Raw genomic sequence first — 72,089 nt, 5'->3', positions numbered from 1 at the left:
TGAAGCATTTTCTTTCCTTGCATCTCCTGAAAACTTCACCTGAAACACACAAAAACACACAAATTAAAAATCATTCAAACTCATAAGAAAATCAAACTCATTCAAACACAATGAAATGAAAAATAGAAAAAAAATTAAAACACTTAGGTTGCCTCCCAAAAAGCGCTTATTTATAGTCGGTAAGCTCGACTCTCTCAATCTTTCACGTCAGTCCGGATTATCCAAGTACATCACATCCCGAAATTTTCCCTTGTGCTCGAGCTTCCTTTGCTGATGATCTTTTTCACACAGAGTCCTTGTTGAGAGTTTCACCACCCATTTCCATCCCTTGGTCATTACTTTGGTGGTTCGACTCTTCTCACCGACTGCTTTCCGTTTTCCTGACTTTCCCTCACCCTTTTTGAGCTGAGAGATCCGTTCCTTGTGAAAACACAATCTCGACTGTGGCTTATCTCAAAATTTTGTGCAACCCCTTCCGTTATGGTCCTCACTCTTGAACTGATTTGGTTTGACAATGCAGCTCTTAATTTCCACCTTAGGATTGTTCAGTTGGAAGGTTTCAATCTTTGCCTGGTCCACCACATCGATTTTTAAACATGATTCTTGTTTAGGTGGAGCTCTCATTGATTCAAGGACATTAAATGTTATTTCTTATTCTTGCATCCTCATGATCAACTTCCCTTCTTGAACGTCGATTAAAGCTCTTCCGGTAGCCAAAAATGGTCGTCCCAGGATAAGAGGAATCTCTTTGTCTTCTTCCATATCCAACACAAAGAAATCAGCAGGAAAAATAAACTTGTCCACCTTAATCAACACATCCTCCACAATACCCCTCGAATGCTTTATTGATCGATCTGCAAGTTGCAAGCATATGGTTGTCGGCTTCACTTCACCAATTCCTAATTTCCTGAAAACAAAAAAAGGCATAAGGTTAATGCTAGCACCTAGGTCACATAAAACTCAATCAAAGGTGATATCTCCTATAGTGCAAGGAATAGTAGAACTCCCTGGATCTTTGAGCTTCGGGGGTAACTTCTTCTGGAGAATGGTGCTGCACTCCTTTGTAAGCATTACCATTTCCTCATCTTCTAGCTTCCTTTTGTTCGATAGGATTTCCTTAAGGAACTTCGCGTAGCTCGGCATCTGCTGCAATGCATCTGCAAAAGGAATGTTAATATGCAATTTCTTAAAAACATCAAGAAATTTAATAAACTGCTTATCCTGATTTTCTTTTCTAAGTCTTTGAGGAAAAGGTATGGGTGGTGTGTGATGCGCCAACTCTGGTGGTATCTCAGGGAATGGCAATTTCTCTTTCCTTTTCTTTTTCCCCTCTTCCTACTTCTGTTCATCTTTCCTTGGGCTGGGTGGTTTCTCTTCAGCAATGATTTCTTCATCAGCTTCCTCATCAGATTCTTCATTTTTCTTTGATGGATTTTCCTCTTTCCTTGATTTTTCCACCTCTTCTAAAACAGTCCCACTTCTCAACGAAATTGCATTTACTTGCTCATGTGGGTTAGTCACCGTGTTGCTTGGTAGAGATCCCTGCAGTCTCTCATTTAACTTCTTGGCCAATTGCCCCATCTGTACCTCAAGATTCCGAATGGACGCCCCTTGATTTCTAAAATTCGTCCTCGTCTCATTCATAAAACCTGTGGTCTCCTACATGAATTTCCCAAAAATGTCCTCCAACTTTGTAACTCTTGGATCCCCCAGTTGATTATTCACCCCTGGTTGGTTATTGGCAATGTCTTTTGGTTCCATTGATTATTTTGCTGGTTCTGATTGCCCCAAGCCAAATTTGGTTGATTTCTCCACCCCGGATTGTATGTGTTGGAGTACGGGTTGTTTGGTTGCCTCTGATTTCCTGCCAAGTAGTTCACTTGCTCCGATGATGAAGATGACAAAGCAAATGTGTTCCCCACTTAACACTCACTGCTCACATGGTTTCCTGCACAAAAATCACAAGTTAGTTAAGGTGCTTGAATAGAGTTTACCTGCATACTTCCCAACTGTTTCTGAAGTCCCGTGAGTTGGGCCGAGATGGCTGTGAAGGCATCAACTTCATGAAGACCCGTAGCTTTTCCTGATATCACTCTCTCATTTGGTCTTTGATAGTTGTTGCTTGCCAAAACCTCAAGCAACTCATAAGCCTCCTCTGGTGTCTTATTCTACAAGCCTCCTCCCGATGCTACATCGACCATGGTTTGCACGTTACCCATCAGTCCATTGTAGAATGTTTGGACTTGAAGCCAAACTGGCTACCCATGGTGTGGACATTTCCTCATCAATTCCTTGTAGCTCTCCCAAGCCTCATACAATGACTCGGATTCATCTTGTAGAAATGATATGATATCATTTCTCAGTTTTGCTGATTTTGTTAGAGGAAAGAACTTGGTTAGGAACTTCTGTGCTAGATCATTCCATGTTGTGATAGTTCCCGATGGTAGTGCCATTAACCACCCCTTTGCTTTATCCCCCAATGAGAATGGGAATAACCTCAACCTAATGGCGTCATCTGACACTCCGTTCGACTTGAAGGTGTCACAAATTTCCAAGAAGTTCGCAATATGCTGATTCGGATCTTTCTTCAAATCATATTAAACCTTACCGACTGTTGGATCATCTGGATGATTGCCGGCTTTATTTTAAATGGGTTGGCTTGGACTACTAATCTCGTAATGCTCGAACCACTGCCATTAACCGTGGGAATTGAGAATTCCCTTAGTATCCTGTTTTCTGGTTCTGCCATTTCAACAGCTATTTCTTCCAATTCAACCACTATATCCTCTCTTTCTTTGCTCTCTCTGTTAAGTCGTCGGCGGTTCTCTCAATCTCAAGATCACAGGAACCACTGGCTGACGTCTTGCTCTTCGCATAAACTGCACAGAATAAACGAAAGAAAGTGAGATCACAAACCAACTGAAAATTGAAAACAAAAATTAAAACTCCAATCTAGCTAACTATAGAAAAACTAAATGTTAATTTAAAACTCAATCCCCGGCAACGGCGCCAAAAACTTGATGCGTGTTTCTTACAACATGCAAATGTAGCAAGTATACTAGTCGCACAAGAAATAGAGTGATGAGTGTGTATCGTTCCCACGAGGATTGTTGCTTGATAATCCGAGGATTATACTAGTTTATTTAAGCTTTTAGGCCGAATTTCAGATACTTCTTAGTTATTTTTTGCCTGAATTGATACTTAATTCCTTACATTTCGTGTTTCAGGTTAAAATGGAAATTTTGAGCGAATAAAGGCAGATTTGGAGTTTTTGGACTCAAAAGCAAGCAGAGGGCAATTATGTAATTTTATAATTCTTCAGGAAGCTTCGCCGCGGCGAAGGTTGTTCTTCGCCGCGGCAAAATGGGCCAGTCACGCACCAAATTCAGCTCCTTTGTCATCGCGGTGAGATTCCTTCTTCGCTGCAACGAAGTCTGCATTCTCCAGTTTTTGTAAAAAGCACAGTTTCATTTTTAGGCTAAGTTTTTAAGATTTTGGACGAGGTATAAAAGAAATACTTAGTCTTTTTTTTAGGGTGTTCGTGGAGAGATAGACAACATTTTTACATTTTCTTAGGTTTATTTTTGAGTGATTTTTGGATTAAACAAAGTGTGAAGATTCGAGGTGAAACCAGTGGATTTGTCAATTAGGAAGATTCTTTTCCTTTTCCCTTGTGTCCATGATGTTGAACTTGGAATTTTTCATTTTTTTTCATTGTTTTATTGATTTAGCCATGAACTAACCTATTTTGGGTTAGGGTTTTGATGTAGTTCGAATTCTAATGGGTTAGAGAGTTGATGATTATTAATTTCATATGATTTTGCTTTGATTGTGTGATTATTCTGTATTTATTGTTTGTATGTGATTAACATGATGAGATTGAGAGATAATTCATGTTAAGCTTCTTGGGTAATCACCATTGTATTATTGGATGCTAGAGATAGATTCAAGAACCGATGAAATCAATCTAGGATTCTTGTGCTTAATGAACTTAGATTTATTAACTTTCATTTTGTTGGGTGCGGAAGGTTAATAGGGAAGAGTAGGACAACATAGCCTGAGAAGGTATGTTGGACACTTTAGAGAGTTCGATTTACAATCAATGCATGAGAATATGAATTTAGTTTTATTTCTTTGTTAAACCATAGAGTTCGAATGAAGTCAAAACCTTACCCGTTGTTTGAATTGATTTTATCCGTATTTTAAACTTGCTTATAGTTTACTTTTATTTTAGTAAATTTTGTTTTAGTTATGTTTAAACTGGTCCCTTTAATCCAAAAGAATTCGATTGCTTCAACTTGAAAACGGTAGAAAACTTAGTGCTTAGCAACAATCCTCGTGGGAACGATACTCTATCAATCTATTATTTGTGCATAGTACACTTGCTACATTTTGCATGTTGTAGGAAACACGCTCAAGTTTTTGGCGTCGTTGCCGGGGATGAGTTTTAAGTTAACATTGAGTTTTTCTATAGTTAGCTGATTGAAGTTTTAATTTTTGTTTTCAATTTTCAGTTGGTTTGTGATCTCAATTTCTTTCGTTTATTTGTGCAGTTTATACGAAAAGCGAGACGTCAGCCAATGGTTCCTATTGATCTTGAGATTGAGAGAACCGCTAGATGACTAACAGAGAGGAAGAGAAAGAAAGGATATAGTGGTTGAAATAGAAGAATAGTTGTTGAAATGGCAGAACCAGAAAACAGGACACTAAGGGAATTTTCCGTTCCCACGGTTAATGGCAATGGTTCAAGCATTACAAGACCAGTAGTCCAAGCCAAACATTTGAGATAAAGCCGGAATCATCCATATGATCCAGCAGTCGGAAGGTTTAATGGTGATTTGAAGGAAGATCCGAATCAACATATTGCGAACTTCTTGGAAATTTGTGACACCTTCAAGTCAAACGGAGTGTCAGATGATGCCATTAGGTTGAGGTTATTCCCATTCTCATTGGGGGATAAAGCAAAGGGGTGGTTAATGGCACTACCATCGGGGACTATCACAACTTGGAATGATCTAGCATAGAAGTTCCTGACCAAGTTCTTCCCTCTAGCAAAATCAGCAAAACTGAGAAAACATCATTTCTACAAGATGAATCTGAGTCATTGTATGAGGCTGGGGAGAGGTACAAGGAATTGATGAGGAAATGTCCACACCATGGGTTGCCAGTTTGGCTTCAAGTCCAAACATTCTATAATGGACTGATGGGTAACGTGCAAACCATGGTGGATGTAGCATCAGGAGGAGCCTTGCAGAATAAGACACCAGAGGAGGCTTATGAGTTGCTTGAGGTTTTGGCAAGCAACAACTATCAAAGACCAAATGAGAGAACAATATCAAGGAAATCTATGGGTCTTCATGAAGTTGATGCCTTCACAGCCATCTCAGCCCAACTCACGGCACTTCAGAAATAGTTGGGAAGTATGCAGGTAAACTCTATTCAAGCACCTCAACTAACTTGTGATTTTTGTGCAGGAAACCATGTGAGCAGCGAGTGTCAAGTGGGGAACACATTTGCTTCGTCATCTTCATCATCGGAGCAAGTGAACTACTTGGCAGGAAATCAGAGGCAACCAAACAACCCGTATTCCAACACATACAATCCGGGGTGGAAAAATCATCCAAATCTGGCTTAGGCCAATTAGAACCAGCAAAATAATCAATGGAACCAAAGGACTTTGCCGAATAACCAACTAGGGGTGAATAATCAACCAGGAGATCCAAGAGTAACAAAGTTTGAGGACATGTTTGGGAAGTTCATGCAGGAGACCACGGGTTTTATGAATGAGACAAGGACAAATTTTAGAAATCAAATGGCGTCCATTCAGAATCTTAAGGTACAGATGGGCCAATTGGCCGAGAAGTTGAATGAGAGACCGCAAGGATCTCTACCAAGCAACATGATGACTAACCCACGTGAGCAAGTAAATGCAATTTTGTTGAGAAGTGGGACAGTTTTAGAAGAGGTGGAAAAATCAAGGAAAGAGGAAAATTCATCAAAGAACAATAAAGAATCTGATGAAGAAGTTGATGAAGAAATCATCGCTGAAGAGAAACCACCCAGCCCAAGGAAAGATGAACAGAAGCAGGAAGAGGGGAAAAAGAAAAGGAAAGAGAAATTGCCATTCCCCGAGATACCACCAGAGTTGGCGCATCACACACCACCTGTACCTTTTCCTCAAAGACTCAGAAAAGAAAATCAAGATAAGCAGTTTATTAAATTTCTTGATGTTTTTAAGAAACTGCATATTAACATTCCTTTTGCAGATGCATTGCAGCAGATGCCGAGCTATGCGAAATTTCTTAAGGAAATCTTATCAAACAAGAGGAAGTTAGAAGATGAGGAAATTGTGATGCTTACGGAGGAGTGCAGTGCCATTCTCCAAAAGAAGCTGCCCCCGAAACTCAAAGATCCAGGGAGTTTTACTATTCCTTGCACTATAGGAGATATCACCTTTGATCGAGTTTTATATGACCTAGGTGCTAGCATTAACCTTATGCCTTTTTCTGTTTTCAGGAAACTAGGAATTGGTGAAGTAAAGTCGACAACCATATGCTTGCAACTTGCAGATAGAACAATAAAGCATTCGAGGTGCATTGTGGAGGATGTGTTGATTAAGGTGGACAAGTTTATTTTTCCTGCGGATTTCTTTGTGTTGGATATGGATGAAGACAAATAGATTCCTCTTATCCTGGACGACCATTTCTAGCGACCGGAAGAGCTTTAATCGATGTTCAAGAAGGGAAGTTGATCATGAGGATGCAAGATGAAGAAATAACATTTAATCTCCTTGAATCAATGAGAGCTCCACATAAACAAGAGTCGTGTTTAAAAATTGATGTGGTGGACCAGGCAAAGATTGAAACCTTCCAACTGAACAATCCTAAGGTGGAAATTAGGAGCTGCATTGTTAAACCAAATCAGTTCGAGAGTGAGGACCATAATGGAAGGGGTTGCACAAAATTCCGAGATAAGCCACAGTCAAGATTGTGTTTTCACAAGGAACGGATCTCTCTGCTCAAAAAGGGTGATGAAAAGGTCACAGATCGGGTGTGCACTGTGGAGCGACACTTAACGGATTAATCAGGGAACTATCTTGTACCTTTGTTAATTTTTTTTTTTTCTATTCCTAATTTATGCGTAATGGGACATTGGGGACAATGTCATCTTTTGTTTGGGGGTAGGAAAATTAGAAATTTTTTATTTTGTTTATTTTACTTTGGTTTGATTGTTTTTGCCGATGATGAATTGTATAAATCAATGATGTGAATTGGATTGTTGCGTTTTTATGGTTGAGAAATGTTAAGCATTGCTTCAAGTTTAGGTTTATTGACTGAATTTTGATTGAGGTTTGTTAAGTGGTTTAACCACCATTTTCACTTTTTTTGGCATGCTTAGATTCATTTTATGTACTTAGGTAAAGTTTTGATAATGTTAGTGGACTCTAGAACCTAGTAGAGAAGTGCTTGAGGTGAAATTCTAGGATTAGACATGGTTGAGGAGATGATTTAGGCATTCTTTTTGGAACGTTTGAGCCTTTTGAGCCAACCCATGAATGAAATTGCCCCTAGTCACCCATTTGAGCCGTATGAATCATTATTGCTTTATTTTTCTTGGCAAACCAAAAATTGTCCGATCCTTATACCCTAAACACTCTGTCGTACCCTAGGGAGAATTCGATCCTAATGCAAACACAAAGAACGGGAAGAGTTGTACAAATAAACTAAAAGAATAGTTTGGGGGTTGTGAGAAGGGCAATAAAACCAAAAGAGGTAGTTTACCTCAATTCAATTGATTTGTTATTAATTTCAAAAAAAAAATCTTTTGCCAAGTTTAAGGGAATCTCAGCTGGAAACCAGTAACCGCCTTAAAAACTGCCTAGCAGTACTTGGCGACCTCTGGTTTAACAATGCCACGTACACCTTAGACGCACTTCCCGACCGCGCATATATGGTATCAAAAATAAGAGAGATACAAGTTTGAGGGTTGTACATTAGTGGAGACGTTGATTGGTGGTTGAGAAGAAGTGGAGTTCGATTTAACTTGAGTGTTTGCATGAGGAAAATCGAGTTCTCTTACTTTGTTATTCCTATCCTTTTTTCTTGGAACCCACTTCCTGAGCCTAGCGTTACAAGCTTATACAGACCTTTTGATTCTTATCTTTGTCTAGTCCTCATTAGTGGAGAGTAGTTCGATATTTAGGCTTATGGAGTCTGCCACCATTTGATAAACTTTGTATTCCTGCATAAAATAATCCGGGAAGTTGGAAGGTGGATTGAAGTGGGGATTACCTACTCGGGGGACCAATTGAGAAAGAAAGTCGATGCAACTTATAACTTCTTGGAGTGTTAAACATTTTTCTTTTAATAATTTTGCAACAACTTTTGAGATTGGTATAAATTCTAGGCAGTTGTTTTGTGAGTCGAGTCTTTTGTTTCTCTTATTCAATTTTTGTCATTTGTTGTTTTGTGTTTTTGAACGTTTGTGTTTTTCTTTTTTCTTGTTTTGTACCTAATGCTCGGCGACGAGCATGTCCTTAGTTTGGGGGTATTTTATAATCCGAGGATTATACTAGTTTTTAAGCTTTTAGACCGGATTTCAGATACTTCTTAGTTATTTTTTGCCTGAATTGCTACTTAATTCCTTACATTTCTTGTTTCAGGTTAAAATGGAAATTTTGAGCGAATAAAGGCAGATTTGGAGTTTTTGGACTCAAAAGCAAGCAGAGGGCAATTATGTAATTTTAGAATTCTTCAGGAAGCTTAGTCGCGGCGAAGGTTGTTCTTCGCCGCGGCAAAATGGGCCAGTCATGCACCAGATATAGCTCCTTTGTCGCCGCGGTGAGATTCCTTCTTCGCTGCGACGAAGTCTGCATTCTCCAGTTTTTGTAAAACGCACAGTTTCATTTTTAGGCTAAGTTTTTAAGATTTTGGGCGAGGTATAAAAGAAATACTTAGTCTTTTTGTTTAGGGTGTTCGTGGAAAGATAGACAACATTTTACATTTTCTTAGGTTTATTTTTGAGTGATTTTTGGATTAAACAAAGTGTGAAGATTCAAGGTGAAACTAGTGGATTCGTCAATTGGGAAGATTCTTTTCCTTTTCTCTTGTGTCCATGATGTTGAACTTGGAATTTTTCATTTTTTTTTCATTGTTTTATTGATTTAGCCATGAACTAAACTATTTTGGGTTAGGGTTTTGATGTAGTTCGGATTCTAATGGGTTAGAGAGTTGATGATTATTAATTTCATATGATTTTGCTTTGATTGTGTGATTATTCTGTATTTATTGTTTGTATGTGATGAACATGATGAGATTGAGAGATAATTCATGTTAAGCTTCTTGGGTAAGGTCACCAGTGTATTATGGGATGCTAAAGGTAGATTTAAGAACCAATGAAATCAATCTAGGATTTTGTGCTTAATGAGCTTAGATTTATTAACTTTCAATTTGTTGGGTGCGGAAGGTTAATAGGGAAGAGTAGGAAAACATAGCCTGAGAGGTATGTTTGACACTTTAGAGAGTTTGATTACAATCATGCATGTGAATATGAATTTAGTTTAATCTTTAGAAAGAACCCATAGAGTCCGAATGAAGTCAAAACCCTACCCGTATGTTGAATTGATTTTATCCCCTTTAAATCTTGCTTTCATAGTTTACTTTTATTTTAGTAAATTTTGTTTTAGTTATAGTTTAAACTGGTCCCTTTAATCCAAAAAAATTCGATTGCTTCAACTGAAAACGTTAGAAAACTGAGTGCTTAGCAACAATCCTCGTGGGACGATGCTCACTCATCACTCATTATTGTGTGACTAGTATACTTGCTACATTTTGCATGTTGTAGGAAACACGCATCATTGCTAAGCACTAGTTTTCTATCATTTTCGAGTTGAAGCAATCGAATTCATTGGATTAAAGGAGCAATTAAAACTAATCGGAAACAAAATTTACTAAATAAAAGAAAACTATGAAAGCAAGATTTAAAGGGGATAAAAATCAATTCAACATAGGGTAGGGTTTTGACTTCATTCGGACTCTATGGGTTCTTTCTAAAGAATTAAACTAAATTCATATTCACATGCATTGATTGTAAATCAAACTCTCTAAAGTTGTCAAACATACCTTCGCGCTATGTTTTCCTACTCTTCCCTATTAACCTTCCACACCCAACAAATTGAAGGTTAAATCTAAGCTCATTAAGCACAAGAATCCTAGATTGATTTCATTGGTTCTTGAATCTATCTCTAGCATCCATACTACACAGGTGAATCCCCAGAAGCCTAACATGATTTCATTTCTCAATCTCATCAGGTTCCTCACATATAACAGTCAATTCAGAGTAATCACACAAAATCTCAAGTTCATATGAATAATCATTCAATAATTACCCATGAAATTCTAACTACAATCAAAACCCTAACCCAAATTAGGTTAGTTCTATGTCTAAATCAATAATACAATTAAAAGAAACGAAATTCCAAGTTCAACATCATGGAAACAAGACAAAAGGAAAAGAATCTCACATTGACGAATCCACTGGTTTCACCTCGAATCTTCACAATTTATTTAATCGAAAATCACTCAAAAATGAATCTAGAAAAAGTAATAGCTCCAAACCCTACTTGAAGCTGAACCCTTGGCAAAAAGACTCCGTTTTTCTTTTATGCCTCACCCAAATCCTAAGAAAACACTAAAAAGTAAAACTGTGCGTTTTACAAAAACTGAAAATGCAACTTCGCCACGGCGAAGAAGGAATCTCGCCGCGGCCAATGAGCTGAACCTGGTGCGTGACTGGCTCATTTCGCCGCGCGAAACTTCTTGAAATTCTGAAATTCCAGAATTGCCCTCCGCTTGCTTCTGAGTCCAGAAACTCCAAATCTGTCTTTATTCACTCAAATGTCCATTTTAGCCTGAACACGAAATGTAAGGAATTAAGTAGCAATTCAGGCATAAATAACTAAGAGTATCTAAAATCCTCCCTAAAAGCTTAAATAACTAGCATAATCCTCGGATTATCATGGCCAACCCTTTTCAAAGATTCTTCTGGATGGTTCAGGAATGCGACCATGTCAAGTGAATGGGAATATTTCAAAGCGAGATGAGATGCCACTGAATAATATCCTAGTTGTTGACTGTTCGATGTATGGAATTGACTTCATGAGTCTTTCCTAAATTCTATGGGAACATATACATTTTGGTACGGTGGATTACGTATCGAAATGGTGGAAGCAGTTGCATTGTCATCCAATGATGCTAGGGTGGTGGTTAATTTTGTGAGAAAGAACTTTTCTCAAGGTTTGGGTTAACCGGACAATCATTAGTGATGAGGTCGCATTTTTGCAACAGCAATTAGAATGCACTATTGGGAAAATATGGATAGAAACACAGAGTTGCGACACCATACCATCCATAGACTAGCGGGCAAATGGAACTGTCGACAGAGAACTAAAGGATTTTAGAAAAGACGTCAATGCATCGAGGAAGGATTGTCACGAAGTTGGATGTGCTTATGGGCCTACCGCATTGCATTAAACGATCCGATTGGTATGTCTCCATTTAGGATGGTCATGAGAAGGCATGTCATTTGCCGGTAGAACTCGAGCATAGCCTACTGGGCAATCAAGTAGCTCAACATGGATTTATGAGCTGTTAGGAAGAAAGGATGCTGACTGTTGAATGAACTCGTGATTTCCGTCATGAAGCATGATCAGTAGGGAATGCTTGATTTACAAAGAAACAAAAGGTGGGCATGACAGCATATCCGAAGAGAACTGTTGAGAGTGTTAGAAAGTGATTGTCTAATTTTAACTTAGGCTTTCGTGGAAAACTGAGTATAATGGTCGCGAGCACCTTCTAGTACAGGAGAGTTAAACTAAGCGCATCTCAATTTGAATGGGTTGTGGTGTCACGTGAAAAAAGGGACTTTAAGGTCATGAGAGACAGGATGTGAAGCCATCATTGAGGGGTTGATGAGTTGCAAGTCAATCCCCCTCGGCTGGACATTCTGACTGAAGACTTGAGAAAGTCAGCTTTCGACTAAAATAAACAAGTGCTCCTTGGGAGGCAACCCAAGTGTTTTCATTTGTTGTTATTATTTATTGTTTTGAAGTTGTTTAGTTTTTGTATGATTTTAAGATGAAATCTAATTTTTGTGTTTTTGGTGTTTCAGGTGAATTATCAAAGCAAGGCGAAAAATGGAATTTTTCCAGTTTTCGCCGCGGTGAATAAGTTTCTTCACCACGACGACTGCATTTGTAAGAATTGGAAATCAAAAAGTCTCAGACTTCGCCGAGGCGATGTAGGCTCTGGAAATTTCCGCCGCGAAGAAAGTTGGGCAAAATTGACTAGAAAGTTCACCACGTGAGTTGTTCTTCGCCGCGGTGTTGTGGGCTCTGTAATTTTTCGCGCGCGGCGTCGACTGGGTTAGAAATTTTTTTTTTTGAATTAACAACTTCGCTGCGGCAAAGTCTGCTGTTTTTATAATACTCCCGCCTCTTCATTTTTCGCAAAACACTTCAAACACATCCAAGAGCAAACTTTTTCCCTCTTCGATCTAGAGCCTTTCCAGTGATTTCCCAGCACAATATCTCATTCGTTAACCTTTCTAAACACCAAAAAACTCATTTGAGCAAAGATCTTCGCGAAAAATTGAAGAAAATTGTGGGTTCAAGAATTGGGGATTTTGCAATCTAGACTGTTTTTTGGCTAAATTAGTGGTGAATACTTCTTAGTTTTGGTAAGATTTCGAGTTCCCCAAGCTTTTAATTGCACAATTTCGAGTTTAAAGTTGTAGATCTGAAAATTTGGATTGTTGATTGAGTTTGGATTTTCGTATTATTGTGCTTTGATTTTGTTTGAGGAAGTCTAGATTGTGAATTGTGTGGTTAGGAGTTTGGGTTTGAATTTTGGAGTGTTTTGTGAAGTTTAGATGAATCGAAGTTTGGGGGTCTAGGGTGCATTTTTGGAAGTGTGATACTTTTGCAGGATTAATTGTGGTTGATAGTAGGGTGCTTAGAGTTGAATTGTTGAGTTAGAATTGTAGTTTGGGAAAATGCCGCTCAAAGTACTCTCCAAGGGTAAATGAAAAGGGAAGAAGGTAGATGACCGATTTGTTAATGAGAAGGCTCGGATGATTGAAGGGGCAATCCAAAGGAAGAGTGAGGATTTATTACCGAGCGGGGGGTGACCACTGTTTATGTAGAAGAGTGAGTGAAGGGCGAAGTGGAATGCATTTATGGATGAACTTGCACATACGGTCGTGGACCAATAGTAAGAGAGTTTATACGCCAACCTCCCTAATTGTGACCTGTCATGTGTTTGTAGGGGTATTGATGTGCCATTTAAAGTGAGGCATTAATGAATTTTTTAACTGCCTTTGATTGACCCTGATGAGTATTTGGAGTTTAAGAAGAGACAATTTCAATAGGATGAAATCCTTAAGGTTATAGCAAAACGGATACCCCTTGGGAGGTTTCAAAAAAGGGAAAAAAGAGCATCAAGGGACCAATCTGACTCCGACAGCTGGTTGTGGCAGTATTTTGTGTGTGCGTGGATGATGCAAACACATTATGTTCAATCACTTTTGACAAGGCATTGCTGATTTACTCTATTGCCACCGAAAAGAAGATGGATGTGAGGAAGATCATCTTGAATAGTGTACAGAATCAACCCAACCAGGGCGAGGGGAGTTTCCCTTTCCCACATCTCATCACCGAGCTGTGCATTAAACAGGGTATAGAAGGAGGATGATGAACCACTTATCCATGCTGCCCCAGCTCTCGACACAGCCTACTACGGAAGCTACTTGAGCGTCAACCCAATGAGCACCCGTGCCAGGACAAAACGACAGAGAACCACACAAGCATTGCCACATCATTCAGTTCCACAGCCACTATGAAGGAGATGATGCAGCAGATGTGGGTCAGATGAAATAGATGGAAAAACGTCAGGATTGGCTGACAGAGCAGACCCAGATGATGTATGACATGCGCACAATTGCTTCACCAAGCTCAACGTTGATACTTCAAATTCCATGGGTTGACTGGGATTCCGAAAATGGATGGGCTCCGACTCAGAAGAGGACGATACCAAGGGAGTGGAGGAGGTCGAAGAATGAACCTGAACACCTGTTTTTGTATTTTATTTTCTTTGTTTAGTTGTTTTGTATTTCATTTCGAACATTGAACTAAATTGCTTTTTGTTTTGGATGTTTAAAGTTTGTTTAAATTTCCTAGTAGTTGTAAAGGCGAGATTAGGATCACAATATTTTCATATTAGTCAGTGAACTTTTCTAACACAGTGGACACCACAATATTCAATTGTTTTTACAGATTATGGTGATGAGAAAGCCAATGACTGGGTGGGCATGTGTTGAGCGAACTTCAACTTCACGGATTAATCAGGGAACTATCTCGTACCTTTGTAGATTTTGTTTTTCTATTCCTATTCGTGCATAATGTGACATTGGAGACAATGTCATCTTTAGTTTGGGGCTAGGAAAATTTGTGAAAATTTTTTTATTTGTGTTTATTTTATTTTTCATGTTTTGTTGTGTATGCCAATGATGAATTGCATAAGTCTATGATGAGAATAGGATTGTTGGGAGTTTATTACTGAAACATGTTAAGCATTGCTTCAAGTTTATGTTGATTAACTGAATTTTGCTTGAGGTTTGTTGAGTGGTTCAACCACCATTTTCATTATTTTGGCATGCTTAGATTCATTTTATGTGGTTAGGTAAAGTCTTGATAATGTTGGTAGACTCTAGAACCTAGTTGAGAAGTGCTTGAGGCAAAATTCTAGGAATAGACATTATTAAGGAAGTAATTTAGGCAGTTTTTAGAACGTTTGAGCCTTTCCAACCAACCATGAATTTTATCCCTAGTAACTCATTTGAGCCTTATGAAATCATCGTTACCTTGTTTTTCTTGTGAAACCAATAATGCCCAAAACCATTTTCCCTAAACAATTCCGCAACCTTTAAGAGAATTCTAAACCAATGCAAACACAAAGAGCTTGGAAAGTTGTGTGAATGAACTAAAAGAATAGTCTGGGGGTTGTGAGAAGGGCAAGAAGAATAAGAGGGGTAATTAACCTCAATTTTATTGTTATTCCAAAAAAAAAAAAAAGTTCCGTTTCGAGAACTACATTGCAGTAGCAAAAATAAGAATTGCACATGGTTGAGGGTTGTAAAATGGATGACATCTTGAGTGATGGTTGAGAAAGAAGTGGAAGTTGTTTAAGTCTTAGTGTTGGCTTTAAGGAAACCGAGTTCTAGTGTTTGTTTATCCTTTCCTTTCCTGTGAAGACCATTAACCGAGCCTAACGTTACAAGCCTATAAAGACCTTTTGATCTTTAGTAATGTCTAATCCTCATTAGTGGAGAGTAGTTCAATACTTAGGCTTATGGATGTCTACCGCCATTTGATAAACTTTGCATTTCTGCATAAAATAATCCGGGAAGTTGGAATGTGGATTGAAGTGGGGATCACCTACTCGGGGAACCAATAGAGAAAGATAGTTTATGGAACTTATAACTTCTTGGAGTGTTGAACATTTTTCTAGTAATAATTTTCCAACAAACTTTTGAGACTTGTGTAAATTCTAGGCAATTCTTATGTTGAGTTTGAGTCTAATTTTTGTTTGTTTGTTTTCAGTTTTGTTGTTTTGTGTTTTGGTTGTTTGTTGTTTTTCTTTCTTTGTGTTTTGTACCTGATGCTTGGGGACGAGCATGTCTTTAGTTTGGACGTATTTGATAATCCGAGAATTATACTTACTTTTATATACAAATCTCTACATCAAGTACCATAGTCACAAAAATAAACTCAAAAATACAGTCCGACAGTGTTGCCTTTCTCCTCCGCTACTTGACATCCCATCCGACTACATCTTATCTACTACCTACAAAAACAGTGAAATCAACGGGGTGAGCACTAATTGCTAAATAAGTAAACCCACAACACTTCTATTCTTTCTCCGTTACTCAGATTCTGAATTTTCTTTCCTTACGCCAAGCTTCTCTATTCTTCTCTGTTTCCTACGATTCTAGTTTCTCACTTACCGATATGTAAACGCAAATAGGAAAACTAACTCGGGATAGTAGAAATGGCATGATGCATATGCATAGATGCATAAACTTTTTCTATGCAATGCATTTTCTTTTCTGCTTTTCTGTTTTCTTATTCTGTTTTTCTTTCTATTTTTCGTTTCTTTCTTTTTCTGTTTCTCTTCTTTCTTTTCTGTTTCTATTCTTTCTTTTCTGTTTTTCTTGCTTTTCTATTATTTCTTGCTTTTTCTATTCTTATCTTTCTTTCTTTTCTATTCTTTTCTTTCTTTTCTTTTTTATTCTTTTCTTTCTTTTCTTTTTTATTCTTTTCTTTCTTTTCTTTTCTATTCTTTCTTTGCCGATCAGACTCGGTTGAGGTATGGATTTGGAACCCTGGCCATGTGAGTGTATTCTCAAATTCTTTCTTGGGTACAGTCCTCATCCACATGCACTTCTTACAAACTGTACAAATTCTTCTTTCTTATTCCGAGGCCGCTCACTAAAGGCGGCGTGCATGCGGGGTTATTCTTCTCTATCACTCACGGGCTCCCTATCGCAACAACCTTCTCGTCTCTCATATTTTTATATTTCTCTTAGTAAGATTTTATATTTGAATTGTTCTTTAATTATATTTCTTAAAACAATAATTCTACATTTAATTAATTTTCTTTCTATCTCTTTATTCTTTAATGTTCTCATGCATGTATATGTGCATGTAAATATGCTCATTCTTTGCTATTCTTTCTAAATGCAAATGCTCAAATGTATGAATGCATTATGGCATATTAAGATCTCATTATGAAACTAATATTCTCTACCAACAACATTTCCATAACAAGATAATAATCTAACATACTCATCTATGCACTTCACTTTGAAATTTCATCAAACACCTTACATGCACATACAACCCTAAAATTGGTTACAATTCCACATATCTCTCAAGTCACCAAAATTGGAGCAAACAACTCCCTAAAGCCAACAATCAACCTAGCCGAATTTCATCCTCCACCTTTCTACATCCATTCTTTCATTTTTCATCCAAAATTCCATCAACTCAACACATACAAGTACATCACTTCTCATCACATACCAATAAATCAATTCTCATCACATACTAATAAATCAATTCTTATCACATACTAATAAATCAATTCTCATCACATATAATAAATTACTTCTCATCACATATAATAAATTACTTCTCATGGCCATGAAATTCAAATATCAAACAACCTCAATTTTCAATCCATAATTCTCATCATCCAAACACACATACAACATATAAAAAGTTCTCTACACAAGTATTTATCCAATCAAAGCTAAAGTTAGATTTACTTACCTTGAATTTGAACAAATCAAACACTATAATCTCTCTTTAGTAGAATTCCCTTTCCTCTTAAACCCTAAGCATATAAAACCATAAGAATTCAAAACTTTAAAATTTAATCACATCTTGGTGCAAGAATCTTACCTTTGGATGCTTATGATTGAAAATCTATTAAAATTGAACTAAAATCTTATGAATTTCCTTGAAAATTGAGTGACGAAATTTGAGAGAATTTAGGATGAAGGTGAAAGAGGTAGCCAAGGGAGGTGATACAAAACTATCAATTGAAGAATCAAAATGCCCAAGCAGTCCTGTGGCAGAGAAAAAAATGGGTTTCGGCTGATAAAGATTCTTCTGCTACCTGCTGTAAAATGGATTCAACAGAGACATAAGTGTTGCATCAAAGAATATTTGCGTTTCGTCTCTTTTTTCTTTGAGAATATGATATTTTTTCAATGTTTTTTTTCTTAATCTCATATCTCCTATTAAATTCTTAAGAGTTCAACTGTACTAAAGACTGGGAGCCCAAAAGTTGAGAAGTTCAAGATTGATCTAATGGTGAGGTACCTTCTTGTCGCATTCCGGATTAGATTATCGTTGATATTTTGCTGTTAGATTTCTCAAGAAGAATAGTGCCTGTCAACAGGCTGCTCCTCCTATGGTATTATCTGAGGAAATTTAACTGACATGTCTTTCCAAGTTTCGAATTGAGAATATAACCTTGAAAAGGTTTTTGATTTTTTTTGGGTTTAAAAATCTGACGTGGCACACTTAAGTGTAATTAAAGCAGCAAAAAGTATTATGGTGAAAAAATTTAAACGTTTGTGGGTTAAAGTATAATAAAAGGAAGTTGATTTAAAATTTGAAAGGCAAAACACATTCCTCTTAGTTTCTCTTTCTCAAAACACAATTCAAACACCTTCCTCTCTCTCATTTTTTTTCTTCCAATTTTCTGCCATTTCTCAATTTCTTTGCTCTTTGCATTTTTGCCATTCCTTGCCCTTCCTGGTTAAGTTACAATGGCTGAGATCCTATTTTTTTTTATAATAACAAAAATTAAAACATTTGATCAAATCACCTTGCAGAAAACCAATTTGGGATGCTGTGCGACGAGCATAGTTGTTTCTGCATTCATGCCAATTGCCATGAGGATCAACCGATTGTGGAGCTAAGCTGACCTAAATCTAATTAATAGGAAAGGAAAAATGAACTCAGATAGATTCATCTGGGTGCTCAGGTCTCACCATTTTAAGGCAGCTTATAGGCATCACGAGCCATGAAATTTCATGCTTCAGAATCACCCACCATCCATGCGCCAATTGTGAGGAACCAGGTAGCAATTAATCTTTGCTTAAGACAATAAAATTTTATGAACCATCTTAAGACTATGTTTTAATGAATTTTAGCATCTGAAGAAAGTTGTTTATGTCTAAATTTGGAACTACTGAGTACAGTAAGAAACCAAGAATCTTCAAGAACCTTTGCAAATGGATGACTTTTGGGAAGCCCTGAGCCCTCCTCTTTCGCTCCCTTCTACAAAGTCCAGAGCACCCATTTGTGTGTGTTTTTTAACAACTGCTAGTGAAAATAATTTTAACGCAGACTTTATGGTGAATGATCTTTATAATTTTGGTCTCCAATGCCTCAGAATATATCCATTTGGAGTTTAAATTTTTTCCTGAAAAATATATGCAAAAATACTTATTTATTCAGGTTTTTTAGATACTATTAATGTATGAGATCATATGATATGTTAGTGAATATGAAATCAGTATACTTCACAATACTCTTTTTCTTCAGTTGTCAATGTTTTATGCTTTATTGTTTATTCAATTTTTTTTTCAGGCTCTAGAAGTTGTACAGATGGTGCTGAATATGACCAATAATAAAAGAATTGATGCTGAATTATTAGAGAGAATTATGCTATAGGTGGTGGTGGATTTGGAGGTTTTGCAAGCCAACAAGGATTTGCTTTTGGTCGGGGTGCTAGAGGAAAGGAAAAGGGGCAAAAAGGGAAAAGACAAACTGGGTGCTGCCTTTTTTCTCTTTTTTTTTCATTATCTTGTAAATTCTGGAATCTTAATGAAATAGCCTTTTTCTCTTGTTACTGTGTTACTGGATTGCTGTTGTTCTTGTTTGTGACTGATTTATGTGAATTGTGGGTCTGTTGTTGGGTTATTTGTGCTCTTGGTTGTACGTTGAGTAAGGTTTGGCATGGAAGGGTATGGAATTGCTGTTGAGTAAGGTTTGAAGCATGGAAGGTTTGGCAGAAGGGTATGGAATTGCTGTTGAGTAAGGTTTGAAACAACAAAGGGAGAAGAAAGGAAGGCATCTACAGCAGGTAATTGGGATAACCTCTCTCTCTCTATGTATTTGTGTGAATTACTGAATTGTTGTAGTAAGGTTTAAAGCATGAAAGAAATTGTTGTTTGTTGCACTGTACAATTAATTAAACCCTTTCATTTGTTTTGAGACACCCTCTTGTTGCAAGTGCTATATTGGGAGCTACCAAGTCAAGCCAGCTTCAGGAGGTTACAAATGTATGCCAGGTTGAGCTCGTAGCCGAAATTGTCGCAGAAATCAATAGAATCCATTCAAGGTTTCCTAATTTGTGTCCTTGATTTATTTCCTTACAGACTTCTGTACTTATATTGATGAAAAGGACAAGGCAACTTCCTTAGAAGAAGCATAAATAGAACACAATTTCCATGTATAGACTTCTGTACTTTTAGGATGTTGTTTTAGTAGTTGCCAGGCCAATTTTAATGGATCAAAACACAATTTTAATGGTTTCGATGAGTACTTTATGAGATTGTTTGATGATTGAGGATCTTTTTGTTTGAAGTTTTGAACAGATGATATTAGGTGGTGTTGAGTACTGGATTGCTTAAGCGAGACCTACATCCCTTAAGCGATATTGTTTTTTATATGGATTGTTTGACACAAATTAGCCTTAGTTACTTAAGCGATGTGAGTTATCGCTCAAGCGATCAAAGGTTATCTATACTGCATCGCTTAAGTGAGAGCTACATCGCTTAAGGGAATTTGTTTTTTATATAGATTATTTGATACAAATTAGCCTCGGCCACTTAAGCGGTGTGGGATATAGCTTAAACGATCAAGGCTTATCTATACTAGATTGCTTAAGCGAGAGTTGATATCGCTTAAGTGATTATGTACTTGAGGATTATTTAAACACAAATTAGTCTTGGTCGCTTAAACGATATGGGCTATTACTTAAGCGATCAAGTCTTATATATGCTAGATCGCTTAAGCAAGAGCTGCATTGCTTAAGCGATCGTGTACCTGAGGATTATTTAGACACAAATTAGCATTGGTTGCTTAAGCGATGTGGGATATCACTTAAGCGATCAAGGCTTATCTATGCTGGATTACTTAAGCGAGAGCCGACATCGTTTAAGCAATCATGTACTTGAGGATTATTTAGACACAAATTAGCCTTGATCGCTTAAGCGATATGGGCTATCGCTTAAGTGATCAAGGCTTATCTATGTTGGACCGTTTAAGCAAGAGCTAACATCGCTTAAGCAATCATGTACTTAAGAATTATTTAGACACAAATCAACCTTAGTCGCTTAAGCAATGTGGGCTATCACTTAAGCGATCAAGGCTTATCTGTGCTGGATCGCTTAAGCGAGAGCTGACATCGCTTAAGCATGCAATCATGTACTTGAAGATTATTTAGACACAAATTAGCATCGGTCGCTTAAGCGATGTGGGCTATCACTTGAGCAATCAAGGCTTATATATACTAGATCACTTAAGCAAGAGCTGTATCGCTTAAGCGATTTTGTTTTTTACATGGATTATTTGACAACCCATATTAAGTAATGTTAATGTTATCTTGGGACGTTCACAACATCACAAGATTTGGGAGAAAAAAAACAAATTAGCCTTAATTGCTTAAGCGACATCAGTTATTAACACATATTAATGCCATTTATGGAGGATTATTTGATACCCTAATTCCATCAACACATATTAAGGCCATTTAAGAAGATTACCTTGAACGTTCACAACAGCAAAATATAACAGCTATATAAACGTACCTCATTTCACAAATATAGATAGTTATGATTGAATAGACAGTTGACCCACATTACAAAATATAATTTCTCACTCAAACATTCACAATATCAAAAGATTAAGGAGAAAAGAAGCAAATTGGCCTTGGTCGCTTAAGCGACTTAGGCTATCGCTTAAGCAATCACGGCTTATCTATGCTGGATTGCTTAAGTGAGAGTTGATCGCTTAAGCGATTGTTTATTTGAGAAGGATTATTTTAAGTACAAAAGCAAATTACCTTTAATCGCTTAAGCGATATCAGATCTCACTTAAGCAATCCTATACAGATAAGTCGCGATCGCTTAAGCGATAGCCTACATCGCTTAAGCAACCAAGGCCAATTTTTTTGTACTTGACTATTCCTTCTCAAATTCAAAATCGCTTAAGTGATGCAGCTCTCACTTAAGCAATCCAACATATAAAAGCCTTGATCACTTAAGCGATAGCCCACATCGCTTAAGCGAAGGTTAATTTGTGTCTAAATAATCCTCATGTACACGATCGCTTAAGCGATGCAGCTCTCGCTTAAGTGATCCAACATATATAAGCCTTGATTGCTTAAGTGATAGCCCACATCGCTTAAGCAATGTTAAATCTCGCTTAAGCGATCCAGTATAGATAAGCTTTGATTGCTTAAGCGATAGCGCACATCGCTTAAGTGACAGAGGCTAATTTGATAATCTCATAAAGTACTCATCAAAACCATTAAAATTGTTTTTTGATTCACTAATAGTGTTCAACAAATTAAGAGAAAAACTGATAAAATAGCAGTCTAAAAATCTGTCAACCAAGATCCTCACTCACCAAACAATCAATTAAGAGAAAAACTGAGGAAATTATATTGATTAACAGGAAGCAAATACAATAAAGAAATCTGGAAAATGATAGTTCCAGCAGTTCTAGCAGTTCCCAAAATAACAACCTACCAAAACATGTTTTTTGTCTCAACTAAATACACTTTCAGTCCCTACTCTAAATATTCAATGGATCCTACCAGCACTTTCTAACTAAATACACTTTTTGCTGCTCAAAAAACACAGCCAAATCTATGCCATGCTTTTGTATCTCCACTAGCTTCAGATGCCTTCCTTTCTTCCTCCCTTCGTTACTTCAAAGTTTTTGAACCATTGATAGAGAAATCACCAGGTCTAAGAGAAATCTAACTATTTCAATGTTGTCTTCACAAACTGCAACATGGAGAGCAGTGGAGCCATTATTCCTAGGTTCCGTGACAACCCGTCCATGGCGAACAATTTCTTTAAGTAATTCTAAGTTGTTCTACTCAGCGGCAGTACATGCAAAGTGACCTGTATCTCCAGAATTAAGGTATGCACCATTATCCATAAGAAGTTTGATCACATGTTCATGACCACCCAACATTGCATCCCATAATGGTACATTCCCATCCGAGTCTGCCATATGTGAAAATTAAATTTAAATCACTTTTGAAATATTTGCAGGACTAATTACACTTAGCAGATGCATGAAGACGAGTTTAAATGCTCAATCCCATAATATTCTAGGTTGAATATTATATTAAGTAATCATTTACTTGAACCGTAAACGAAAGAGGAAATTTATCTAAAGTGAAGTGGGAATTGAAGAATATGGCAACAACTCAACAACATAGGACACCTAATAATATGGGGTCATTAAAAAGAATTACAATGTGGCAGGATCAGGTGCATGTTTAAGTAGTATACAGTTGACTAGGGAAGCCTCATATAAAAAGTTGAAATAGCATATCAGATAGAGTGACCTCATGACAAGGACAAGAACACACTGCAAAGTGTTTTTAAGTCAACAAACATGAAACAAACTGAAGATCCTAGCTTAATAAATTTATTGTTATTATTTTGAACTAGATATATAAGTTGAAAGTGTAATTCTAGCTTGACAGATTCATAGTGACTAACCGAAGATCCTTAGATAGATTTGTAATTTCATTGATGTTAGATTTTGGATGNTTTGGATGGTTTAAGAAACAAATAGAATTATAGTTAAAGTAGAGTTTGTATATGCACATTTATTGTTTGATGAAATGCCTAAGAGAAGCATGAGTATGAGTAGAAACTTTAATTTTATGCAACATTGCATATTTGCATTTCATGAGTGCATTTAAGTAAGAATTCTAAGCATGAGTCATCCATATGCATATATTTGTATATATGTAGTACTTAAGAAAGAATAAAGAATTTTAAGAATAAAACACTCTAAGAATAAAGAGAAAGAAGGAAAAAGCACTTAAGAATTAAAGAAAGAAAAAGTGTTAAAGAAGATAAAAGAATAGGTTGTTGTGATGGGGAACCATGAGTGCTAAGAAGAAATTCTCACGTACACACCACCTTAATTGAGTGGTATAAGAAGAAGAAAAATTGTACGACCCATAAGAGTGTATATGGATGAGGGTTGTACCAAGAAGAATTCCTACATGCACGCCACCTTAATTGAGTGGCCTAAGAAGACATAAAGAATTTGTACGGTCTGCAAGAGTGCATGTAGATGAGGACTGTACTCACTCACACGGCCAAGGTTCTGAATCCATACATCAACTGAGTCTGATCGGCAAAGAATAAGAAAAGAAAGAATAAGAATAAGAAAAGAAAGAATAAGAATAAGAATAAGAAAGAATAAGAATAAGAAAAGAATGAATAAGAAAGAACAAGAACAAGAAAGAAAAGAGAAGCTTGAGCAAGCAAGACAAGAAAGAAAAGAAAAGAAATAGAAAGAAGAAGGAAGAAGGAAGAAAGAAGAAAGAAAAATGCAATTTTATGCATTATTGCATATGCATATCATTCATGTATATTACCATGAATTCCATCATGGTTAGAAAGAATGGGAAAAATAGAAAGAAAGAACAGTGAGAATTAGGAAGAAAGAAAGAACAATAAGAATTAGAAACAGAGAAAGAACTAGGAACGAAAGAAAGAAGAAGAGAATTAAGTAAGGAAAGAACCAAAGAATGAGAAAAGATAAGGGATTTACTTACTGAGCATTTTTGTGCTCACCCCGTTATTTTTTCCATGTTTTACAGGAAATAGGTGAGCAGCGGTCGGAAGGAAGTCGACAAGCGAAGAGAATTGGCATTATTGTCCACAGTTGCTAAAGTTTTTGTACTTGTTATTTTGGTATATGTAAAGAATTATATTTTATAAGTAAAGAAAATTTGGGTCCAACTATTTTTCATATGTTAAGTATGTATGTTTTTACTGTATATATTCTAAAGTATACTAGTAGAAAGAAGTCATTAAATATACACACCCACCTTTGTTAACATTATGAGTGGAAGTGGATATGTATATGTATATTTGTATCAACTGAGTTATTAATTTTATCTTTTATTATTTTATTGGTGACATTATATATATATAGCAAAACCTCTCTATAGTGATCCTCTATATAGGAATAAACTCTACATAGTCATAAAAAATTTTATTCCCAATTTGAGATAGTTATAAATAAGAATAAACTTTACATTGTAATAAATTATAATTTTTCTTATTCCCTTCTTAAGGAAAGTTGTCTCCTTATAGTAANGATTTCTTTATCCAAGTCTTGGCAAGGAGATTTGGTAGTGAATCGATTTAAGTTGGTGGAGAATTCCTTTATGCTTGAAGTGTTCATTCTTGTCTTAACCTAAAATTGCAAGTAAGTGTGACATTGCCTCCATTTGAGTTTGGCCGAATTTAAGCTTGAGTTTAGGGCATATTATTATGTTGTTTGTTGTTGCAAATTGGTTGGATTTGGATCAGTTATCTACATTTTTAATATGTGAATTAAAAAGGTTTTAATTGTCTTTTCTTTTCAACTCAAATTCAAATTTTTAAGTTTAGAACTTCACTCTGAACATTCTTAATTTCCCTCTCTATACTACCTTCTTTTTAAATATAAGAGGTAAACCTTATATTTGTTTCTATTAGACTTTCATACTTTAAAGCCCAATTGAATTTTTTCTCTTTGTTAGGGATAAACCAACTTCATTGTAACGATGATTTGTTAAAAAACAAATGGAATAGAGTTTATGTAAACTAAGTGTAAATAATATTATTAATATTTGTAGGTAATTTCATTTATAAATAAAATTTAGATAATTTTAATGTGTAGGATTTTAATTGGTGTTTGTTATTTGTAAGTATTAATGATAGATATTAATAAGAATTATATAGTAGCATTGCATTGCCATTCCAAAAGTCTAAATAAAAAAATATAAAGATTTGTGTCCGTTCCTTCACATTCACCGAAATAAATAACAATTATATAAAGATTGATGGTAATCCCTTCACATTCATCGAAATATAAACCTATAGTATTACTTATGAAAAAAATATACTAAACAATTCTTATGGCTAAATATAATTGGTTTCTTTCATTATCATAAACTCGTTTATAAACTGTTTCAAAAACACTCAATAAACATACCCGCACAACGCGCAAGCTTTCCATCAAGTATATATATATATATATATATATTGTACCGCCCACACGGAGGTATGTGATTTTATTTATGTTTTTATAGCCCTTAGTTGATTTTGGTTAAAGTTATTTTGAAAGAATGTGAAGAAAATGCCTTAAACTTGTATTAAGGGTAAAATGGTCTTTTCACTTAAAATTAGTTGAAATTGTGGGGAGTGAAAAGAGATNTCCAGCAGCTTCCCCGAGGCTTCAACGCTGCTTCGCCACGGCGAGGATTATTCTTCGCCCCGGCGAAGCCTGAAACACTAAACTTCTTCTATTTTCAACCAATTTCAAGGCAAGTGTTCAACATATCACTCTAAGGCCAACCAAACAATAATACTAATGAATCAACTCAAAAAGAGCAAAAGAAGAAGCATTAACTACGTACCTCAAGTGGGGCGTTACAAGGTATATGGATGGTTCATCTCCACTAATGCACTTATGAGATGCCAACATGCAATATTGCAAGTATTTAGGCTTATTATTCATACTCAAACCTCTTTTAGGAATTTCATCAAAAAAATCAAGTGCATATAAAGACTGTACTACAACAATAGCTCTATTTCTTTCTCTAACCATCCCAAATGGGAGAAAACTGCCTCACATAGCTATAAATCCTGCCAAGGAATAACACTTCTAAAAAGGTTTACTCAAAACCTTCCAAACCTCATCTCAACTACATCTTCTCAACACATATCAAAACTTCTCTCAAATGAGGTGTATTCAATCACAACATGGGTAATTAATCTCAATTTCATAGCAAATAACATGCACTTAACATACATAATTGCTATTAAATCTCTACTCAAAAGGTTCTCAAACCTTAACTTGGGTGGGGATTTACTTACCTTGTAATGGAGAACTCTCACTAGTACTTTCTTTTCCTCTTGCTTGCTTGACTTTTCTCTACCCTTTAAACAATGAAACCATACAACTTTAATATACAAATATACACACAAAACCTCACATCCAAAGCAAGAATCCTTACCTTAGGATGCCTTAGCTTGACTTTCTACCCCAATCACTCCAAAAAGCCCTCTAAAAATCCTTGAACTAATGAAAGAGAAATTAAGAGGAAGCAGGAAAGGAGAATGGCGGTGGAGAAGAAGAATGAAGGGTTTGCAATGACTTAAATCCTTTTAACTCAACTTAGGGGCAAGCATTCCCATTTTGCCCTTACTCTTCATCCATCTATATCCTTTGATTCATTACAATCACACCCCTATACCAACATATTCTCCATGAAATTTCCTAACATTTTACTCCCCACTTTTCCTACTAATTAGGGGTAGAATGGTCAAATTGCCCTTAGGGAAGAAAATGTCTAAAACTTAAAAATCAAACTCAGCCGACTCTTCACCGCGGCGAAGAACTTTCTTCACCCCGGCGAAAACTTACGGCAGCTACACCATGGTTGTAACACCTCTTCGCCCCGGCGACGCCTGCAACTCCAAAATTCCTCAAATCTTAATCAATTTCAAGGCAAACACTCAACCACCTCAACATACAAACTCAATTAAAGCTGAATCAAAGAACATTTAAGCAATACAGCAAATCTTAATTGCGTACCTCAAGTGGGGCATTACAATGGTCCAAACCCTTCTTAGTTACAAGAGTTTACCCGTTCGGAGCGGTGGAGGTGTCACATGAAGAAAAGGGCACATTTAAGGTCAATGGATGGAGGTTGAAGCCATACATTGATGGGGTGATGAGTTGCAAGTCAATCCCCCTCCAACTTGACATTCTGACATGAAGACTTGAGAAAGTCAAACTTTCGAGTATAAACAAGCGCTCCTTGGGAGGCAACCCAAGTGTTTTCATTTGTTGTTGTTTATTTATTGTTTTGAAGTTGTTTAGTTTTTGTATGATTTTAAGATGAAATCTAATTTGTGTGTTTTTGGGTGTTTCAGGTGAATTATTGAAGCAAGGCAAAAAATGGAATTTTTCCAGTTTTCGCCACGGCGAATAAGTTTCTTCACCACGACAAACTGCATTTTGCAAGAATTGGAAGTCAAAAAGTCCCAGACTTCGCCGAGGCGATGTAGGCTCTAGAAATTTTCGCCGCAGCGAAGAAAGTTGGGCAAAATTGACTAAGGAAAGGTCACCGTGGTGAAGGTTATTCTTCGCCGTGGCATTGTGGGCTCTATCATTTTTCGCCGTGGCGAAGAATTTGTCTTTGTCGTGGCGTCGACTGTGTTAGAAATTTTTTTTTTTTTGAATTAAGAACTTCACTGCGGCGAAGTCTGCTTTTTATAAATACTCACCGCGACTCTTCATTTTTCGCAAAACACTTCAAACCCATCCGAGAGCAAACTTTTTCCCTCTTCGATCCAGAGCCTTTCCAGTGATTTCCCAGCACAATATCTCATTCCTTAATCTTTCTAAACACCAAAAAACTCATTTGAGCAAAGATCTTCGCGAAAAATTGAAGAAAATTGTGGGGTCAAGAATTTGGGGATTTTGCAATCTAGACTGTTTTTTGGCTAAATTGGTGGTGAATACTTCCTAGTTTTGGTAAGATTTCGAGTTCCCCAAGCTTTTAATTGCACAATTTCGAGTTCAAAGTTGTAGATCTAAAAATTTTGGATTGTTGATTGAGTTGTGGATTTTTCGTATTATTGTGCTTTGATTTTGTTTGAGGAAGTGTAGATTGTGAATTGTGTGGTGTTGAGGAGTTTGGGTTTGAATTTTGGGAGTGTTTTGTGAAGTTTGGACGAATCGAGGTTTGGGGTCTAGGTGCGATTTTTGGAAGTGTGATATTTTTGCAGGATTAATTGTGGTTGATAGTAGGGTGCTTAGAGTTGAATTGTTGAGTTAGAATTGTAGTTTGGGGAAAATGCCGCTCAAAGTACTCTCCAAGGGTAAAGGAAAAGGGAAGAAGGTAGATGACCGATTTGTTAATGAGAAGGCTCAGAAATGATATGAAGGGGCAATCCAAAGGAAAGATAAGGGATTTATTACCGAGCGGGGGTTGACCACTGTTTATGCAGAAGAGTGGAGTGAAGGGCAAAAGTGGAATGCATTTATGGATGAACCTGCACATACGGTCGTGGAGCCAATAGCAAGAGAGTTTTATGCCAACCTCCTTGATTGTGATCCTGGTCATGTCTTTGTGAGGGGTATTGATGTGCCATTTAAAGTGAGGGGTATTGATGTGCCATTTAAAGTGAAGGTCATTAATGAATTTTTTAACTTGCCTTCGATTGACCCTGATGAGTATCTGGAGTTTAAGAAGAGACAATTTCAGGAGGATGAAATCCTTAAGGTTATAGCAAAATCGGATACCCCTTGGGAGGTTTCAAAAAAGGGAAAAAAGAGCATCAAGGGAACCAATCTGACTCCGACAGCTAGGTTGTGGCAGTATTTTATGTGTGCGCAGATGATGCCAGAAACACATTATAGTGCAATCACTTTTGACAAGGCATTGTTGATTTACTCTACTACCACCAAAAAGAAGATGGATGTGAGGAAGATCATCTTGAATAGTGTACAGAATGCAACCCAACCAAGGCGAGGGAGTTTCCCTTTCCCACATCTCATCATCGAGCTGTGCATTAAAGCAGGAGTACAGAAGGAGGATGATGAACCACTTATCCATGCTGCCGCAGCTCTCGACACAGCCTACTATCGGAAGCTACTTGAGCGTCAACCCAATGAGCAACCCAACGCCAGGACAAAATGATAGAGAACCGCACAAGGCACTGCCACATCATTCAGTTCCACAGCCACTATGAAGGAGATGTTACTGCAGATGCTGGGTTAGATGAAACGGATGGAAAAACATCAGGATTGGCTGGCAGAGCAGACCCAGATGATGTATGACATGCAGCACAATTGCTTCACCAAGCTCAACGTTGATACTTCGGAATTCCAATGGGTTGACTGGGATTCAGAAGAATGGATGGGCTCTGACTCAGAAGAGGACGATACCGAGAGAGTGGAGGAGGTCGAAGAATGAACCTAAACACCTGTTTTTGTATTTTATTTTCTTTGTTTTAGTTGTTTTTGTATTTCATTTCGAACATTGAACTAAATTGCTTTTTGTTTTGGATGGTTTAAAGTTTGTTTTAAATTTCCTAGTAGTTGTAAAGGCGAGATTAGGATCGCAATATTTTCATATTAGTCAGTGAACTTTTCTAACACAGTGGACACCACAGTATTTCAATTGTTTTTACAGATTATGGTGATGAGAAAGCCAAGGACTAGGTGTGCATGCTATTGAGCGAAACTTCAACTTCACGGATTAATCAGGGAACTATCTCGTACCTTTGTAGATTTTGTTTTTCTATTCCCAATTCGTGCATAATGTGACATTGGGGACAATGTCATCTTTAGTTTGGGGGTAGGAAAAATTTGAAAATTTTTTATTTGTGTTTATTTTATTTTTCATGTTTTGTTGTGTATGCCAATGATGAATTGCATAAGTCTATGATGAGAATAGGATTGTTGGGAGTTTGTTGTTGAAAAATGTGAAGCATTGCTTCAAGTTTATGTTGATTAACTGAATTTTGCTTGAGGTTTGTTGAGTGGTTCAACCACCATTTTCTTTATTTCGGCATGCTTAGATTCATTTTATGTGGTTAGGTAAAGTCTTGATAATGTTGGTAGACTCTAGAACTTAGTTGAGAAGTGCTTGAAGCGAAATTCTAGAAATAGACATTATTAAGGAAGTGATTTAGTCAGTTTTTGGAATGTTTGAGCCTTTCCAACCAACCATGAATTTTATCCCTAGTAACCCATTTGAGCCTTATGAAATCATCGTTACCTTGTTTTTCTTGTGAAACCAATAATGCCCAAAACCTTTTTCCCTAAACACATCAGCAACCTTTAAGAGAATTCTAAACCAATGCAAACACAAAGAGGTTGGAAAGTTGTGTGAATGAACTAAAAGAACAGTTTGGGGGTTGTGAGAAGGGCAAGAAGAATAAGAGGGGTAATTAACCTTAATTTTATTGTTATTCTAAAAAAAAAAAAAAAGTTCCATTTTGAGAACTACATTGCAGTAGCAAAAATAAGAATTGCACATGGTTGAGGGTTGTAAAATGGATGACATCTTGAGTGATGGTTGAGAAAGAAGTGGAAGTTGTTTAAGTCTTAGTGTTGGCTCTAAGGAAACCGAGTTCTAGTGTTTGTTTATCCTTTCCTTTCCTGTGAAGACCATTAACCGAGCCTAACGTTACAGGCCTATAAAGACCTTTTGATCTTTAGTAATGTCTAATCCTCATTAGTGGAGAGTAGTTCGATACTTAGGCTTATGGATGTCTACCGCCATTTGATAAACTTTGCATTTCTGCATAAAATAATCTGGGAAGTTGGAATGTGGATTGAAGTGGGGATCACCTACTTGGGGAACCAATAGAGAAAGATAGTTGATGGAACTTATAACTTCTTAGAGTGTTGAACATTTTTCTAGTAATAATTTTCCAACAAACTTTTGAGACCTGTGTAAATTCTAGGCAATTCTTATGTTGAGTTTGAGTCTAATTTTTGTTTGTTTGTTTTCAGTTTTGTTGTTTTGTGTTTTGGTTGTTTGTTGTTTTTCTTTCTTTGTGTTTTGTACCTGATGCTCGGGGACGAGCATGTCTTTAGTTTTGGCGTATTTGATAATCCGAGAATTATACTTACTTTTATATATAAATCTCTACATCAAGTACCATAGTCACAAAAATAAACTCAAAAATACAGTCCGACAGTGTTGCCTTTCTCCTCTGCTACTTGACATCCCATCCGACTGCATCTCATCTACTACCTGCAAAAACAGTGAAATCAACGAGGTGAGCACTAATTGCTAAGTAAGTAAACCCATAACACTTCTATTCTTTCTCCGTTACTCAGATTCTGAATTTTCTTTCCTTACACCAAGCTTCTCTATTCTTCTCTATTTCCTACGATTCTAGTTTCTCACTTACCAATATGTAAGCGCAAATAGGAAAACTAACTCGGGATAGTAGAAATGGCATGATGCATATGCACAGATGCATACACTTTTTCTATGCAATGCATTTTCTTTTCTGCTTTTCTGTTTTCTTATTCTGTTTTTCTTTCTATTTTTGCGTTTCTTTCTTTTTCTATTTCTCTTCTTTCTTTTCTGTTTCTATTCTTTCTTTTGTGTTTTTCTTGCTTTTCTATTATTTCTTGCTTTTTCTATTCTTATCTTTCTTTCTTTTCTATTCTTTTCTTTCTTTTCTTTTCTATTCATTTCTTTCTTTCTTTTCTTTTCTTTCTTTCTTTGCCGATCGAACTCGGTTGATGCATGGATTCAGAACCCTGGCCATGTGAGTGTATTCTCAAATTCTTTCTTGGGTACAATCCTCATCCACATGCACTTCTTACAGACTGTGCAAATTCTTCTTTCTTATTCTGAGGCCGCTCACTAAAGGCGGCGTGCATGCGGGGTTATTCTTCTCTGTCACTCACGGGCTCCCTATCGCAACAACCTTCTCGTCTCTCATATTTTTATATTTCTCTTAGTAAGATTTCATATTTGAATTGTTCTTTAATTAAATTTCTTAAAACAATAATTCTACATTTAATTGCTTTTCTTTCTTTCTCTTTATTCTTTAATGTTCTCATGCATGTATATGTGCATGTAAATATGCTCATTCTTTGCTATTCTTTCTAAATGCAAATGCTCAAATGTATGAATGCATTATGGCATATTAAGATCTCATTATGAAACTAATATTCTCTACCAACAACATTTCCATAACAAGATAATAATCTAACATACTCATCTATGCACTTCACTTTGAAATTTCATCAAACACCTTACATGCACATACAAACCAAAAATTGGTTACACATCCACATATCTCTCAAGTCACCAAAATTGGAGCAAACAACTCCCTAAAGCCAACAATCAACCTAGCCGAATTTCATCCTCCACCTTTCTACATCCATTCTTTCATTTTTCATCCAAAATTCCATCAACTCAACACATACAAGTACATCACTTCTCATCACATACCAATAAATCAATTCTCATCACATACTAATAAATCAATTCTTATCACATACTAATAAATCAATTCTCATCACATATAATAAATTACTTCTCATCACATATAATAAATTACTTCTCATGGCCATGAAATTCAAATATCAAACAACCTCAATTTTCAATCCATAATTCTCATCATCCAAACACACATACAACATATAAAAAGTTCTCTACACAAGTATTTATCCAATCAAAGCTAAAGTTGGATTTACTTACCTTGAATTTGATCAACTCTAACACTATAATCTCTCTTTAGTAGAATTCCCTTTCCTCTTAAACCCTAAGCATATAAAACCATAAGAATTCAAAACTTTAAAATTTAATCACATCATGGTGCAAGAATCTTACCTTTGGATGCTTAGGATTGAAAATCTATTAAAATTGAACTAAAATCTTATGAATTTCCTTGAAAATTGAGTGACGAAATTTGAGAGAATTTAGGATGAAGGTGGAAGAGGTAGCCAAGGGAGGTGATACAAAACTATCAATTGAAGAATCAAATTGCCCAAGCAGTCCTATGGCAGAGAAAAAAATGGGTTTCGGCTAATAAAGAATCTTCTGCTACCTTCTGTAAAATGGATTCAACAGAGACATAAGTGTTGCATCAAAGAATATTTGCCTTTCGTCTTTTTTTTCTTTGAGAATATGATATTTTTTCAATATTTTTTTTCTTAATCTCATATTTCCTATTAAATTCTTAAGAGTTCAACTGTACTGAAGACTGGGAGCCCAAAAGTTAAGAAGTTCAAGGTTGATCTAATGGTGAGGTACCTTCTTGTCGCATTCTAGATTAGATTATCATTGATATATTGCTGTTAGATTTCTCAAGAAGAATAGTGCCTATCAACAGGTTGCTCCTCCTGTGGTATTATCTGAGGAAATTTAACTGATATGTCTTCCCAAGTTTCGAATTGAGAATATAACCTTGAAAATATTTTTGATTTTTTTTGGGTTTAAAAATCTGACGTGGCACACTTAAGTGTAATTAAAGAAGCAAAAAGTATTATGGTGAAAAATTTAAACGTTTGTGGGTTAAAGTATAATAAAAGGAAGTTGATTTAAAATTTGAAAGGCAAAACACATTCATCTTAGTTTCTCTTTCTCAAAACACAATTCAAACACCTTCCTCTCTCTCATTTTTTTTCTTCCAATTTTCTGCCATTTCTCAATTTCTTTGCTTTTTGCATTTTTTCCCTTCTGGTTAAGTTACAATGGCTAAGATCCTATTTTTTTTTATAATAACAAGAATTAAAACATTTGATCAAATCACCTTGTAGAAAACCAATTTGGGATGTTGTGCGACGAGCATAGTTGTTTCTACATTCATGCCAATTGCCATGAGGATCAACCGATGGTGAAGCTAAGCTGACCTAAATCTAATTAATAGGAAAGGAAAAATGAACTCAGATAGATTCATCTGGGTGCTCATGTCTCACCATTTTTAAGGCAGCTTATAGGCATCACGAGCCATGAAATTTCATGCTTCAGAATCACCTACCATCCATGCGCCAATTGTGAGGAACCATGTGGCAATTAATCTTTGCTTAAGACAATAAACTTTTATGAACCATCTTAAGACTATGTTTTAATGAATTTTAGCATCTGAAGAAAGTTGTTTATGTCTAAATTTGGAACTACTGAGTATAGTAAGAAACCAAGAATCTTCAAGAACCTTTGCAAATGGATGACTTTTGGGAAGAACATAAAGGAAATGTTTTGTGTTGCATCGTATAGATGTAGGACTTACCATGTATCATAAGCTTTATGTAGAAGAAAAAGTGGAGTCTTGACATTGGCAATCAAGTGTTGAGGAAAAAGACACTGTAAATAAGAGGAAATACATTGTCCCCGTGTAGATAGCCCTACAATATGCAGGCAAGCCCTAAGCCCTCCTCTTTCGCTCCCTTCTACAAAGTCCAGAGCACCCATTTGTGTGTGTTTTTTAATAGCTGTTAGTGAAAATAATTTTAACACAGACTTTATGGTGAATGATCTTTATAATTTTGGTCCCTAATGCCTCAGAATATATCCATTTGGAGTTTAAATTTTTTCCTGAAAAATATATGCAAAAATACTTATTTATTCAGGGTTTTTAGATACTATTAATGTATGAGATCATATGATATGTTAGTGAATATGAAATCAGTATACTTCACAATAATCTTTTTCTTCAGTTGTCAATGTTTTATTCTTTATTGTTTATTCAATTTTTTTTTCAGGCTCTAGAAGTTGTACAGATGATGCTGAATATGACCAATAATAAAAGAACTGATGCAGACTTATTAGTGTCAGAAGCTGATCAGAGAGAGAGGCAAGAGAAGCAATATGTTGCTAGGAGTATGCCTTAAAGAAGAGACATTGAGTAATTCAATTAAATCTTTTGTATTGAGTTTTGTATGATTATAATACAATGTTTTAGAGTATAAATAAGGTAATACAATATTACACCTTAATGGTGAGATTACATGTAATCAACCTATTAATGAAGAATAATTCAGGATATCAAGCCTTAATCCCAGCTTGCCATCTTGTAAATACGTAATATTTGCTTTCCAAATTACATCACTCCCCCTCAAGCTGGTGGTTTGTAAATGTCGAAAACACTGAGCTTGCCAAGCAAAAATGAATGCTGTCGACTACATAATGGTTTTGTAAAGATATCCGCTGGTTGTTCTTAGGTGCAAATATGCATGGTCTTGATTACTCCTTCCTGAATTTTATCCCTGACGAAGTGGCAGTCAATTTCAATATGTTTTGTCCTTTCATGGAAAACAGGATTTGCTGCTATGTCGTTTGCGGCCTTATTGTCACAGTACAAGATGACCGATTTTCTTACTTCAGCTCCTTGATCCTTTAATAACCCGAGAATCCAAATGATTTCACACGTGGCTTTTGCCATAGCTCTATATTCTGCTTCTGTGGAGGAAAGGGACACTTTTGACTGTTTTTTCGTTTTCCAAGAGATCAGAGATCCACCAAGCTTTATACAAAAACTAGTAAGAGATTTTCTTATCATTGGACATGTAGCCCAATCGGAGTCACAATATGCCGCCATATTCAGATTTCCATTCCAAGGTAAAAGAAGTCCTAGGCCAGGGCACCCTTTTAAATATTTGAGTACCTTTGTTGCAGCATCCATATGGGATTGCTTTGGTCCATGCATGAATTAACTAAGGATATGGACAGCATAGCTGACGTCTGGACGTATCATGGTAAGATAGATTAATCGTCCCACAAGTCTCTGATAACTTGATGGATCTTTTAGCGGTGGATCATTGTCTAAGACTGAAGTTGCATTGTCATATTGCTGAGTGGTAAGCTTGGTATTTTGTTCAAAGGGTATGGCACTTGGTTTGCATGCAGATAATCCTGAGTCTAATACAAGCTCAAGTACGTATCTTCATTGACTAAGAGATATCCCTATCGCAGATCTTGCAATCTCAATTCCCAAGAAATACGTTGGCTTCCCCAAATCTTTTATGCGGAAATGTCTATGTAAACGCTCTTTTAGAGCCTTGATTGCCACATCATCATTTCCTGTGATAAGGATGTCATCCACATAGATAATAAGGGCAATAAATGAGTTACCTCTTTTCCAAGAGAATAGTGCATAGTCATGTTTGGATTGATTAAACCCTATGCCAACAAGAGCTTCTGTGAATTTTGCGTTCCATTGTCGAGATGCTTGTTTCAAACCATAGAGGGACTTTAGCAGATGACATACAGTATTCTCCCCCTGTCAGCGAATTCCCGGAGGTAGATCCATATAAATCTCTTCATGTAAATCACCATGAAGAAAGGCATTATGGACATCAATTTGGTAGAGAGACCAATCTCAAATGGCAGCAATGGAAAGGAAGGTCCTAACGGTGACATGTTTGGCAACGGGAGAAAAAGTGTCCTGATAGTCAAAGCCTTCTCGTTGAGTAAAGCCCTTGGCCACAAGGCGAGCTTTGTATCGTTCAATGGAACCATCTGCTCGATGCTTGATCTTGTAAACCCATTTACAGCCAATAGGCTTTCTGTGTGGAGGGCGAGGAACAAGATCCCATGTGTGGTTTTGGGCCAAGGCTGTAAGTTCATCAACCATGGCTTGTCGCCAATGTTCATATTGGACAGCGTCAGTATAACTAGAGGGCTCATGGCTGTCGAAGATCTGACTAACACAAATCCTGTGGGCAGGAGAAAGTCGGTCATAACTGACATAATTGTAAGTTGGATAAGGAATGCCTGAAATGGCATGTATGGTAGGACAGACATAATCAGCAGTCCAAATGGGAGGTCGAGTGGGACGTGTAGACAGCCGTTGGGTAGGTTCAGGTGCCACAATAGGAGATGTAGGAGAGGAGTTGTCGATAGATGGAGAAGATTCAGGAGTGAGTGGAGCATCTGAGAGAGAATCTGATGTACTGTCTGAAGGATCTGGAGGCAACTGAGTGTTAGTGGCAGGCTCTATGGTGAAGAGAGGACTTGTTGGTATCCTAGTTAGTAAATACGGGTGCGGCAAAAAAACGGTACGGGAATTTTACGGGTATGATATGGCAAATGGTGAAAAATATGTTTGTAAAAATTCGGTCATAAAATTCGGATACGGAAAAAATACGATTCGGATATATACGGGTTTAATACGACACATTGTCAATAATACGTTTTGAAAAATACGGCAATAGCAATCTTGGTTTTAACACTTTTCAAAACATCCCCATTTAAATAATCCATTGTGGTCGACCCTACAATTTATTTTCCTTTTAATTTAAAGTATATTTGAACAATAACTAAGACTAGTATTTTTATCCTTAATTTTATAGCTACGCATACAAAGTTTGGATTCCAATTAGTATAGTTGTTTTATTTTCTGAATTTAATTGGACAGTACATTCAAAGGTCAAATAATAATAGTGTTATGAAATCTAAAAACATGACAAAGTGCACATGGGTTTACAATTTGCAGTTGGCGTTGGTTGTAAACTGATGGTTTGTTGCTTTTTTCTTCTTCTTTAAGTATCTGCCAATTCCAAATCCAAGCCCGACAATATTATTTTTATGAATTCATGCTTTTCTTTTGCAGTTTTGCCTTTACCTTTTGCTTTCATAGATGATCTTTAGTCTTTTCATTTTGACCCATACAACACAAAACAACAGAACTAAATGAAATATTATGTTAAAACAGATACCAAATATAACTCTCACAAGCATTTCATCAAACATGTTTCAAACAAATCTATCAATCCACCAACATAACAAATCCATCAATCCACCAGCCCCTATTACTACTACTCACACACCAACACAAACACAAACAAATCACCAACATACAAGATTCAAAGAGAGTTAAAAAGAGAAGAGAAGAAGTGTGTAGCTTGAGGCTTGAAGAGTTGAAGTCTTGGACTTAAAGCTTGCAGAAGAGAGTTAAAATTTAAAAAGAGAAGAGAAGAAGAGATCAAGACTCAGAGTCAAGAGATAAAGAAAAAAGAGTTGAATTGTTGAAGATTTGAAGAAGAGATGAAGACTGTGGAAAAGAGAACCGAGAAAGAGGAGAAGGAGATTTTTTTTAATTTTAGTCAAACCCCACCAAAACGACGTCATTTTGCCTTATCATGTAATTATTTTTTTGTCTGCAAAAATTCGGCAAAAATTCGGCAATAATTCGGGTATAATTCGCGAATTATACGGATAGGGTATATAATTCGCGAATTATACGGCAGCCCTAATAAAATACGTGAGCCGTATAATTCCCGTATAAAACGCGAATTTACTAACTAGGGTTGGTATTAGAGAGGGATCATCCTCCAGAAAAGGCATTGGAGGTGCAGAACTATTGTCTAGAGCAGTGGCCATCTCAGAAAATGGGAAACTGTCCTCATGAAATGTGACATCTCTAGAAACTAGAAACCTTTGTTCAACTGGATCATATAAACAGTATCCTTTCTTATGCATCGGATACCCCATAAAAATGTACTGAATAGCTCGAGGTCCAAATTTGTCATGGGAATCAAGGACAGTTGAATAGCACAAACATCCAAAGACCCGAAGATGACCAATGTCTGGTGCTTTTCCAAAGAGTGGCTCATATGGGGTTTTACCTTTTAAAATTTGGGATGGCATCCGATTGATCAGGTATGTAGCTGTGACCACACATTCTCCCCAAAATGAGACAGGTATGTTGGCTTGGTGTTTAAGGGCACGAGCGACTTCTAACAAATGCCTATGTTTTTGCTCAACGACACCGTTCTGTTAAGGGTTGTAGACACAGGAACTTTCATGGAGGATACCTAAGGATAGAAACAGTGACGAGCAATGGGAATTGAAGAAATTTCATGCATTATTAGTTTTAATGCGTTGGACAGATAGGTTGAACTGGGTTGTGACCATGGATAGGAAATTCTGAATGTGTGTGAGTGTTTGTGTTTTGGAGGTCATGAGGTATACCCAGGTTCCCCGCGAAAAATCATCAACTATTGTTAGAAAAAATCTAGAACCGTCATGGTTGGGTGTATGATAAGGTCCCCATATATCGAGATGAATGAGAGCAAACGGGCGTGTAGTGTGTGTGGCACTATTCGGAAAGCTTATGCGAGACTATTTAGCAAGAGGACAAATTGAACACTTAGGGTGTGGAATTGACGCACTATGACCCAATCTTTGATGCATAATAAATGAATTTTTATTAATACTTGCATTACAATCAAAAAGTTTATTTTTGGTAATACAAGATAGTTTTGGGAAAGTTGCGACCAAATCACCCATCCAATAGCAAAGACCATTTTGAACCTTACCCAAGCCCATTGGTTTCCCAGTCAAAGGGTCCTGAAATTCACACATATCAGGAAGGAATTTTAGGACGCAATTGTTATCACGACAGATTTTGGAGACAGAAATGAGATTAAACCTAAAACTTGGGACAAATAAAACATTTCTAAGAATTAAATTCTGTGTGAGTTGAACAATTTCTCTGTGTGTGGCTGGTGTGATATTTCCGTTAGGAAAATGTACGGAAGTGGAGGATTCTGTGGATATATGGGAAAAATACTTCTGGTTGCAAATAATGTGGTCACTAGCCCCTGAATCAATAATCCGGATATCATCTTTAATTAAATTAAAACAAAGAATAATACCTGCATAGGATGTCGTGTTTGCTCGGGGAATGTTATTCATCATCTGGATGAGCTGTTGGTATTGTTCTGAACTGATCATGGGTGCAGTGACAATGTTTCCAGGATTAGTGGAAGTATGATTGACAGATGAATTACCAAATTTCTGACTGGATGGTCAGCCATGGAGCTTCCAACAATTTTCCCGATTGTGATTTCTCCTCTTACAATGATCACAATATAATTTGCCCTTTTTTGATGATCCAGAACCGTTATTTTGAAAAGATCCACTAAACCCATTAGATGCATTAATATGAGATGTGGAATTTTGACCATTGGATAAAAAAATTAGATCTGAGCCCTTGGTTACATTAATGCCCCCATATGAGTTAAAACCTTTGTCTTCTTGAATCCTCAGCCGCACAAAAACTCCACCACCATTGCCATTTCGCAAAACACCATCTGCCTTTGTTGTCCCATAAGCTTCTCCCCTTCCAATTTTCTTTACAACATCAAAGTCTCCTTGGGTAGCAATGAACGCGATAGGATCAGTAGATCGCGATGAATCTTGGGTGGTTTGGCGTTGACTCTCATCTTGCACCACCAACTGGTAAGTGCGGCGCAACGATGGGATTGGTGTGGTGGCCAATATTTGGGTGCGAAATGGGAGGAATGCTTCTTTCAGACCCATGAGAAAATGAATGAGCCGATCTTGGTCCTTGGCTCTCTAGATTTGCTAGAGAGTCGCCGGCGGTCCTTCAAAGAGCTCTACTACTGCATCTAATTCATTCCAAAGGGCATAACGTTTGTTAAAGTAAGCTGTGACAGTAAGTGTACCTTGCTTTGTTTCGGCAAGTCTTTGTCGGAAGGTGAAGATTTTGATGAGATCAAGTTGGCCATACATTTCTTGAATGTTTAGCCACATTTTGTGAGTGTCTTCTGTTTGTGGGAGTCCGACGGCAATATCCTAGGTCAGGGAATTGCTCAGCCAAGCTCCGACGAGTGTGTTGCATTTTACCCAATATTTGTGCATTTGCGGATCTTCTGAGGGCAAGAAGGTTCCATCTATGAACCCCTCTTTGTCCTTTGTGATCAGTGCTCGCCGAAAATTGTGAGCCCAGGTTGCGTAGTTGCTAGATCCAGTGAGAGGTTGTTTCACGAGCACAAGCTCGAAGCCATCAGTTGCTGAAAAATAGAGAGGATCACCTAGTTCTGGGCGTTTTACTGAGGGTGATACAAGTTGGAAAAGTGGGTAAGGATTAGAACCTGTCGGGTTGGTATTCAGACCCGACGGATCTGGGTTTTGAGTGTTGGTTTGGTTATTTTGGGTGGACTAGTTTGAGGTTGGTGATGTGATGGGTTGGTCGTTGTTTGATGGTTCCATGTGGGGAGTCTTGGTTCAAGCAAATTTCTTTGATGAATTCTGGAAATTTTGGAGAAAAGATTAAAAAAAAAATTGTGGCTAACTCAATATGTTGGAATTTGTTGTGGGAAATTGGAAAATCGTCTCTGACTCAATCTGTTTGCTGTAAGGTGTGGCAGATTGGCTAAAGAAGAGTTGCTGGATGAAAGAGACCCAAGTGCCTTGCTTCATAAAATCTGGAAGACTGGCTAGAGAGGATCAATAATGCGGAAGCAAGAAATTAACAAGATAGCTCTGATACCATGTCAGAAGCTGATCAGAGAGAGAGGCAAGAGAAGCAATATGTTGCTAGGAGTATGCCTTAAAGAAGAGACAGTGAGTAATTCAATTGAATCTTTTGTATTGAGTTTTGTATGATTATACAAAGTTCAATTTATACAATGTTTTAGAGTATAAATAAGGTAATACAATATTACACCTTAATGGTGAGATTACATGTAATCAACCTATTAATGAAGAATAATTCAGGATATCAAACCTTAATCCCAGCTTGCCATCTTGTAAATACGTAATATTTGCTTTCCAAATTACATCAATTAGAGAGAATTATGCTATAGGTGGTGGTGGATTTGGAGGTTTTGGCAGCCAACAAGGATTTGCTTTTGGTCGGGGTGCTAGAGGAAAGGAAAAGGGGCAAAAAGGGAAAAGACAAACTGGGTGCTGCCTTTTTTTCTCTTTTTTTTCATTATCTTGTAAATTTTGGAATCTTAATGAAATAGCCTTTTTCTCTTGTTATTGTGTTACTGGATTGCTGTTGTTCTTGTTTGTGACTGATTTATGTGAATTGTGGGTCTGTTGTTAGGTTATTTGTGCTCTTGGTTGTACGTTGAGTAAGGTTTGGCATGGAAGGGTATGGAATTGTTGTTGAGTAAGGTTTGAAGCAACAAAGTGAGAAGAAAGGAAGGCATCTACAGCAGGTAATTGGGATAACCTCTCTCTCTCTCTATGTATTTGTGTGAATTACTGAATTGTTGTAGTAAGGTTTAAAGCATGCAAGAAATTGTTGTTTGTTGCACTGTACAATTAATTAAACCCTTTCATTTGTTTTGAGACACCCTCTTGTTGCAAGTGCTATATTGGGAGCTACCAAGTCAAGCCAGATTCAGGAGGTTACAAATGTATGCCAAGTTGAGCTCATAGCCGAAATTGTCGCAGAAATCAATAGAATCCATTCAAGGTTTCCTAATTTGTGCCCTTGATTTATTTCCTTGTACAGACTTCTGTACTTATATTGATGAAAAGGACAATGCAACTTCCTTAGAAGAAGCATAAATAGAACACAATTTCCATGTATAGACTTTTGTACTTTTAGGATGTTGTTTTAGTAGTTGCCAAGCCAATTTTAATGGATCAAAACACAATTTTAATGGTTTCGATGAGTACTTTATGAGATTGTTTGATGATTGAGGATCTTTTTGTTTGAAGTTTTGAACATATGATATTAGGTGGTGTTGAGTACTGGATTGCTTAAGCGAGACCTACATCCCTTAAGCGATATTGTTTTTTATATGGATTATTTGACACAAATTAGCCTTGGTTACTTAAGCGATGTGAGCTATCGCTCAAGCGATCAAAGGTTATCTATACTGGATCGCTTAAGTGAGAGCTATATCGCTTAAGCGAACTTGTTTTTTATATGGACTATTTGATACAAATTAGCCTCGGCCACTTAAGCGGTGTGGGATATAGCTTAAGTGATCAAGGCTTATCTATACTAGATCGCTTAAGCGAGAGTTGATATCGCTTAAGTGATTATGTATTTGAGGATTATTTAGACACAAATTAGTCTTGGTCGCTTAAACAATGTGGGCTATTGCTTAAACGATCAAGGCTTATATATGTTGGATCGCTTAAGCAAGAGCTGCATTGCTTAAGCGATCGTGTACCTGAGGATTATTTAGACACAAATTAGCATTGGTTGCTTAAGCGATGTGGGATATCACTTAAGCAATCAAGGCTTATCTATGCTGGATTACTTAAGCGAGAGCCAACATCGTTTAAGCAATCATGCACTTGAGGATTATTTAGACACAAATTAGCTTTGATCGCTTAAGCGATGTGGGCTATCGCTTAAGTGATCAAGGCTTATCTATGTTGGACCGTTTAAGCAAGAGCTAACATCGCTTAAGCAATCATGTACTTAAGAATTATTTAGACACAAATCAACCTTAGTCGCTTAAACAATGTGGGCTATCGCTTAAGCGATCAAGGCTTATCTATGTTGGATCGCTTAAGCGAGAGCTGACATCGCTTAAGTATGCAATTGTGTACTTGAAGATTATTTAGACACAAATTAGCATTGGTCGCTTAAGCGATGTGGGCTATCACTTGAGCAATCAAGGCTTATATATACTAGATCGCTTAAGCGAGAGCTGTATTGCTTAAGCGATCTTGTTTTTTATATGGATTATTTGACAACCCATATTAAGTAATGTTAATGTTAACTTGGGACATTCACAACATCACAAGATTTGGGAGAAAAAAAGCAAATTAGCCTTGATTGCTTAAGCGACATCAGTTATTAACACGTATTAATGCAATTTATGGAGGATTATTTGATACCCTAATTCCATCAACACATATTAAGGCCATTTAAGAAGATTATTACCATTAATTTAAACCTCGAACGTTCACAACATCAAAATATAACAGCTATGATAAGTGACAACCCTATGATTCATGAGAAATGTCATAGCACACTAGTGTGACACGTTAATATAAACGTACTTCATTTCACAAATATGGATGGTTATGATTGAATAGACAGTTGACCCACATTACAAAATATAATTTCTCACTCAAACATTCACAATATCAAAAGATTAAGGAGAAATGAAGCAAAATTGGCCTTGGTCGCTTAAGCAACTTAGGCTATCGCTTAAGCAATCACGGCTTATCTATGCTGGATTGCTTAAGTGAGAGTTGATCGCTTAAGCGATTGTTTATTTGAGAATGATTATTTTAAGTACAAAAGCAAATTACCCTTAATCGCTTAAACGATGTCAGATCTCACTTAACCGATCCTATACAGATAAGTCGTGATCGCTTAAGCGATAGCCTACATCGCTTAAGCAACCAAGGCCAATTTTTTTGTACTTGACTATTCCTTCTCAAATTCAAGATCACTTAAGTGATGCAGCTCTCACTTAAGTAATCCAACATATAAAAGCCTTGATCACTTAAGCGATAACCCACATCGCTTAAGCGACCAAGGTTAATTTGTGTCTAAATAATCCTCAAGTACACGATCGTTTAAGCGATGCAGCTCTCGCTTAAGTGATCCAACATATATAAGAATTGATTGCTTAAGTGATAGCCCACATCGCTTAAGCAATGTTAGATCTCGCTTAAGCGATCCAGTATAGATAAGCTTTGATTGCTTAAGCGATAGCACACATCGCTTAAGTGACAGAGGCTAATTTGATAATCTCATAAAGTACTCATCAAAACCATTAAAATTGTTTTTTGATTCACTAATAAGTGTTCAATAAATTAAGAGAAAAACTGATAAAATAGCAGTCTAAAAATTTGTCAACCAAGATCCTCACTCACCAAACAATCAATTAAGAGAAAAACTGAGGAAATTAAGAGAAAAACTGAGGAAATTATATTGATTAACAGGAAGCAAATACAATAAAGAAATCTGGAAAATGATAGTTCCAGCAGTTCTAGCAGATCCCAAAATAACAACCTACCAAAACATGTTTTTTGTCTCAACTAAATACACTTTCAATCTCTACTCTAAAGATTCCATGGTTCCTACCAACCCTTTCTAACTAAATACACTTTTGCTGCTCAAAAAACACAGTCAAATCTATGCCATGCTTTTGTATCTCCAGTAGCTTCAGATGCCTTCCTTTTTTCCTCCCTTCGTTACTTAAAAGTTTTTGAACCATCGATAGAGAAATCGCCAGGTCTAAGAGAAATCTAACTATTTCAATGTTGTCTTCACAAACTGCAACATGGAGAGCAGTGGAGCCATTGTTCCTAGGTTCCGTGACAACCCGTCCATGGCGAACAATTTCTTTAAGTATTCTAAGTTGTTCTACTCAGCGGCAGTACACGCAAAGTGACCTATATCTCCAGAATTAAGGTATGCACCATTATCCATAAGAAGTTTGATCACATGTTCATGACCACGCAACATTGCATCCCATAATGGTACATTCCCATCCGAGTCTGCCATACGTGAAAATTAAATTTAAATCACTTTTGAAATATTTGCAGGACTAATTACACTTAGCAGATGCATGAAGACGAGTTTAAATGCTCAATCCCAAAATATTCTAGGTTGAATATTATATTAAGTAATCATTTACTTGAACCGTAAACGAAAGAGGAAATTTATCTAAAGTGAAGTGGGAATTGAAGAATATGGCAACATCTCAAACAACATAGGACACCTAATAATATGGGGCCATTAAAAAGAATTACAAAGTGGCAGGATCAGGTGCATGTTTAAGTAGTATACAGTTGACTAGGGAAGCCTCATATAAAAGGTTGAAATAGCATATCAGATAGAGTGACCTCATGACAAGGACAAGAACACACTGCAAAGTGTTTTTAAGTCAACAAACATGAAACAAACTGAAGATCCTAGCTTAATAAATTTATTGTTATTATTTTGAACTAGATATATAAGTTGAAAGTGTAATTCTAGCTTGACAGATTCATAGTGACTAACCGAAGATCCTTAGATAGATTTGTAATTTCATTGATGTTAGATTTTGGATGATGCCAAATAAAAAAGTTGTTTTCCCAATCCGTATCATTTAAATTATCTTTGCTGTTCAACCTTTTAGCCATCTCTGACTCATAGAAGCTTTCCCTCAAGTTATCTTCATAGTGTGAGTTCACCAGCTGCTTCACCTTTTCCATCAACTTCTTGTCTATTTCATGGTTCTCAACGTGCAGAAAGCATTTTGGTATTAGAATGAAGTGTTGATCAAATATTCAAATAAAGAAAACCCCATCTTTTTCACCTGAAAGAAGCCCCATTTCTCACAAGCTTGATGCAGAAGCGCCATTGTTTTGTCCCTTTTCTCACCTTTGAGATCACTAAAATCTATCACATGATCTCCATTTTTAGATTTGATCAAAAGCAACCTAAGAACCTAAACTACTAAATTGAAATCATAACTCAAACCCAATCTCTTAAATCTTTGTAAATAGAAATATAAAATACAAAAAGGAGATACACATACCTGGACGAAATATCAGGAGGAGGAGGAAGCAGATCTTCGACGGAGAAGATGTTAATGGCGGATAAAGAAGAAAATATTAATATTGGAGGAAGAAGAAGATGTAGAGGAGGAGGAGGAGGGGCTTCAGTTTTGTTAAGAACAAACAGCAATAGGGGGGCTATTCTAACCGTAATTGAGAGAGGGAGGGGAGCAATTTCTTTAAGAGTAATACTACAGCCACCGACGATAGTGCACCGAATTTGTGTACCGAATGACGTGACAAAATTCTGACTGTTAATTAATATTAAGTTAAAATTAATCAGCGGTCAGAATTTTATCACGTCATTCGGTGCACTACTGTCGATGACTATATTATTTTTCTTTCTTTAATTTGTGTTTGTGTTAAAATACAACAATTTTAGGTTTTAGGGGTAGTTTTTGAAAGATTACTGACTGTCTTCATTAATACTAATTAAAACTATAATTAGTGTTTAACTGTTATTAATTTGTCTTAATAAAAAATAAAATCATTCAGTAAAGACTGAAAAACCACATCCCTTTTAATTAATTTGACCTTTCTTAATCATTTGCCCGGCATTATCTCCTGACCTGGATGGCTTCAATGATTTCGCCTCGTATCCTACAACTATGGCGCGAGATATCAATCTGCTAGTAGAATCAGTGACTCATTCTTTAACTCTAATAATTCTCTCTCTCTCTCTCTCTCTCTCTCTCCTCTCTCTCTCTCTCTATATATATATATATATATATATATATTGTCTTTTTTAATCGATTCTACTAACGGGTAACATTTTCATTCCTTTTAGTTTTATTTTCTTTCTAAGTTTGTTGTGGATTTTGTATTTTACTATCTGATGGGAGAATATTTATTTCCCTTGATTGCTACTCTCTACTTTGCAGAAGCACACTAAAACTGGCGTGATTGCATGGGCAATTCATCCATTGGACAACTGTTCTTAAATACAGGAATAATTTTTATCACGCAGCTACCGATGAACCAACCCCTCTTCTAGGATTAAGGTATTCAAAGATTTTTTTTTTTTTTTTTGTTTTTTTTTTTTTTTTTTTTTTTGGTTTTTCTAACGAAGTATCTGTGGCGATTAGGTGGATAAAGCAGGGGCCACAGTTCTATTTCAAGAGGCAACAAGGGAAGTAACAATGTTGGAGTTGTGGTGAACCCAGTCCGTCTCTCCAGTCTTGGAGAATTTGGGACTCCTCAGTTTGTTGCTGAGAAGCTTATTCAAGTCAAAAAGCGCAAGGTAACTTTTTCTTTTATGTTAATTCTTTTTGGTGGGTGTTTCTACATACATAATTGATCATTTGTATGTGTTTATTCAAAAAAAAAAAAAATGTAGTCGTTTGTTTTCTTGAAGATAAAATGCATTAATGTAAATTTTGTTTTTAGTGTCCTTATTACGTGCCTACCATTTAGACTTTAGAGATCCTATATATAATTTATATGCTGATGCCAGTTGAAGAACTTGAATTTTTAACTGCTTGTGTGAAGCATTTGTTGATTTGGCTGACTGCTAATAGAACTGATAGAAACAATATGGGGTTATGATTCTCTCTGAGGTTTACATGGGAGTTTCCATTGGAACCTATTTTCTTGACAATTTTGGTGACCAAGTCGAGGTTTGATGTTTACTTTATGTTGTCTTTTCATTAATGTAAAACCTGAGTTAAAATCTAGGAGACGCTAAACGATATAGTTTATTGGATACAATAAGGAAAAATGTTGAAATGAAAGTTCGGTTAAGGTTTTGCTAAGAAATACAGATGAGGGTTCACTATTGTTACCATTGTTAGAATGCTCACAAGGAGAAATATGATATAAGATGAAATTGCCTGCTGAATTTGGTTGAAAAGTTTGGCTTGATGCTTCTATTTTTTATTAAAAAAATTTACTTAGATGCTTCACCTGTTACTGTGGACTAGCACTAAATCTTCCATGCCTTTTCATAGAATACCTGTAATGTCTAGAAGAATAACCATGTGAGTTTAGATGAAATGAGGCTGCTGAAATAGATGAGTATAAAGATAAGGAAATGTAGAATTTAGCATCAGACTATTATTGGCTATATAAAAATAAACATGTGAAAGTGGCCTAATTGTATCACATCAGAAGCCAATTGTTGAAAAGTTAGATTGATGATTACTTTTGGGGGTTTCATGTACATAAGGGCAATACTGGACATAATTAAATAGCAACGATTGCAGTTTTCTTATTTTATAATTTGCTGATAATTGGTAGAAGGCTTTAATTTGCCGACCCCTTGAGCTTGGACCAAAACTTTGTTGAATTCAAAGAGATTTTGTTGGATCATGAAATAAATAATATAGAGTTTTGTGAGCTGGGTTTAATGTAGGGGAGGCTAAGTTAAGAATGTGTCAAATGATATGGTCTTTGTGGCGGTGGGGGCATTGTTTGCTTTCTGGGCTTTTGTTAAGGTCTGTGTGATATTGTATTTTAGTTTCTTTTGTTTTAGTTTATATATGAATTTCTGTGAAGCAAGATAAAGTCTGGTTCTCAAGTGTTTGAGCTTGATTGTTTGAAAGAGGTGGGTTCTGAGTCTCAGCAGCAGCGACAGTAGGAAGATTGACATGAGTAGTCAAAAGAAGATTCCGGTGGATCAATAACCAGTACCTGAGATCCCATTTCCGGTGGTGGAGATTTTGGCCATGGCGTGACCCTTGCTGGAGAAAATGGCAGCTATCATTCTCTCAGTTTTGGAGACTCCTTTTCAGAAACACCATGACTGTTAACACTCCCATCTTGGAAGCTAATGCAAGAGTTGTGGGGTTAAACAGGTTTAGCAGTTTTAGTGTTAAGAGAGCTGGATTTAGAGTGGAAGTGTGAAGCATTTGAGTTCATGTATCCGGTTAATTGAGTAAGAAAAGGAAAATGACAGATAGAAAGAGGACTAAATGACAAGATGGTCTTGAAATAAGGTAAAGGTTTTGTCTCTGTGTTTTTTGAGCTGGAATTTGGGGGCTCAAGAGGAAATTAGAAAACGATTTTGCTAGTATGACTTTATTCTTTTAGCAATATTCATCTTACTGAATTTATTGGATATAATTAAAACCTTTGATTTCACGTTTTGTTTGGGAAATATGGATTGAATTTATAAACTATATACTACTTCCAAAAACATTACCATACTTTTGGTATAACAATTAGTTTAAGAAATGTTAATGTAATGACCATCATCATTTTTTCTTTTAAAAAAAATTATAACTAATGAAGATGTAAGTGTTAGTAGCAGGAAGCATCAAGCAATGATGATGTTACCTTTACATGGACAAATATGGTAACATCGATAAAACATGGCATCAAATAGGCATCAATGAGAAAGAACCATTTGCTTTCTGTTAATTAAAGTGTAAAACTGTTTTTCAAGTTTATGAAATGGGAATTTATTGTAAATTTGATGAGGATGATGGAATGGTTATTATGGTGTGTGATTTTTTTAAACTTTTCCTTTTATAAAAAATTTAACATTTTAGTCTCTCTTATGGAAAATAAAAGAGTCACCTTCCAAAGTTTTTTTCCTCATAATATCAATCAAAACTTTACATAGTATTAATATAGCATTATTGTTTAATATGTTCATTCTCTAATGTGAATGATATAAATCTCAAGACAATTCCTACATAATAATATACATATATAAATTATATATTAGTTGTAAAATCTAAAAACATTTGGAATATAACAAAGTAAAATATATTTATTTTTCCTACAATTTTAATCAATTTTTAATGCATATATAGTATTCTCTTAATAATAAAAATACTTAGTTAATAATTAAACATATAAAGGCCTAAATTAAAAGTCCAATGAACCACCGCGATCACCTTGAATTTCATACAATATCTTAAGGATTGCTATGTAATATGTTCTAAATTAAATGCTTTCTTGTATAACAAAGGAATTTGATTTAATTTGTAAGGATAGTAGATTATAACATTAGATGTGTATGTTGGCCCCGTTTTTGCTTGCTAGGGTCAATATGAGTCTTTGCAACTTTTTATTTAAAGGCGAATGAGCAAAGCATCATTTCGAGATTTTCTTTGAAAGTTATATACATTTTTAATATGTGAACTAAAAAGGTTTTAACTGTCTTTTCTTTTCAACTCAAATTCAATTTTTTAAGTTCAGAACTTCACTATGAACATTCCTACTTTCCCTCTCTATACTACCTTCTTTTTAAATATAAGAGGTAAACCTTATATTTGTTTCTATTAGACCTTCATACTTTAAAGCCCAATTGAATTTTTTCTCTTTGTTTAGGGATAAACCAACTTCATTGTAACGATGATTTGTTAAAAAACAAATGGAATAGAGTTTATGTAAACTAAGTGTATATAATATTATTAATATTTGTAGGTAATTTCATTTATAAATAAAATTTAGATAATTTTAATGTGTAGGATTTTAATTGGTGTTTGTTATTTGTAAGTATTAATGATAGATATTAATAAGAATTACATAGTAGCATTGCTTTGCCATTCCAAAAGTCTAAATAAGAAAATATAAAGATTTGTGTCCGTTCCTTCACATTCACCAAAATAAATAACAATTATATAAAGATTGATGTTAATCTCTTCACATTCATCGAAATATAAACCTATAGTATTACTTATGAAAAAAATATACTAAACAATTCATATGGCTAAATATAATTGGTTTCCATAAACTCGTTTATAAACTGTTTCAAAAACACCCAATAAACATACCCACACAACGCGCAAGCTTTCCATCAAGTATATATATATATATACTATAATGCCCACACGGAGGTATGTAATTTAATTTATGTTTTTATAGCCCTTAGTTGATTTTGGTTAAAGTTATTTTGAGAGAATGTGAAGAAAATGTTTTAAACTTGTATTAAGGGTAAAATTGTCTTTTTACTGAAAATTAGTTGAAATTGTGGGAAGTGAAAAGAGATAGAATTTCATGGATAATGCAATAAAAATGAGGGCATTATGGTAATTAACTAAAGGACAAAGAATGAATTTCTAAGAAACTGTAAGGACAAAATGAGAAATTATGTTTGTAAAATAAGATATTAAGGGTTTAGTCTTACAAACCCCCTTATTTCTCTTCTTCCACTGCCACTTTCCTTCTCCATTTTCTCTCAACTTTTCACTCAATTTTTCAAGGATTTTTTAGGGCTTTTGAGTGGATTTTGACAAGGTTTTGGTTCTAGGCAACAAGAGGTAAGAATTCTTGCTCTATATATAAGATTTACTTGTGTAGAAGTTGAATTCTTATTAAGTTTATGCTTAGGGTTAAGGGGAAATTTGAGTCCAACAAGAGTAGAGAGCTTTAGTGGAGACTACTCAAGTATAAGGTAAGTAAATCCAACTCAAAATCCAACTCAAGTTAAAGTTTAAGAAATCAATTGAGTAAAGATTTCTTTAAGCATGTATATGTTATGATTATTGGGAAATTGAGAGGAGATTGGTGATTATTTATGCTTGTTGTTGGATATATTTGAGTATGAGAAGTGTTTTTTATTGTATGATGATAGATTGAAGTTTGGTTGAAATTGGAAGAGTTTAAGAAAGTTTTGGGAGTGTTTTGCCGTGATAGGGATTGTGATGATACAAGAGAGTTTTACTCTCATTTTGGATGGTTTAAGAAACAAATAGAATTATAGTTAAAATAGAGTTTGTATATGCACATTTATTGTTTGATAAAATGCCTAAGAGAAGCATGAGTATGAGTAGAAACCTTAATTTTATGCAACATTACATATTTGCATTTCATGAGTGCATTTAAGTAAAAATTCTAAGCATGAGTCATCCATATGCATATATTTGTATATATGTAGTACTTAAGAAAGAATAAAGAATTTTAAAAATAAAACACTCTAAAAATAAAGAGAAAGAAGGAAAAAGCACTTAAGAATTAAAAAAATAAAAAGTGTTAAAGAAGAGAAAAGAATAGGTTGTTGTGATGGGGAACCATGAGTGCTAAGAAGAAATTCTCACATACACGCCACCTTAATTGAGTGGCATAAGAAGAAGAAGAATTGTACGACCCGTAAGAGTGTATGTGGATGAGGGTTGTACCAAGAAGAATTCTTACATGCACACCACCTTAATTGAGTGGCATAAGAAGAAGAAGAATTGTACGACCCGTAAGAGTGTATGTGGATGAGGGTTGTACCAAGAAGAATTCTTACATGCACGCCACCTTAATTGAGTAGCCTAAGAAGAAATAAAGAATTTGTACGGTCCGCAAGAGTGCATGTAGATGAGGACTGTATTCACTTACACGGTCAAAGTTCCAAATCCATGCATCAACTGAGTCCGATCGGCAAAGAATAAGAAAAGAAAGAATAAGAAAGAATAAGAATAAGAAAAGAAAGAATAAGAATAAGAATAAGAAAGAATAAGAATAAGAATAAGAATAAGAATAAGAAAGAATAAGAATAAGAAAAGAAGGAATAAGAAAGAACAAGAACAAGAAAGAAAAGAGAAGCTTGAGCAAGCAAGACAAGAAAGAAAAGAAAAGAATATAAAGAAAAGAAAAGAAATAGAAAGAAGAAAGAAAAATGCAATTTTATGCATTATTGCATATGCATATCATTCATGTATATTACCATGAATTCCATCATGGTTAGAAAAAATAGAAAAAATAGAAAGAAAGAACAGAGAGAAGGAAAGAACAGCGAGAATTAGGAAGAAAGAAAGAACAATAAGAATTAGAAATAGAGAAAGAACTAGGAACGAAAGGAAGAAGAAGAGAATTAAGTAAGGAAAGAATCAAAGAAGGAGAAGAGATAAGGGATTTACTTACTGAGTATTTTTGTGCTCACGCCATTGTTTTTTCCATGTTTTGCAGGAAATAGGTGAGCAGCGGTCGGAAGGAAGTCGACTAGTGAAGAGAATTGGCATTACTGTCCACCGTTGCTAAAGTTTTTGTACTTGTTATTTTAGTATATGTAAAGAATTATATTTTATAAGTAAAGAATTATATTTTATAAGTAAAGAAAATTTGGACTCAACTATTTTTCATATGTTAAGTATGTATGTTTTTATTGTATATATTCTAAAGTATATTAGTAGAAAGAAGTCATTAAATATACACACCCGCCTTTGTTAACATTGTGAGTGGAAGTGGATATGTATATGTATATTTGTATCAACTGAGTTATTAATTTTATCTTTTATTATTTTATTGGTGACATTATATATATATATATATATATAGCAAAACCTCTCTATAGTGATCCTCTATATATGAATAAACTCTACATAGTCATAAAAAAATTTAATCCTAATTTGAGATAGTTATAAATAAGAATAAACTCCACATTGTAATAAATTATCATTTTTCTTATTCCCTTCTTAAGGAAAGTTGTCTCCATATAGTAATAATTATCCGTATATTACTAAAAAAATATATTTTATATTACATTAAAGGTTTAAGATGAAATAAAATATTTATTTAAAGTTATTTGAAACAATATAACTTGCTAACATGTACACCTTCTTGTTAAAGGAAAAATATTTTTAGCTTCTCAAGCATGTTTAAAACTTCATGATATGAAACTTTTTGTATTTATGTGCTATCATCCTCAGGATTATTTCCTTTATCTTTTTGTCTAATTGCAACAATGATTTCTTCTTCGATTAAAACATACACGATTTGTTGCTCATTTGGATGATCGAGGAAGATATTAATATTCATTCAATTAGTATAGTGAAGTTGTTGAATCTGATCAGTCAATTTTGCAATGACTCTTTTATTTTTCTCATCCACTTTATTTGTAGCTTGCAATTCATTGAAATCGGGGGTCCTAATTTTGCAATGCTTAAAACCGTTGACAATTATCTGTGGCTTCACATCAATTGATCATGCATCAACTACATTTATAGTTTCATCAATGACACTTATCTTTGTTGGTTTCAAGACACGATCTTCTATCTCTTTGTTTCAAAAATATGCAATTGAAGTGCTAAATTGAAATCTTAATATTATATTACTAAAACATGAATTATAAAAAAAAATCAAAATAATAATTTGTAACTAGACCTCCATTAAGTTAAACTAGTAATAAAATTAGTGGTCCCACCATTAAGACTATAGAGAGTTCTCTCTCTCTCTCTCTCTCTCTCTCTCTCTTCTCTCTCTCTCTCTTCTCTCTCTATATATATATATATATATATATATATATATTATATATATATATATATATATATATATTGGAATGAATTCGAGAATTAAATTGTAATTAATTAAACAGACCTTTCCACAAAAATGAGATACAAAATGTTGTAGGTGAGACATGAAGTAATAGAAAACTGTCTTCACTTTCCATCCATACATAGATCCTCAATGACAATTTTGCGCACTTGTGCTCATTTAGAGCTTTTGTCGAATACTTGTGGACAGACCTAAAGAATACCCTCAAAACCCTTTCTGATTGAACTTAATAAACCAAAGTGATACAAATGACAATAAAAAACTATCAACAAGGAAACAACAACCACAGTATAATTCATTAAGACAATTTTACCTATCATTCAATAAAAAAATACTCCCATGACTTTAATCAAAGCTATGAGAGCAGAGAAGAGGACACAAAAAATGGTAATTTTGCAGATTAAACTGAAAATCCATCTAACCAGTTCCTGTAGTTCTTGAATTAGCTAGATATTGCAAATTTATGAGTGGATTTTGATAGATTACCATCTAACTTTCATTCTCCTTAAACATGGATGGACCATTTCAAGTTTGAAATAAATTAAATAGTCATGAATTTCATCATTTAAGCGATTTAATACATATCGCTTAATAAATAAGTTATTAAACAAGCCTATATCGTTTAAGAGATAAGTTTATAAATAAGCCTATATTGCTTAAGCAAATAGTAATTTAGTGAAGAATTTCAAACTTCATGACTATTACTTGAAATGGTATTTTAATTGATTTTTCACATAGATTTATATCCAAATAAACAGAAACATTTAAATAGTAATAGAAACCAAAAAGTTAAAGTTATGCTCTTAATTATTTATAGCTATTCAGTTTAGTAGAATATTATAGAGATTGAGATGATCTAATTGATATTCTTATTTGAGTACATATTGATATACCTTACACCTAAAGTACGTTAGGTACTTAGGTATAAAGTAGTTTTAAATAGCCTTGCCTCGGATTAAATGTTACACTATATATTATCTTCATAATATAATATGATCATAAAGATAACACTTCCCATGATTAAATACCCAAAATCGTTCTTTTAACTACTAAAGTGTTCATATAATCTTTTAATTAAAACCTTTACTATATAGCCATTCCTATGAATATTCAATTTACTTAGTGCCTTCATTGAACTGACAAGTATCCAACAACAATCACAATTATATTTATAACCCCCTCAAGTAAAATTCTAATATATGTATGTGTGTGTATTCTACCAATTTAGAACAATCATTTGTCCATCACAACTATTCAAACATTGGAGTTTGGGGTGTTACATTTCTTCTTGGTGAATAGTCTGTTCACCATCAGTATTAAAGCTAAAAGTTGAGACAGACCTAAGTAAGGTTTCCATTTTGTTAAAATTGTTTCTTTTCCTTACAATAGTTAGCAATAGAGGACTTACTATGCTCTAACTTAGCTAACTGCCTCAAACACAACCCCAAAATGACTCACTACTTTAAAACAATTAAATAACAAATAAAAACATAAGTCTCTGATAGAACACTTACTACTTGCATATCCAATATCTTCATTATAGCCAGGGAAGTGTGTTTTAATACAAGGGTTTTCAAAGAAACTAAGAAAAATTCTTAGATTCTAAAAAGTTCTGTCTCCACAAAGAGATTACAATGCTTAAACAGAAAATTTTGGGAGTTTCTATATACTTTTAGTGAAGGAGTGATTATAAACATCATAACAAGATAGTGATAATCACTACTGTTGTGTTGAGAGTGTCTTTTTAAGAGTGTAGTGACTGTAAATCTCTATAAGGTTTGAACGAGTGAGCAAAAAGATTGATCTTTGTTCAGTGAGATAAATTAGAAAAAAAAAATAGTGATCTCATTTTATTGTACTTCATTGATCTATAGTGAAAGAACTGTGTCGTAGTAACACTATGGACGTAACCCAAATTCGGGTGAACCATGTAAATTGTTGTCCCTGGCTATTTTCTATTACTTTCTTATTACTTATGTGTGGTATATATGTATAGGCCAAAAATTGTATTGGGTCTGACAAAGTCCAATAACGAAATAAACACATTACAGCCTAGTGCCTTAGTCCAATTCCGGTTGGACCTACGCTTAAATTTATTTTGTAAACTGCCCACTCTATGAGTTGGGATACCTTACAAGTTAAGCTAAATCGGGTTCCAACCCATTTGCCCATATCAGTCCATAAAAGGAATCAGAATCCTATTCATTTTCCACTTTTGTCAAGATCATGAATCTTACTTAAAGTGATGAGCCTAATCCGATAAAGGCAAGAGATAATGCTTCCTTCTTAATTGAGACTCATCTACCAAGCAGGACTCAGAGTTCTACTAGGACTCAAACCTCTTTGGTTCACTATATAAACAAAGGCAAGCTCTCTCATTATTTATTCAAAAATAACCCACAGCTCTTAAGCTCTCAAAGTTCTTACTTCCAAGAACCGTCGTTTCCTCTATCATAAAGCTTGGTTCCAACTTACTTTACCTCTCCTAACCACCGCAAAGCCGTTCTCCGGCTACTTTGCCTTAGTCTAGCCCTAGGCGCATTATTATGATAAACCCTTCCCGCTCTCAACCCTCACTAAAATACTTTCAATCTTACTGACTTGGGTATCAGAGTGCCTCCAGCAGACACCACACCGGTGTCACCTAAGCCTTCATGTTATCTTTTCCTCTCTGTGCAGGTCCATCAGGTTGTGAGTGGCTCACTTCATACAAGATTTGTCCCTTTTCGAATCAACCGTAGATTTTACATCTATAATGTGTATATCAAGTCACAAAGGGTTTGTTCTTAAGCTTAATTTTCTGCTGTAATCGATGCCTTAAAATCACAATTTTACAACAAACTTAATGTTGAAGACTGAAAACATATTTAACAAACTAGATCCTTAAAAGAATGAAGTGCAGTTGAGCATTATACAACAAATGGACTGAAACATAATTTCAATATCTAATATTTAACATAATTTCAAACTAGTTCCTTAAAGGAACCATGAAACATAATTTCATGTCGTATGAGACTCTGAATTCATTAATCATTGTATAAGCGTGTTCATGAAAAATTTCAATATTTGTTCATCTTTACATAGCAAATTGAATTTAATATTGTATATTATTCATAATAACTAACATATAGAACCTGACATTATAAACCTTTTAAAACAAGGTAGTTAACGAATGGATTGAAGTGTCATTTATGTATACACATGTTAAATAAAGACATGAAACTAACATAAACACTTCTAGGACGTGTAAATGACATGGGAAGTGACGAGATAAATCAATCTTGGTTTATCTTCAAGTAAACATTTAAATTACAACTAATATTATCCATTATATTGTCTAGTCAATGATGATGATTAAAAACATTGCTTGGGAAAGTTAAGTGAAGGCTAGTTAAATATCTTAATTTGTTTTGGCCTAATGATGCTTGTGTGAAGCCCAAAAGCAAAATTGTGCGGCCCTATGTAGACTTAAAATGGACAATATCTTATCAATGAGTCGAGATGTTGCAATTGGTATTATAGTAAGACCCAACCATAAGTGTGTGGATGGTTTAGTAGCCTAGGATGGTGCAGGAAGTTGCATCTAAAAGAAGGGTGAACTATGACATCCTACATCACTTGAGAATGTTAAGTGGAGGCTAGTTAAATATCATGTGAGCTCCTGAGCTATCAAGATGCGTTTTGGGGGAAAGACACTTGCATGAAGTGCAAAAACAAACCTGTGTGGGCCTGGACCGAAAATGAACAATATTTTAACAATGGATCAAGGTGTTTCAATTGAGTCCCTTATTATCTTGAGATTAAATAATATTTTGTATTTGTCTCTTGGATAAATTAAGGACATTTTTTCTTAGCAAACGTTAGGGAGTTGAGAATTACAAGAGCATTCAGTGCAAAATGATATGTTTTCTCCTTGATTTGTATGTGTGTGACTTGTATTAACTCCACCTTTTTCTCTTTTGTGTAGCTTGAGTTATATGTATTTCTTTATATGATATGTGGTCTTGCCAATGAGATGATTATGTATAAATCGCACACAAATTCACTTGCACGATTTACAAACCTAACATGAAGTTAATCATAGAAAGCAAACACAGTTCAGAATACAACTATTGTTTTTATGCAATACTTAAATTATTGAAAAATACAATCAAGACAAAAAATAGTTTAGTAATGTGTGTACTTAGTATAGAAGATTAAACAACCATGGTTTTTGAAGGATCAGAAACGATGAATAAAAAAAATAGTTTAGTGAGGAATTAAGATTGTTTTGATTTGAGTATTTAGGTTATTAGAAAAATAATCAGTAAATAATATTATGAATTTAAAGATATATTTTAGTAAAAAAAAAATTATTGTATGGAATTTTGTAGGACTAAAAATATCAAATTAAACTTGTTTTTAATTTTATCAAAGGTAATTGACATGAAATTTACTATAAATCGCTGATTATGGCACTCATAAAATATAAATATAATTTAATATAAAAATACCAATTGCAAGTGTAAAAATATAGTACATTTTGTAACGGGGCAAGGTATCAATTGGTTATGGAAGTAAGCAAGGAACCCTTTTATTGTGTCACTTTATGTACATTCATTCTCTACTTCAAGTATTCTTCCTTCCCTTAATCTCTACTATATAAGCATGTCAATTTCCTGACATACACAGACTGAAAGATGGCTCATAACTCCAATGCGACTCTCCCACTCTTATTCATCCTTATTATCATGGCATCAGGTAACATTCTCTCTTTTTGCTATTTACTTACCAAGATGAAAACTCTTTGTTAGAAACACATTCTTATATTGTGTCAATCTAAATGCATTTTTCTATTTATTACTAACATCTTTGCCTGTTGGGTAGGAACAAAAATGTTTGCAAGAGCCAGAAATATTACCATAGTGAATGTGTGTAAAGAGACAGTATGGCCTGGAATATTTACACGAGGTGATGATGATAGTGGTGAAGGTTTTGCATTGAAACCAGGCCAATCTGCCTTCTACAATGCCTCTGATAAATGGAGTGGCCGCATATGGGCAAGAACTGGTTGCAGTTTCAGCAACAGCACCAACTCTTGCCAAACAGGCGATTGTGGCCCTTCCATAAATTGCACAGGACCAGGTAGTAAGCCAGTCACAATTGCCGAATTTACCCTCAGTCCCGACATCGATTTTTATGATGTTAGCCTTGTAGATGGGTTCAACGTACCTATATTGGTTCAACCTCTCAGTGGTAAAGGAAATTGTAGCAGGGCTGGTTGTGATGGAGACTTGAGGCAAAGTTGCTCATCTGATCTTGCTGTTAAAGACAACGGGAAGGTGGTCGGCTGTCGTAGCGCATGCGACCACTTTAACACTGACGAGTTTTGCTGTAGAGGCATGTATGGAGATCTTGGCTCATGCTCTCCTTCCAACTATTCCAAGAGCTTCAAACAAGTGTGCCCTGCAGCATCAAGCTATGCATTTGATAACAATTCAAGTGTTATTACATGTTCTGGGACAGACTATATCGTTGCCTTCTGTGCAGCAAGGTGAGTTAACATTTATTCAGAATATTGAAACATTAATAACAAGATAATATATATTTCTTATTGCTGAATGCAGGAATCAAACAGTGTGCTCTTACCAAGACAATAAGCTTTCATGTAATCACCCGAATGGCGCGAAGGCATTCTCTCAGAACTGGTGGCTCCTCCTGATGCTCGCGTTACCAATGACATTAAATTATGTTTGAGCTCCTGTTCAATGTCCATTTTGAAATCTAATGAAATGTTTCCTGCTATTCTTGATACTCTTTCTCACACCTAATCACTTGGATGATATTCTAGTGTTATTGCAGAATGCTAAAAGGAAATAAAACCAGGCACAATATTTTTCATTTCATTACTGAAAATGTCAGTTCCTCCTCATAACTTAATGCACACGCAAGCTAAAAACAGAGAGGAAAAGAAAAATATATTTGAAGAATCATTTCATTTAATAACAAAAATAAATAGAACACTAAAAATGTACAGGCTTACAGGGAAATTTCTGTTACGTTACTTCTTCAAAAGATTCTCAATAGTCTGTCTTCATAACAAATGCTTCAAGATCCTGAATAAGTAAGATATCCTTTTGTATAAATCACCTTCACGTCTTTATGTCATCTTCAACCAATGAATATGCCTGATCTAAATACGTTTCATGGAAGACTCAAACAATATGCACCACCCTGGCACATGACTTGTCAAGTAAGCTATTCTGGACCACTGGCACTTCGCAGCCTCATCCAAGCTTTCTTTTATGACAAGCATATATTAAACTATTGCAGAATGTAGATGACAAAAGCCATCTTGAAAAATTCATCAACTGTGATGTCAGTTTTACATGTCTAGGAACATCTACAAAAGCTGTACCTTTCCACATTCTGAAAGGACATATATATTCATTGAAATGCTACAGACATACAAAAGGCACATCCTACAGGGAAAACAGATTCTGTGAAGCTCCCACCTGAAACAGTATAAGATATAGTTGTTGATGGTAGCATATTATATGTCGTTATCTCACTGAATGACATGCAGGAACTTGCCCCGAATGGCGGTAGCAGAATACAAGAAGCACCTACTGAATTATTAAGGAAAAAAAAATGAAGAAAGAAAGAAAAGATCAGCCTGCTGACAAATTTAAGATGAAACAAGAAGAGAATCAAATTCATTTAAAAAGTTTACCTTGGTCAACTATAAATCACGCAGCCCTATCAGTTAAAGATGGGATGCATTCAAGTCTGTAAAAGTATTTGAAGCTCAAAATATTGTCTTATGTTCAGCAAAGCTCAGCACAAAACCCTGATCCTCCTTAAATTAAGTCTATTTGCATTTTGATTCAAGCAGTGTCATATATATCAGCGTATCATTACAAATGTAATAATTTTTCCACCTTGTCATTCTATCCTGGGCTGATGCACTAATCCACAGCTCAAGCAGTCAAAATACTGCAGCCAAAAAGAAGCAAATTCCCATGCTTATTGTGCTACATTTTCTGTACAAAAGAAGAGAACAAGGAAATTGTGTATTATCATTGTTATTATTATTATTTTAAATGAACATAGTGCTGATTACACTTACATGTAATGCATGGTCCACAATCTACCTATTCTTCCCACTTCTCTAACTTCTTTTTGATATCTTGTTCAGTTGTTTCCCTTGTTTGAATTGCTGTTCTGGACTCGTCACTTTCAAATGGTAATACAACTACAGGGGCTGCAGGAACTGTGTCCCAACGCTCCTTCAAAAAACTTATGAACTTCTTAACCATTTCCCTTCGGAACTCAAACTCCCGAGTGAAGAGATCCATGAGAAGGAATGCAAGAATGTACTTGAAAGGAACAATCAGGAGAATGGTGGCAGAAGTTAACAATAATAGTGCCACCTCAGTTGTTATCTGTTACAAAGTTTAGATTAAGATTAGTTTCCATTTTTCATCATGGTCAGAACAGTAAAAAAGAAACATGAAACCTTAAAGTTCTCAAAGTACAAATGCGAAATTAACCTCAAAAACAAACAACTGCTGACAAATTAAAAACCATAGTAAAGAGAAAGATCCTGATCATCATGAAGTTATCTCATTTAGTTACAGCAGCTTAGGGAACTGAAAGCACATTCACAAACTCATCAAACCTAAGGTGGGTTCTTTTGAAGCTCCACCTCATAAGATGTAAACAAAACTGACAACCTAATTATACATTGTTAAGCAACCAAAACTTCAAAATAAGAGCAAGAAAAAGAGAGGGTAGTAACAGTCTGGGAAGCTGTAAACTATAAGTTGTGAAGTAATGAAGGAGATCCTCAAAGAGACATTGGCACATACTTAGAGGTAGTTACAAATTTAATATTTATTTAGGTCAATATTTTGATTTCATTTTTTTGGCCTATGTATTTTCAGGAAACTAGACATTTTCCACATAGGTTACGCTATTTAGGAACTTGCAATTGTTTCTAATCATTTCTGATTAGTGCATGTCTTGTTTATGATTTGGTCTTGGCCTATAAGTAGGCATCACACTTAGAGCATGAAAGACAATGGGATTTTGAAAATAATAATGGTTTTCTCAAACTGTAATTTATTTTCACTTTTTCTTTCTCCCTTCTCTCTCCCTTTTCTCCTCCCTGTACTACACACAGACAAAATTTAAAAGTTCTGAGTGGCATAGAAACACTTGTTAACTCGTCAGACTATGTTACCATAGGTGGTTTTCCTAGTGCAAATTCTGCATATGCTAAAACAATGTAAAATTTATTACGAGACAGTTATTAACTGGTCAGACTATGGACTGTAAATCTTATAACGTTGAACATAAAACTTATCACAACAAAAGTTTAAAATAGAACATTAGACTTGTAAACTATTAAGAGTTCACATTCTAAAGTTCAAGTTCCATCTTAGGCTTCATGGCCATTAACATTGCAGTTATATCCCCAGTTAACAATTTTGGTAATTGAATGAAAGTTATAAACTCCCATGAATCATGGAAACATACCTGAGGCTGCCCTGAAAGAAATATTGTGCGTATTTTCAGAAGTGTGACATTCAGATTCTGGAGATAATTTTCCACATCCTGCATGGCATCTTTTACTGCTATAATCTTTTGAATAGTATTTGAAGGAGGCTGATCACGGATAGTAACTTTTCCAAAAGTTCTTCCCAGGCGACCTTGCACCTTCAACCCCTTGAGTGTAAGCATACCAGCTGCCAAAACCATCAGCGACATGGGAAATACATATGACAGCAAATTCCTGAAAAGGGAATCAAAATGTAAGCCTACTTTCAAACTACAAAGTGGAAATGATAGATACAGAGAATGCACTGAAAGAAAAATCCAATACACCTATTCCAGTTCCAGGAATATCCTCATTCATAGGGAAGATGAACCCTGTGTCCAATTTAACAATTCTCATCACGCAATGTCACATCAAAAATATAATCGACCAAAATTTGGAATGAAACATACCAAATAAGAATATGATATTCTTTTTCTTTTTTAAACCAAACAGAAATGTTGTATTTTAAGCATGAAAATTTTGACAAAATTAAGAACAAGCTGTCCTCTGTGTAAAAAAATAAAAATTATACTTACAGCAACACTGTCACTTAATTTCCTATTAAAGAAAGTAACAGGACATTCTAAGAGAGCCCTGATAATTGTCAAACACCATAAGGATCACCAAACAGACCTCCACAGAACAAAAACTTAAATGAAATCATAAAATCAGCAAAAACACATAACAAAAACTAATTGAAATCATAAAATCAAGCAAAAACACAGGCAAAAATATGCAGAAGATCTCACAAGGAGATGTGCTCTAAGCTCATTTTCTGATGCAAAGAACTATGAAAGAATTTTAGATACTAGGAACGAAATGATTTCCAGTGATTATTAATAATATATTGTGTCAGAAAATGTAAAAATACTGTTAGTGGAGTAACTTTGCAAAGATGAAGAACCTAGACATACTTCTTTTAAACCATATAAAAACTTCAGATTTCATCAACCAGCGAGGCAACATATCCAACTAAATTGGCAATCATTGCATCAATAATATCAAGAAAGGGTTCAATCACTCAAACCAAATTCCATACCAATAAAATGATGCCTAACAAGAACTAAACTCACAAAATTGACAAAAAAATCTGAGCAAGACATATCAAACTAATAAGGGAAAAGTACTAAAACATGAAGTAAGCAAATAATTTCAAATAAATGATTAACAATTTAATCATCTGTTAAACAATATTATCTTTTTCTTGGTATTAGGTGACAATTTGGAAACAAATTAGGCTTTATCTATGTGTTTGAGTTGTCCAATATAAGTTGTTACAAAGATGATTATTCTTCCTAGCAGAGGTACCTGAAAATTATAGCATAAGCAAATGCAAGAAAGGAGATAGTCAGGTGTGGCTCCTCCCAGCATCTAAGTTTTTCAAATTTCTTGGCAGTCAAAGTCAAAGGAAACATAAGTTCCTACAAAAAAAAATTTACCCACTGATGGGACCTGGATAATGAGGGTGTAGGAAAAGTGAAATAAGATAGCAAGTAGCGGATTGAGGGGATGTTGGCAGGAAACATCCATGGAATTAGGCTAGGACAGGTGGCGATTGGGGGTTAGGACAGCAAAGGAATTCAGTTAGGGAGAGAGAGAGAGAGCGCTGGAGGATAAAAAGTGAGGGAGAGAGCAGATTAGGGCAGAGAAGAATATACGGAAATTTGGGAGGAGCTAACCCTTGAAGTTAGCAATTAGGGAGGAGCTGGCCCTTGAAGTCCAGCATTGTTTTTCCTTTCATATTTTGATTTTGTCCTTTCGGGTTGATGTGCTAGGTATATTTTGTTGTTTGCTACCATTGTTATCGGTTTGTTGAATATCAATACACATATCTATTTTCTTCCTATTTCTTGGTTGTTGGCTATTTTTATTTTACTATTTTGTTGAGTTTTGGGAGTGGGTTTTCACCACCCACCTTCTCAACTATAATGAAATTTGAAAGTTCATTATGCAGAAAACAACAAGCAGAAGCAATATACACTCAAACTAATGTAAATACTATATATTGGCGACTCAAAATATTATATCACAGTACATACGAAAACTTCCATTATTTTTAGATTTCTATCTCTTTTCTATTTAGGACAGGTAAAGGTTCAGTAAAGGCCCCAAACAAAAGAAGCATAAGCCCACGTCCACACAAGAGAAGCACCAAAACCTAAGATAAAACATATTAATACCAAGATATTCTAAAATAGAGCAAAAGAGGGAGATTTCAGTCAGAGCCATGCATTAAATGACCAGAACAACTCTGTTTTAGTCAAGATAAACTCTGTTACTCATTGCTATAATGTTAAAATATATATTTATTGCTGCTACTGGCCTTCAAACTGATACAAAGTATGAACCTTTTTCAACTTTTGAAGATGCTCAAATAATGAGACAACAAGAAGATTTCAGCAAGCTTAAGCATGAAAAAAGGTGAAGCAACAAAAGCATCTCCATAAGATAAGGGTACGAAGGTCCACAAATTCTCTACTGTAGAATGATGAAGCATAAAGTGTCTGTATAGCAATCTGAATATCATGCTAGAGGATTATTGTAAAAACAATAACCTTTCAACTCCACAAAATCTCAGTGAAAGAATCTGAAAGCAATAATGACCATGACATGATAATATGCTTGACAACCTAATTGAATAATACAGCTCATTCATGTATTCCCCAAAAACAAAATTGAAAATTTCAAACATTAACCAATTAAACTTAGCACTGGAATTGAAACAAAGAAAAGATGAGGGATAAATAATGGAGAGAACAAGGAGGATGTAAGAAACAACGGACATTTTCCATGAATATAAAAAGTAAAGTTTACAAGGGAATAAAAATGAACAATAAAACAAAAAGCTGACACTAGAGAGGTGATAAGAAATTCAGCATCAACCATAAAAAAAGCCTCAGAACAAATTGCAGAGTAATTCCATTGGGTAATTTAAACCCAACATAACTGTAGTTAATATATCAGCCTCAAGGCAAAGAAATAAGAGAAACAAAAAATTGGAACTCGCAACGTAGACTATAATAGCTCTTTGAAACAAATTTGAAAGGAATCATTTTCACATTGCAGATGCAAAAAATAAAAAATAAAAAATAAAAAAATAGTTCATTTCTTTTTTCATTTTCTTCTCAGAAATCCAAGGTAGCAGTTGATACGAACAAACAAAATGGTTTTTAAAAAGAATCATGTTAATCACCATGCAATCTCAGTTCCTGTTCCCAAAACCTATGCTAATCTTCAGCAGGAAGACAGTTGCATAAATTTCACCAAGGTATTCCATGGTTTCTATCCTGGCTCCTTCAAAAATTAAAAAATAAAAAGCCAAGAATGAATTAAAAAAAGGATAAAATAGCAAGCCTTGAAAAGGTCAATGTTACCGGGTATTCCTTTAATCATTGCAGCATCAACTGTTGCTTGAGTTTTTCAACAGTCTGGGACTTCTCTTTGCATATCAATGTTGCCCCTTTCTACAAGAGTCAAACCTGCTACAACAAGATTTTTACTTAATATTACTCCTTGTCTTACTGAAGAGTTCTTCCAGAAACTAGTAGAAACACTGGAAGCCCAAGATGGAGACATCACCCACTTCCTCAAGTAAACACTTCCATCATTGTCAAACACATGATTACTACTTTCATATATCTCATCCAAAGGTTTTGTTCCTTGAGCAGGTTTTTCTCCTGGCTCAGTAAATTTAGTAACCAATGGTCCAGCCCAATAATATGCAGCAAGAGTTTGGCACACAATATCACCGTAGGGTGCATATTGCAAATATGAGAACAGTACAAGTTTTATAGGATCATCCAACAACTTGCGCATAAACTGAAGGGCCTGCAGTCTTGCAATACTGTTGACAGCACTCATAATAGCCCTTTCCTTCCCTTTGTGGGCACCATATACTTGAAATATTAATTGATCACTATCCCTGGGTCCATAATCACAAATAAACTTGTGTGAAGCAATAACTTCACTAACGAATGCATGCCAAACATCCCGTCTTAACTCACCTCCCAAGTCGACAAATTCCAGCACCCATGTCCCTGACCTGATTATAATTGAGATGTAAATGTAAAGAGAGTAGGAAATTTACCGGGAAGGGCAGACAGATACAAGACCATCAACTATGTGACTCAATACTCAAGATACATTATGCGACTCCTGAATTTGGTTTCAATTATTTACCTCCTTATATTTACCCTTGTATTTATGAAATCTGTTTACTGTTTCTTCTCAGGGGAAAAATGAAAAGAAAAATAGAAAGAAATATACTTTTCTGCTAATAAAATTTAACCAAAATGCAAACATTGACAGATATACTGGCATACAGATATAAATCAAGGAGAGTAACTATTATTATTATATTATTATTATTATATTATTATTATTATACAAAAGAATTGTAAACAATTATACACAGTTATACTTCAAAGCACAAGGACTGATAGACTCGAGAAAGAAGTCCTTGAACACCCACCCACGTGAACACATGATGGCTCCTTGAGTCATACAACATGCAAATGAAATCAATCTTTAAATACTCTTGACTTGATTTTTTAATGAGAAATATTTGAAGGTTCCTTTTTCTTTATGTTATAATCTTACATTTTCTAGACTATATTTACTACTGAATACAAAAACAAGATTAACTTTTGAGTAGCTCTTTCATTCTTAACCATAATAATGCAGTTTTAATGCTTGCATCTGATCAACATCAATTATTTACGAAACCTTACTCCAGTATCCATGTAACTTCACAGGAAAAGGTATGTAAAAAGCTTACTCACTCAATGCCAGATGAAACAGAGACAGCTGAATCAAAAAGATCAAAACCCAAAGGTCCAACTTTTGCTTTCTTTACCTGTAATCCATGTCTTGCAAGATCAAGCCTTTTGACACCTTTTTGCCCCAGCAAGCCAACAGCCTATGAAATAGTTGAAATGCAATAACTTATTAAGAAAGAACGCGAAAAATAGAAGGATTAAATTTTACCAGCTCCAAAGTTGTTTGGGACCAGATATGACACAATAATTTTTATCATACATCCTTCTTAAATGGCTAGAAGAAATATAAACAATATTGATTAAGCTAAAAAGCACCAAAAAAATAAACGTGCTCTTTGTATTAGTACAACTGTAAGACATAGATGTGAGTGACAAATGTATATAACAGAACATTATTTGAACCGAAGTGACAATAGAGAATGTGTATCTTGTAACTGACTTAACCCTTTTTCCTAATCACTACACTGCCCACACTCAGGGAGAAATTTCTGACTCTAGGTCAGGAAATCAAATCAAAACATATACTTGAAAGCACTGCCTTTTATCCTATAGTTCTGAAAACTAACACTTTATGTAAGAAACAAACAAGACAACATTAAGCATCCAAGTTGTTTTGAGCAATTCAAATTTCTATTGCGTTACAAAGTTACTTCGGCAATTAAAAGACAGTATCTTAACTCATGCAGGTTACTTTAGCCATTGAAAGATATAACTCACAATCATGAACAGAAATTCTTATTAATCTTAAGAACCCTCTAAGCAAAAACCAACAATTTGTATGGTAGGAAACTTCACCTTTCGTGAAAACACTTTGGATTAGAAAATGCAGAATGTTTATCATTTAAGCTCAATTTCTTTAGACTTTCTTTGAAAAAAAATCCTAACCCTTAAAATCAATCACTAACTTAGGAGAAAAGCAAAAAAATAAAAACAAAAAAGAAATACCTCAAAATACAATGCTTTATCAGTTAAAGTAAGTTTTCCTGGCAATGCCATGTTATTCTCCCATTTTATGACAGGCCTCTTCCTGCTGGAACCAATGCATAAGATTCTCTCCCTAGAAAGCTGAGAAGATTCACGAATCTGGTACGAGTTCTGTCCTTCATGCACTGTGCAACAAAACCAGCAAGAAATGAGCATCCAAAAATGTAATAAGAAATGATTTAACCCCAAACAAATGGACCAAAACCTAAACCAGCAATATAGGTACAGTTATGTCACATGTAATCCCTGTATTTATTTTCTGAAACTCCCATATTGCAAAAAAATTATATTGTACTTTTCTTTACCTAGGTCAAAGGAAACATATCATATAGGAAATTGGAGGAAACCATCCCAAAGCCGTTACTCTGCAATGAAATTCATCCAAAGAGAACAGCCCAGCTTAACTAGTTCATAGATGAATGGAAACATAGAAACATAAATTAATTGAAATTAAGTCCACAAACCTTCAGGCAGGGATGGATGTCTGAGCTATATGTTGACAAAAACCTAAACCAGCAATATTCCACTAAATTACGGGCATCAGAGTAGACAGATTCAGGAACAAGTGCTATAAATATCTTCTGCATTTTTTGTCCAGTCAAACCGTTCATCCTGCATTTCTTAAGTTCCCAAAGTCAAATCCTAATTCTCGTATTATCAAGACGGGCAGACAACACTCAGTCAAAATACCATAGTTCTCCATACAGATTCCATCATTTATGATGATGTTCGAGTATCCATTGGTCAAGCAAATAAATTACATTCACACACTCACAAACACACTATACAGCTACTGCATGCAAACTAATTGTACACATTAGAAATTCAGAAATTGCGTATGATGGATGGAATTGCTAATTGCACCAAAATGTTAGGAAAAGCATAGCATGAAAATTTGCAAGTCTCCATTGTTAAGCATATTAAACTTAGCCAAAAAAGTAAACATCAAAACAAAAGAAAACTCACATCTTTCATCTCATTTTAAACAAGCATAACTTCAAAAACTATAAAATTACATGTTTCATTATCCACGTAAATTTAAGTAACATGCAGGAGAAACTTAATTGATAGGAATTAAGGACATAAAATGCCACCTTTGCTCACCAACAAATTTAGTTTGACAAATGATGATTTTAATTATATGCAGACTAGATCCTTACATCGAATCTTATTTGTACGCACTCAGTAGCGGATTTTGGCTTAAAGGGGAAATGAATAATACACTAGAGAATTTTCGTAAGACACTGCTTCTCCTATAATTTCCATCCTTTTTCTTTTCTCTTTAAGGAGAGTCATGATACTATCTGAAATTTTCTTCCAAAATATCTAATAGATCTTTCTTTGTATCATCAAAAAAATAAGAACAGACATTCAAAAACTAATTTGATCCCAAAAAATTCACACTCCCACCTGCAAAATTGCTCAATAGATACAATAGCAGCTAAAGAAAGAATCCCATTCGGCGTATTACTATCAATGGTTTGTTCTGTCATAAAAATATCCTCCATCTCTTGACTATCAAATTCATTTCTCGGATCAGGCTTCCCACTGTGACCCGTCTTCACCAGCGCCTCATTCAAGAAATTTTGAGTCTTGGATAGCCATGAATTAAATGTTTCTTGTACTGCACCTGTCAACACAACAAACAAATCCACAAACAGAACCATAAAACAAAAAAGAACATATAGAAACTAAAATAGCATCAATAAAGGATAAATTCCCTCATAATTTACAAATAAATAACAGTAATTCACAACAAAAAGAAAGAAAATCCCAAAAGAAATAAGTTAAAGAGCTTACTGGTGTCAATATCATTAAGCTTCCATCTATCTCCAAGAGACTGACCCACAATCTTGAACCTTAACCTGTGGTCTAAAGAAGAAGAAGAAGGTCTTGGGAAAAATCCCAGCTTAGAAAGCTCTCTATGGCACCAAACTGAAGAACTGGAAGCAGGTGAAGATGGCTTCAGGGGGGGAAGTGAAAGTTTTGAGACCCTTTTTCTTCATTTTTTTTTTTTTTTTCTTTTTGTTTCTAGGTTTGTTTGTCTATGAAGAAAAAAAGAGGAAATTTAACTCCCCAGACATCCCAAGTTTGCATTTAACAAAATGACCCTGAAAATCTTTTTGATTTTTTTTTAATTTAGAAAAGCTAACGTGACACACTTAAGATTCATTAAACATGTAAAATGGGTAAACTGAAAAGATTTAAATATATGTAGGTAAAATCATAATTAACGAACGTTGTTTAAATTTTAAAATTTAAAAATAAGCCCCCACCCTTCAAAATCGCTTAATCAAGCCATATACCCAAAAAACGACTGACGAAAACTATTCCATTCTCTGTGATTTCCGACGACTACAGTGCCTAAATTCTGACAAATTTTCAATCCACTTTCAATCATAAAGCTTCCTTACACAAAACCATGGCTGGCATTCACAAAGAGGAGGAAAACCCAGCCCCACTTCGAATCCTAGACTCCGGTGGCGCCAGCAGTTCAAAGGCTGTCGAAGACTACGCTTCGGTGGATCACCTGATGAGTGAAGGTGGTCCACAGGTAGAGGAGACAACGACAGCATAAGAACAGAGAGAAGAATCGGAAAACGGTTTTGAAGAGGAGGACGACGACGAGAATTCAACTGAGAAGGAAGACGCCGATGAAGAAATGGTACTTTTTTTAACTTGTTTTTTTGAATTGGATGAGAAAATGGATTGATTTGTGCGAATTTGGGGGAGATGTGGTTGTGGCGTTTTGTCGAGCAGTTGGTGGGCATTGATGAAGTGGCTTTGTTTGGGTTCCAGAGGATGGGGGAAGGCAAGAGAGGTCATAGGGAGGTTGTTTCAGAGAATTTTGTGGGCTAGGGATGGTAGGAGGTGGCCAAATTTGGTGGG

The 72,089-nt window shown here is 35.4% G+C and overlaps 2 protein-coding genes, 1 long non-coding RNA gene and 2 other non-coding genes across 5 annotated transcripts; 3 read left to right on the top strand and 2 right to left on the bottom strand.

The window, feature by feature from the left end:
- Window positions 1-2,259: 2,259 nt before the first annotated feature.
- On the top strand, window positions 2,260-2,366 carry LOC116119740. The gene has a single exon (XR_004126436.1). It is a non-coding gene; the product is annotated as a small nucleolar RNA R71 (small nucleolar RNA).
- A 2,690-nt stretch (window positions 2,367-5,056) lies between these two features.
- Window positions 5,057-5,163, bottom strand: LOC116119739. Its single transcript, XR_004126435.1, has one exon. It is a non-coding gene; the product is annotated as a small nucleolar RNA R71 (small nucleolar RNA).
- A 42,358-nt stretch (window positions 5,164-47,521) lies between these two features.
- LOC116119737 lies at window positions 47,522-49,737 on the top strand. Its single transcript, XR_004126433.1, has 3 exons — window positions 47,522-47,653; window positions 47,738-47,892; window positions 49,193-49,737. It is a non-coding gene; the product is annotated as an uncharacterized LOC116119737 (long non-coding RNA).
- Window positions 49,738-59,509: 9,772 nt separating this feature from the next.
- LOC116119734 (pathogenesis-related thaumatin-like protein 3.5) lies at window positions 59,510-60,758 on the top strand. Its single transcript, XM_031405673.1, has 3 exons — window positions 59,510-59,597; window positions 59,724-60,390; window positions 60,464-60,758. The coding sequence occupies exons 1-3, from the start codon at window positions 59,537-59,539 to the stop codon at window positions 60,591-60,593; spliced, it is 858 nt and encodes a 285-aa protein (XP_031261533.1). The 5' UTR covers window positions 59,510-59,536; the 3' UTR covers window positions 60,594-60,758.
- Window positions 60,759-60,815: 57 nt separating this feature from the next.
- Window positions 60,816-71,202, bottom strand: LOC116119735 (the record flags this gene model as incomplete). The annotated part of the gene is given in 12 exon segments (XM_031405674.1): window positions 60,816-61,465; window positions 61,570-61,878; window positions 61,966-62,281; window positions 63,378-63,633; window positions 64,747-64,859; window positions 66,793-67,480; window positions 68,220-68,356; window positions 69,162-69,325; window positions 69,496-69,505; window positions 69,665-69,812; window positions 70,611-70,830; window positions 71,001-71,202. Coding segments are annotated over 10 exon segments (2,229 nt in total), but the record flags the coding sequence as incomplete, so codon positions are not given.
- Between the last annotated feature and the right edge of the window lie 887 nt (window positions 71,203-72,089).

Source organism: Pistacia vera, unplaced genomic scaffold, assembly GCF_008641045.1.
Source record: "Pistacia vera cultivar Batoury unplaced genomic scaffold, PisVer_v2 Contig903, whole genome shotgun sequence".
NCBI classification, from domain to species: Eukaryota; Viridiplantae; Streptophyta; class Magnoliopsida; order Sapindales; family Anacardiaceae; genus Pistacia; species Pistacia vera.
This window is presented reverse-complemented; position numbering and strand designations above follow the sequence as displayed.

Coding starts and splice junctions, on each gene's coding strand:
- LOC116119734 (XM_031405673.1), top strand. CDS start 59,537: ATGGCTCATAACTCCAATGCGACTCTCCCACTCTTATTCATCCTTATT. Junction 59,598..59,723: donor CCTTATTATCATGGCATCAG/GTAACATTCTCT, acceptor CCTGTTGGGTAG/GAACAAAAATGTTTGCAAGA. Junction 60,391..60,463: donor GTTGCCTTCTGTGCAGCAAG/GTGAGTTAACAT, acceptor TGCTGAATGCAG/GAATCAAACAGTGTGCTCTT.